Source organism: Dermacentor andersoni, chromosome 5 (assembly GCF_023375885.2).
Source record: "Dermacentor andersoni chromosome 5, qqDerAnde1_hic_scaffold, whole genome shotgun sequence".
Lineage (NCBI taxonomy): Eukaryota > Metazoa > Arthropoda > Arachnida > Ixodida > Ixodidae > Dermacentor > Dermacentor andersoni.
Window position 1 is genome coordinate 95,130,856 of NC_092818.1, and position 72,089 is coordinate 95,202,944.

The 72,089-nt window shown below is 47.1% G+C and overlaps 2 protein-coding genes across 2 annotated transcripts; both read left to right on the forward strand.

Moving 5' to 3' along the window:
- The first annotated feature begins 4,892 nt into the window (after window positions 1-4,892).
- Window positions 4,893-10,218, forward strand: LOC126532018 (endothelin-converting enzyme 1-like). The gene is made up of 2 exons (XM_050179719.3): window positions 4,893-4,985; window positions 8,048-10,218. Exons 1-2 carry the CDS (start codon window positions 4,893-4,895, stop codon window positions 10,142-10,144), a joined length of 2,190 nt encoding a protein of 729 aa, XP_050035676.3. The 3' UTR covers window positions 10,145-10,218.
- An 18,794-nt stretch (window positions 10,219-29,012) lies between these two features.
- Window positions 29,013-31,169, forward strand: LOC126532019 (endothelin-converting enzyme-like 1). Its single transcript, XM_050179720.1, has one exon. The coding sequence runs from the start codon at window positions 29,013-29,015 to the stop codon at window positions 31,167-31,169; it is 2,157 nt and encodes a 718-aa protein (XP_050035677.1).
- The last annotated feature ends 40,920 nt before the right edge of the window (window positions 31,170-72,089 follow it).

Genomic DNA, 72,089 nt, shown 5'->3' on the forward strand with positions numbered 1-72,089 from the left:
CCAAAAGGTGAAGAGGGCCAGCCGGCGTCTGGTGGCGGCTCTTACACTGTCGCGTCAGGACTCCGCATTGTTGTTGCTGCTACCGGCAGGACCTTTTCTCTTGTGGCCGGCGACGACTTGCTTGAGCAAACGTGGAACACGCCTTTGCAGAGAGAGAGGGAGAGAGAAAAAGAGCACCCGGCACACTTCACCCGAACCTCCTCTCCATGGTTATTATAGGGAGCAGATCCCAGGTAGCGTGTTCGCCCTAACGAAGAAAGCTTCTGTTGTCTCATCCGAAGAATGGCTGCTCACAACGGGCTGCCGACCTTTGGTGTCTCTTCTATTTCGCTCCACTAATTTAGCCCAGCGCAGTGCGGCTCTCGCTTGCCATTGCACTGATGTTTGTGTGGGTCGCCATTCTCTGTACAATGACTGAAGACCTTTAGTATATCACGGACAAAGCGGGCTTCCAGGATTAACCTACTGACATCTTGCCACCACTTAAAAGTCAGAGATTTACCCGACAGTGGCCGCATTTCTTATTTTCTGATCTCAGCGACAGTACGCAGCTGCGTTTGATGGAAACAACTGCCGCGACTTTGCAAGGAGAGGGGGATTCGTCGAAGGAAGGGGGTGCTGGATGGATGGAGGCTATGAGCTTCCCTTTAAAGCGGGGGTGGTGGGTTGCGTCAACAAGCTCTTGCTCTTATTTTACATAATTTCCTAGCTATCTTTAAGAAAAGAAGACAAATGCACAAACAAATCCCAGAATCAAACTTTGCGAACCACTATTGAGAACTTTGTTTTTTGTACGCCTCTGTAGTTTGTGGTCTCCCTACTTTTCTGCCACTAAACCTCCAATCGCCTGTTACTGTTCTCTGTTGCGGACATGTTTACTTTGCCCCTGCTTTCCCTGAAGCCAAGGTCTTCAAGAGGTCCAGATGGGCCTACACAGACACGTGGGTAGATATGTTCACATTCTAATACGCCGTGTTCCATCGTTTCCCTAGCTTTACTTCAGCAAGCACAACCTTATTGTTCCTTGGTGTACCTTGCTTTATAACTAAATGTTCTATGGCATCCTGATCTCGCTTCGAAAAGTAAGGAGCTTCCCTTTGAGTTATCATAAGTTATTTCATTCTTGATATCGTTTTTCGTTTTTGCCTCTTAGGTAATTACTCATGGCAGGTCTATATTTTACTGTCGCCCCCCATGACAGTGTCTCACCCTCTTTCACTTTGCGTTTGACGTTCGTTGTTACTATGTTGCTTACTTACCAGCTGCATATTTGCTGTTAAGATTCCTAGTTCTTTTCTTCCACTGTGAGACAATGCATGTTTTTCCCGTACAAGAACTTCAACACTCTAGCAACCCATTTGATTTCTTTCATATTCCTCAGTAGTTCTTCAAAATCACTTTTACTCTGAGCTTCCCTCACTTCTAAAGTTGTCCAGCCCATATCACAATCCATAGCTTCGTTTGTAATCTTACCGTGAGCTTTGGTTGCCATTGAATTCGGACTGTACCCGACTTCAAGCAGTCTCATTTCCAAATGCAAGTCCTGGAACCACTACACCTTTCCACATACCCCGGGGCACATCGTATCTATTGTATCCCCATATGCTGGGTCACACTGCGACTGACATGCCGCGTGCACTTTTTTACTCACAGCTGAGTAGCGATACAGTACATCCGCGCGTGGTTGCGATGGTCGCGCCACCTGTCAGACTCTCGGAGAGGTAGTCGTGCGAGATCGGAACGCGCTCGTTTTTCTTAAACGTTTGCGGAAAGGCCCCATCTGCTCACGATCTTGTGAGCTGCATCTCCAGTTAGAGCAACCTCTCATAAAAGGCCCGCCATGGAGGCCCAGCCGGCGCGGAGGCGATAGCTAGGCCACTACAAAGCGAGTTAAAAAAAAGAATTCAATATTTTCTGTTGGGTACGTGAGGCCGCTTCGTCGGGTTCGAGACGCAAGCTAGCCTCCTGCCATTCGTGTCACTTTGTTTTTTTGTTGTTTTTTTGCCTCATGATGAAGTCATTATACACTATATCTGCATTCTTATCCTCTATTCCTTTTTTCAACTTTACCAAGTGGATGAATTCGTCAAGCCCGTTTACATGAAGTGATGCTCCAGTACTGTCCTCTGAATACTACTAGATGGCTTAACGCGATACAAGCCATGTGTGAGTGCGTGACTGCATGCCGGCGATATTTTTACTGTTAATGCACACAAAATCCTTTCGCAGAGGTCGTATTAACTCTCTGCACAATATCGTTTCAGTGACGGGGCTCGTCACCGACACTCTTTAGAGGAAGCACTCTATTGTTGGATCCATTGTTTGTGTACGCGCCAAATAGTTTGGGCTTTTATCGGTGTGTTTAATCTGTCCGTCCTTGAGCGGCGGGCGCAAGCAGTACACAAGACATAACGCTCCAGGTGCTGAACGTGCCAAGAGCGATAAATTTATGAATTGGAGGAAAACTACCATGTCATTTTTCCTCTACTTAAAAAAAAAGAAAAAGGAAATGCTACAATAAATTTTCACAGCACATCGACGTCTCCGTCGCTTGACGCTGTCAGCAGTTCACTTGACGTGAGGGGCTCAGGTTAATCTCCGACCTTTGTGACCGTGGCTCCGTCTGTCCGTGACATTATAAGCTTCATCTGAAGTTTAGAGTAACCTCTCAAAAAATGCCGGCCGTTGGGGCCCAGGCTGGGGCACGGCGCTTGCGGAAGCGATAGCCATGACAAATGATGCAAGTAAAAGAACTTAAAACATTTCAGTTGGGTAACTGGGGCCTCTTCGTTGGGTGCAAGACACAAGTTAGCCTCCTGGCGGGAAAGCCGTTGACGGCAAAATAGCGGAACCTACTCTTGTTACAAGTAACGTCCCCCATACTAAGTAATGCCTGGTTTTGTATTCGGTACAAAGCCAGGTAAACCCAGTACAAGGTAAGCACAAATCTACGTACTCAGTACTCCTGAGTACTGCTACAGAGGTGTACTGTACAAGCGCTAGATGCTCCTGGACGCATCTTAGCAAAATGATCAGGGCTTTTTTTTGGTGTTCAATTTTTCTTTCTTTTTTTTTTTTTTTTGCATTTTATGCACGTTGTTCGCATGACCAACCTTATCCATGTGCAGCTGCTGTATCGGTATATTGGCAACCCGTTTCTCGTTGCCGAAAGCCCTCCGCACTACTTTTCACGCAGTCGTAGAGCTCGCAAAGAACATTATATTTGATTACTTAATTAAGTGTCGCCTTTTGTTACTGCCTCAGTCACTGCGCCGACATTTGCACGCGTCTTCAGTGACTGGAATAGCGTGGCAAACCGCGATCGAATGGCAAACCGTGACTGGACGCTGTTTGCGTCTTTCCTATAGCTCGCACCACACAGCCAGCGTGTGCAGATTGTTAAGAAGTTTACCAATGGTTTCGCATAATGATTCTGTGTTGCCCCTTCTGAAAGTACGCCCTCGTAAAAAAAAAAAAAAAAAAGAAAAGAAGAGAAAACGTTTCGGTGGACGAAGTGCGCGCCGGTATCTGTGTTAGCGCTCATCTTCATAATTTGTCCTCGTCCTAGCCGAGTGCTTTGATTATATTACATATTTTCCTTAGACTGCAGCACAAAAAGGTCCTTACTTGGAACTTCCGATTCGTTTGGGCGTATTTGTTGCCGAGCAAGCGGTCCTCAAACCTCGTCCACGAGGCTACGCAGGCCATCCTCTCGTTGTCTAGCTTCAACTCCCAGGACCCGCTCGATCTGGTCATGAGAGCGCGCTGGGCAGCCGTGGTTCATGGGGTCCTGGACTGGGGAATCCACCCGCGCTCAGGGCCCGTTGAAGGGCCTCGCGGTTTCCCTATATTTTACTAAATGTTCCCTTTCTTTCCCTCTCTAACTGAAAAAAAAATGTATATGAAAAAGAAGTGGGGTGGCTGCTGAATTCGAGGCATGGCATTGTCCTTGGCTAGCGCGTACGTTCAATGCGCTGAGTTTAGGTATTGTCATCATCACCCGTTTGTCGCTTGTCATCCATCTATTCTTCACCTCACCGTGGTCATCGTCATCTGCGCCACACGGCATGTCGCGCTTTGAATAGACAGTCACCTCGATAAATAAGTCCCGAGTTATTTTCCCCCACCTCTATAGGACATCAGCTATATGGTCCTATATCTACGGCCGGTGTCAGAGCGCCCGAATGCGTGACTGACCGGTGGCGCCACCTACTCAACGTTCACTAAATATACGTAATAAAGTGGGCAAGCTTTGATGTGGTTCCGAACGGGTTAGTCGTGTTTCTTAATAGCTCTATTCTATATAATTTGTTACGCCTACCATGCCAAGTTTCAACAATCTGTTCCTTTTCAGCTGCCTCCGCGATGCAATGGTTCTCTCGACATCCGCATCACGCCTTATTTGCGCCTTGTCTTGTAGCGCTACATTTCGCCTATAACAATCCTACGTAAGCGCTAGATAAAGAAGAAACATCCCGACAGTTACCGTGACACGAGTTCTGTCGGAACTTACTCTTACGCTTTCTCCTGCCGCCTGATTCTTGGTCTATTCCCTTTAGTGGGTACGCGCGACAAATGCGCATTATCATCATCTTTTTATTCTTATTCTTCGTAGGAGGAGGAGGAAAAACTTTATTTGCTCTAATTGCTTAGAAATTATCGGTGGCAGATGTGGTCGGCAGTCGTCACGGTCTTCTTCCCCATCTGCGCAGGGTCGACGCCCCTATTATTCTTCCTGACACCCACTTATTCTTCGTCTTTCCCTCCAAATGGGTACGGCCCATTGTTAAGCTCCATTCTCATCGTCATCATCAGCCTCAGAGCTTCAACGTCGTCATCGAGACCAGCAGCGTTCTCCGAAGGCGAAGCTGACGCGCCGAAGATTTGCTGCGATGAGCAAAAGCTTCTCTGAACTGATAGGCGCACCCCGTTCCGGTGCCGCCCGTTCACTGTCCGTCGTCACAGACCAGACCAGTCAAACTAATGTAAGTTCCGGGCAACTGCTCCGTGATCCCTGCCTCTTTCCTATTAACTGCCCAATACGCGAAAAGCGCGTGGTCAGCGGTAACCAGCAACCACACGGAACACATTTCGGACGCGTTTTTTGGTGCGTCGTTACCGCGTCTAATCCACACGTTCCGATATCCAGGTGAGGATCGGTACTGAATGTCATTCCTTGTAATCGCAGATGCCAGGTGACCTAAATTATTCCGGAGCCTTCCAGTACATTCTAAACTCGCTAACACTTACAATGGTTCAAATTTTCGCATATCATAGGCAGCAGTCACTCTTGATCTTAAATAACGACAATTTGAACCCAATTTCGAATCTTTTGATCATTTTCCGGCAGTACTGAAGTCGGCATCAGTTGAGGTAAAACTTAGAGGAGTGAATCTTTGGTAACCACAGCTCTAAAGTTATAACTTAAACTGTTAATCAGCTAAATTCAGATAAATATTTATTGACTCTTAGCACTCACTTTCTGATGTACACAGTACCGGTGTCACTGATAGTGTCTTTGGTCAGCAATATGATCGCTTTGTGGAGGACTTCTAAGTTCTAGTAGCTCAAAACCATGGATGCTAGAATACACCACGTACATATATATGCGCGTCTTCTCTTATCAGGTCGACGTGCTAGCACCTGCGCATGACACGCTAGCACAAGGGCCACTGAATTTTCTAACAGTGCAACGCATCTAGCAAGGGACGATTCGTGTACCGGTATAACATAACCGATTACCTTGAATCGCTGTCTGCAACAAAGTTTCCCGACGACACGATTATGGTAGTACTTTATGAGTTTAACGCCCTTATCGGTAGCCGAAGAGACGGGGATGATATGTAGTGTTTATTGGCGCAAGGGCCAGATACAAAGAAACGAATAATAGCTACGGCTCCTAAAAAAAATAGAACCATTGAAACGTGGTCTTGAGCTGGTCCGATTAAAATTCGAAACATTGGCCTCCAAGCCTCACCTTTGCGCATGCGTGAAAGGGCGTTCCGCCGTTCACAATATCGGAAGGAAGCAAACTGGAGACAATCAAACTCAGCAAAGAAATGAATTATGCTCAATGTTGCCCCATCAATATGCTCCAGCAAAATTGCGAACTATGGAGGTTCATTTTCCTTAGCAATTTTGAAAGCATTCACGTCTGGGGAGCAGAGCATTGTTGCACTTCGTCGGGGGTGAATATGACAATTCCAGTAGAAGGCCCCCTACCTTAAGATACGAGCTCCGTTAGACTTGCTTGGGCTGATTAGGCGCCCGCTTGCGTTAATTTTATAGGTTAAGTTCTGGGATTTTACTTGCTGAAACTAGGATCTCATTATGAGGAACGTCGTAGTAGGGGGGCTTCGGAATAATGTTTCACCAGCTGGGGTTCTTTAACGTGCCCCCAATGCACGGAGCACGGGCATTTTCGCATTTCGGCTCCACCGAAATGCCACCTGTGCGGCCGGGATTTGATCCCGTGCCTTCTGCAGCTTAGCAGCGCAATGCCAAAGCCACTACGCTACCACGAAGGGTTAGCTTGCGTTGATGTGTCGTGCTTAAGATAAGCAGATCTACAGCTCGTATAAAATCATAAGCTGTACAGCCATAATATTTACTCTATCAAGCCTATTTTAATTTTGCCGTCATGTTTTCTGCCATTCGGCAAAGCCCACTCAAAGTAATTCGAACATTTCTAAATCCCAAATAAATTTTTTTTCGGTGAGGAACCAGCAGCCATTCATTTAGCGCCTTAAGACAAGATGATGATGACTTTATGTAAATAAATAGCGCAAGAACATGGCGGACATTCTTCAAGAAAATACTAGCCGATAGTATAAATATCCAAACAATTTCTGACCCGTCTTCCTCATACAAAGTAGCAACTGTGTGCATATTCTTTTCATCTGATATCCTGATGCGCTTCAAAGAACGAAAATCGTTTGCTCAAAAGAAGCTTGCGCTTGTGCAGTAAATTAGAAAATTCAGATGTAGAAGCAGCCACAGACAGCAATAACTAAGAGGGAAAAAATTGAATTTGTCGTCAAGGAGGTTATCCTTTGCCCTCAAACAATAGAGCTGATTAATGTTCAACTCACCAACGTAGCGCAGGTACTTATTGTCAAAGGGTGCTTGCTTTCGTACACTTCACTTGCCGACGATGGTAGGAACGAGAAAAAAAAGAAATTTGTGCTTCCATGTACATACAGCGTGGCTAAATGCATTGGAGTTTAGTGTCATTTTATTGGTTTTGCACTGGTTGCCAGAGCTTTGAAACCAATGAAGTGATCAAGCGAATGGAAAATTTGTTTCTTGCTGGTTGTATGTCCCATTCGTCTGTGTTGTTTCCATTGATTTTCTTTGTGTGATTCAGTAATGTCATATAAACGACATCAGAACAACCACCTAAATGCTGCATTTTCCAGGGTGCGGAAAGCAGAAACGCTCCTGAACCGTGCTGTGCACGTTAAAAAATGCCATATGGTCAATATTATTCTAAAGGCCCCTACAACAGCACCTGCCATATCCTGTATGTTGATTTCATACGTTACCTCCCTGCCTTCTACATTTCTTTTTCCTCCTCCTCCTCCTTCATACGTTACCTCCCCCCCTCTACTTCCTCTAAAAAAAGATATAAAATGATCCAGGTTGTTGGCCTCTTGATTAAGAACTCCAATTAACGTGTTGTTGACGAAATTCTCACACAGTTGGTTATGAAGTTCCTCTTGTTCTTTCCGGCAGATAAGTTGCAAGCCGCCGGTACAAATAATATTTAATTGTATTCAGAGTAAAACGATTATGTGTGCAGTTAAATATCATCATGTTTTTTTTTTCATTCGTCTCGCATAATGAGTAGGGATTTCACGCCTCTTACACGTCATGTCTGCAACAAAAGTACTGAAAAGTCACGTCGGACTGCTGAACTGTGTGCGAGAAGATTCAGTAGATACGAACGGAAGATTTCGTTGCTCATATTCATATATCTGAGAAAAATTTACTCAGCAGAGTCACATTCAGTGCATTCACATATCTGTCGTTTTATTCCAACTTCCAGCAATCAGCCGATTCGAGCCACTACAGCAGCAGCGATGACGAGTCTCTCGTCCTAACGCTTCCCTTCGTGAGCTGGACCTGCTGCCTGACGGTGCTCTTCGTCGCCATCATGGTCGCCATCTTCATGCTGGGGATAGCGCTGACGCTCACCAGTCCTGCCACCGCCGCGCCACAGCGCGTGCGCAGGGCTGGCGCCGACAACCAAACGTGCGCCAAGAGGCGCTGCACCTGGCTGATGCGTACGCTGAACGGCTTCTCTCCGGACAGCGCCCCTTGCGACGACTTCTACCGGCACGTCTGCAGAACACGCGACGGCCGCTGGCTCAGTCGCACCAGCCACATGGACTTCGACGTGAACAGCGCCGTCTCAAGGCTGTTTCGAAAACCGCTGTCACCAAAGAAGCCAGGGACGGCGGCGCAAAAAGCCGCCAGTCTCTACTCGGCGTGCACCAACGTGCTGCGCCGCGACAGATCGGAAATGGGCGACCTGCGCTCTTTCATGCGCAAGATGGGGCTGGACCTCCTCGCCACGAGCGACAAGTCGAAGAAGGACGCCGTCGACGTCATGTGCGCTCTCTTCTTCCGATACGGCATCAACACGCTGCTGTCCTTCGTGTTGCACGACCTGATCGCCGTCAACGGAAAGAAACTCGTAAGCGTCAGCTTCAGCCGCGGCTTCGACGCGTGGATCGTGAAGCGCGAGAAACTGATCGCGGCGAGCAGGATCAGCCACTTTTACGTGCACTACGTGAACGCCTACCACAACTCCAGTCGCAACGACACTTGGGACGTGCTGTCGAGGGTGTCGGATGCGGACAACGTGGCCTGCTCTCTCCTGGCGTCCTTCCTCCGCAAGAGAGAAGCAGCCCCCGCGCGCATACGAATACGGCACCTTTCTCGCTTCACGCAATCGACGGTGTCCAGCCAAGAGTGGGTCGACGCCTTCGCCGTGCACAGCGGATCCGAGTACGCCGTGGACGACGTCGTGTACGCGAATCCTGCCGCGCTCAAGTTCTTCGACGCCCTGGTTTCCCGACTGGACCACGACGGCGTCAAGTGCGAGATTGCCTGGTGCCTGCTCAGGGAGTACGGATCGTACGCCGACAGAAGGCTCATCAGCAGCGTCGCCAGGCACAACCAGACGTGCCTGGAAAGAGTGGCGGCCGTCATGGGTCCCGCTCTTTACGGCACCTACATCTTCAGACAGGTCTCGGCGAAGACCATTCGAACGGCCACCGACATGGCGCTCAACATTCGCAGGCAGGCCGAACTGGACATCGCGAGGGCGACGTGGCTGGACGCGAAGTCGAAGCACCAGGCGCTGAAGAAGATTCAGAACATCACGTTCCACATCGGCTTCCAGAAAGGAATGCGGACTACGGAAGAGCTCGACAGCTACTACCTGAAGTACCCGTTCTCGGCAAAGCATTTTCTGCTGAGCTGGCTGCGCGCGTCGAAGCTTACACGGGCGAAGCGGCTCGGAAACCGGAACATGCTGCTGCCGCACCGCGCATTCCCGACGGCCGCGTACGTGGGACAGGCGAACGCGGTTTTCATATCGGCCGACCTCCTCCGTCCGCCGGTCTTCCTGCCAGCGGGACCGGAGTCCTTCAACTACGGCGGCCTGGGACAGATCATCGCCCACGAAATCTTTCACGCCTTCCTGATCTCGACGAAAGGATTTGACAAGAAGCGGGCACATCGCCGCGAACAGGGCACAATGCAGGACAAGATGCGGTGTCTGAAGCGCTCTCACGACGAGGCGCTCCAAGGCGCGACGCTTCCGCAGCGCCGTCATTCGGACGCGGAGAACGTCGCCGACCTCGCCGGCGCTACTGTGGCGTTTAGAACGTATGCCAACTTGAGCGGCCGCAACGGGACGGCGTCGCACCATGCCTCCTCCGAAGAACAGCGCCAAATGTTCTTTGTCGGCTTGTGCCTCAAACACTGCGAGCACGAGGAAAGCGACGCCTCACTATTCACGCCGTCGCCCCTTCGATGCATCGTGCAGCTGAGGAACATGCGCGAATTTTCCACCGCGTATCGCTGTCACGGCGACGACCCCATGAACGCCGCCACGAAGTGTTCTGTTATTTAAGGCGGATTTCAATACGAGCAGACTTTTATAGAGTGTATTAGAACCTTATATTCCTCTCCACTTCAACACTGCCCATTTGCTTTATTATTATTTGACGCTCAGTGCATTTCGATCATCGTGCATAACTGTAAAGGAAACGTGAAATATTGTGCGTGCTTTGATGTCCTTGCGCTTACCGCTATGATGACTAACACTGCGCTATAGAAAGTGAGTACGATCGCCAGCAAGCATAGGCCTGTGACACACCACCTAATGTCACTAGTAACTGTTACGATGGCGGTGCGTAGCCTAGGTCAAATTAGCAGCTTCACAAATTTTATTTCTGTAATGTTTGTAATGTTTGTTCTCTGAAAACTTCAAGCACATGCAGAATCTGCTCGTTGCATCACTTTCTAAAGACTGCACCAACTTCCTCCCGACGTTTATGGCACAAATTTGCGCACGTGGCTGGTGAGTCACGAAACGTGAAATATATGCACGCTACCCGACATAGTTGGCTTTTACGGAAAGTGTCATATTATCTCCATATATATATATATATATATATATATATAATGAACAAAAGAGTACGACATGCGTTCGATTTGCACAGTATAGAACGAAAGTTTCGGCTGGTGGACCAGCCTTTGTAAATGTAGAAAGTACATGCCTTTGGGTTTCCTTATCAACACGCTATACATGAGGTAGTGTTGTGCACAATATTAACAGGGTAAAATAGCCATAACACCGGCGAAGTTGATCATACGGTAAGTGGAAGGACATTGAACATTACAGATGGTTTCAGTACTATCGACGGTACAGCCACTTCGCACGTGACAGAAAAGAGACACTTCACGACTATACTATGTACAGACATGTTCCGCCCGGAACGAATGACTTAAGATAAACGGGCGGCAGCGCAGTGCATATGAATACTATATATATGACATTATCAGCAGCTATCCACTGCGCCTCAATATTTTTGTCAATATTCTAAATGTTAAATGGAGTACTTGATAATATTCTAAACGTTAAATGGAGTACTTGATATAACTGCATATTTTTCAAACTCTTATACCAGAAAAGAAATATGCAGACCTTCTTTGTGCACTGGTAATTTATTATACTATATAAAACTGATGAAACCTTTTAACAATGATGATGGAAAAAACAGCGATTTCCTTCAATTTATACTCTTCCAAAGCTGGGCGCTTGACGGTCAAAAAAGCAGCTCCCGTAATAGTCTACCGTAAACGGGGGTTTACTAGCCTATAGATGCAAGAAATGAATTGTTTTAAGGCATAGGTCCAGAGCCGTGAGCGCAGTCGATGCAATATAATAACCTGCCTGCAGTACAGATACAAGAGAAAGCTTCGACTTGGTATACGCCTCCCAACTGTTCACTGTTACGTTGTGCTCCTACAGTAAGAAAACGACGAAGGGACGTCTCGCATGACAGGTTTCGCGGGTGGTTCCTGATCCTCGCTTCGTCGAGTAGTCTCGTCATGGCGCTCAGGACTCCAGCTTGTTATACTAGAAAAACAAAGACAATTGCAAACGTTTCCGAGGTCTCTCTTCCTGCGTGAAAAATTGGAGCACTCGCACTACCTGCACAGCGCTTGCGCTATCTGGCATCTATAGGTAGTTTACCTTGCCGCGCAACTCTGCGATAACTAATAGACGAAGCGGACGTCACTGCCCTAATTACAGAGCTCCTAATGCTTCTACGCGTCACCGAAAAAAAAAGTGCCTCCAATTTTGCAAGGGGCTGGAAAATAACCGTTGCGTTAACGGGTTGAGCACACGAAGATTTTCGTCCGTAAGCGCTATATCGCGAAGCGCCAGTTCCTCAAACGAAGACGACTCGAGGCTTCTCTGACGGAGACTGTTCACGCACATCTGCTAATGGTTACAATGGCTCATACCGCGAGATTCGGTCAAAGTTTTAATTATGCTGACTTAAGGCCGTAGTATTAAAATTCAACGGGCACTTAGCTATCCCTACGAGGATTAATGCGAAAGCAGTGCGACCACTGCACGATACATATGCTCTTTTAGTCGCCTTAATTTAACTTCGCCTTAATTAACACGATAGGTCCTGGGTTCAACTCCCCACAAAGGCCGTGGGTTCGAGTGCCTTAATGAAATCTGCCTCAATGAACTGTGTCTTCATCCCCTTAATTAACTTCGAAGGTAGTGGGTCCGAGTTCAGTAATTAACTGTATATTAATTAACTGTTTTTTTTAAATTAATTTCGCCTTAGTTAACACCAAGGGTTGTAAGTCCGACTCCCACCAATGGTCCTGATTTCGAGTACCGTAATGAACGCTATCTTAATTAAAGCTGTCTTAATTAACTACGCCTTAATTCCATCTACCTTAGTTTACTCTGCCTTAATTAGCTATGCCTTAACATTACGTTAATTAACTTCGCCGTAATTGACGTAATCAACTGCCTCGATTGGCTCAGTTGGACCATTTGGACTTTTTGGACCATCTCTGGCCACGCCAAGGCCGACAAGGCCGCATTTTCCGCCTCATGAGCCATATAGTGCTTTCCCATTAAAAGCAAAAAAAAAAAATCATGGAGAGACCCCTCTGAGAGTTGTCTAAGTATGCGTAAGCATTGTGCCACTTGTTCATCTCCCCGCAGCCCGGTGTCATTATCAATGTTATGAAACCTGATCAGGCCAGTACAAACGAGAGCGCTGCGTCGGCACGGACTGGTGGGGACGGCGCCGCAAGAAGCATTGATCACGCAAGCAAAGTGCTACAGGTGGCGGCGCCAGGAAGCGCTGATGACGTTTCGGTCATTTGCTCTTTAGCGCTTTATCCATCCTCGTCGAACCATTATGAACCGTGACTAAACGCACTCAGGCGGCGGCTTTCAAGGTGCGCGGGCTGCACCTTGAATGCAATCTGCGATGACGACAAAGAGTATCGACTGCTGATAGCTTCGCGCGCTGTGTTCTCGCTGCTTACTCATCTTTGAAGAGAGACACGCTGTCTCATATATTGAAAGCGATATTCGATCTTCTGAGAGCTCCGTGAGCGTTGTGTTCTCGCCGCTTCGTTGGCATTGAAGCGAGAGGCTGCACGATGGGGAATTCGTAGGCTGCTGTGGTCGCTATGTCGAAAGCGGTCGTCTTACAGGACGGACGGACGGAGGGACAGACGGACGGTTTTTTCATTGTGTAGGCATAGAAATGCTTACGCATTCAAAAAGTGGGTGCGAGCCCACGTCGCGCACGAATATCAGTAAGGCTCGATAATGAGAGTCCTGTTGAATCCACGTGCTGAATTCATCCTGCCGGTCACTGCGGAAGCCAGGTCATCTATGCAAGGGCTTCGGGATATGTCATGTACCTGGGCAAGTCCAGAGAAGGTGGCACACATCGGCGTCTTGCGTCACGGTCGTGTAACTGGTGGCACCTGCCCTTGATGTGAGCTTTTCTACTTGCAAGTGACGGTACAGGGATGAGGTTTACCTTAGTGTGCATATTTAGTAATGCGCGAGTTATCGCGTCACTGCTTCGTATTATGGGTGACGTAGCATTTCTTTCGAGCTACTAAACGGTAGCACATGCAGAAAGGGGGTCTAATGGAGGCAGTTGTTCCTTCGTAAAGTGCTGACTGGCAGTCTTCGCTCTTTCTTGCCACTGTCAGCCAGCGCCTACAGACATATGCAGCTTTTCCTTAAAGACATAATCTCTTTTAAAGGGTCCATAAATACGATAACAAAGTTTAGCCTAGCGAATAATTTGTTTTCCAGGCTCGATGTACCTTTGTTAGGCGGAGAAAGCTTGGCCAAGAAACTGACTGACAAATAAAAAAAAAACCTATCGACTGTAGGGAGAAAATGTTTTTATTTGGGCCATCAATTTTTTTCTTTGTATTTGCAAAGCTTACCAAAACTGAGAAATTTTCGAAATAACAAACAAAGTAAACTATGTTTAAATTTAGCTACAATGAGCACACCAGCAGAAAGACGATGTCACAATTCTGTGAACTGCATCAAGAGATCGAACACTTGCAATGTCTACATATGGGACGCCGATTTGAATTATAAGATTCTTTACTGCGAAGCTGTACACGGCTAAGGCATTTCCGTCGTCCGCCAACAACCTGCGATCTAGCTCGCTGGCGCCCCTCGGTGCAACCGCGCGAATGCGCTCGTGCCTATGCTCGCGCCTTCGTCGTCTTCTTCCACAGCTGGTCCCGCTGCCGCTTATCATTACAGCGTACAATTTCATGTCTCTTTTGTCGTCGTAATGGGGAGGCCGCGTTAATTTTCCTTTATTTATTTACGGTAGTATAAACCATTGCTTAAGGGGATATGAGCCATTCATTGTCTTACGTGACGGACGCAATTAATAACAGAGGTGATACGAAAATGCGTGTGCATACCTATCGTCACGATGACCACCGATCAGGACAATAAATACGTCCGTACCTTTGTTCAGTATTCTATTTCACCTCTGTATCGGGTGCTAAACAGCTTCGCTGGTCATCCACCTTCACAGAGTGGAGTAGCTGATAAGTTATTTATTATTATTATTATTATTATTATTATTATTATTATTATTATTATTATTATTATTATTATTATTATTATTATTATTATTATTATTATTTCGCACTCCAGCTACAAGAGCGTTAGCTCAATATGACGTCACAAGCTTCTAAGCATGTTTTTTGTTTTTGTGAAGCTTATGATGATAAAAAGTGTCAACGCACAGTCGTTTGAGTGTTTGGTTCTTTTAAATTGCAATGTGATATTCCTTGTTTGTTCCTTGTTGTGTAATAGACAGGAAGAGAGCGGTGCGAATCACGGAGAAAACGGGAATAAACGATATTCTAGATGACATTAAGAGGAATACATAGAGGTGGGTAGGACATGTAATGCGTAGGGCAGATAACCGGTGGACCATTAGAGTTACAGAAGGGTGCCAAGGGAATGGAAGCGCAGTCGAGGATGAAAGAAAGTCTGGTGCGGTAATGAGATTAGGAAATTTGCAGGCGTAAGTTGGAATCAGCTAGAACAAGACAGGGGTGACTGGAGACAGCTGGGAGAGGCCGCCGTCCTGCCCAGTGGACATAAAATTATTATTATTATTATTATTATTATTATTATTATTATTATTATTATTATTATTATTATTATTATTATTATTATTATTATTATTATTATTATTATTGATGATGATGATGATGATGATGATGATGATGATGATGGTGATGATGATGATGATGATATCTAATGCCACCAAGAAATGGTTCCTGGAATTCATTATTGGGTATGGTCAGGAGGAGTTAGCACGGTAAGTGCAAGGATACATGTTTCGTCTTTGAGTCTATTCTGAATAACCATGGCTTCGCTCAAGGTAAGAGTGATATATCCGGTATTCCACAAGCGTAATCCCCTGTGAATGATCCAGGCAGATTACTCACAGGGCACCCAGTCATGAGAAGAAGATTTCCAGAATAATAAACAGAATTTTGATTGCATACAGCAGGCATCCCAAAGTCATATCACACAGCTTACCGCTATCCGTGAGACGAAAGCGCATAACCATTGCGTTATACCGGTACTAGCATAAACGGAGGAAACTTGGAGGCTAGCAAATAAGCTTGCGATGAAGTTAAGGACTACGCATTGAGCGACGGAACGACAAATACTAAGCGTAACGTTAAGAGACTGCAAGACAGCGGTGGGGATTAGAGAGCAAACAGGGATTGCCGATATTCTAGTTCCCATTAAGAGGAAGAAGAAAGAGTTGGGTAGCAAATGTAACGCGCCGGGCAAACCTAGTGTGGTCAATCTCCCCTGTGGGTAGAGGCCATGTTTTCAGGCAACAAGAACAACCACAACAAATAACCAGTGGACTATTAGAGTTACAGAATGGGAGCCGATAGCAGAGAAGTGCATTCAATGACGGCAGAGAATCAGGTAGTACGATGACATTAATAAATTTACAGGCTTAAGGTGGAGTCAACTGGCACAAGACGGATGGTTGGAGATGGCTGAGAGAGGCCTTCATATTTCAGTGGACATAAATAGGCTAATGGTGTTAGAACATAGTCTGCCAATTACACTTGAGATTCTTATTCAGTGTTCAGGTAATAATATTGCTGAAGTAACATAAATATTGACGGCCCCCAAGGACACCTGCGAGTTTTAGCCGCGAGATTGAGTGAAGTCCCTGCCTGGTGGTCACGTGATAGCGAGTCGCGTCGTCTGCTAGTCACTACGTGTTCACACGTCTGCGTATGCCGAGCATTAAAGCCCCCTTTGTTCTTCGGTTGTAGCGCCGTTGTGAATGGTGGCATGCCTTTTTTTTTTCTTTTTTGCCATGTAAAAAAAAAATTTGACCTTGCGCCGTAGCCCTTGCTCTGTAGTTAGATCAATGACTGCACGTGCCGAGCACGTGATCTGTGGTCGTCGTGGCTTCCGTTCGTTACCATCGCTTCAATTTTATGGCCGCATTGCGTTCCAAGCCCTCCACACAAAAACATTTGTCCTCGTTTTGTACAAATGAAGCGGTCGCTGCGAGACCTGAATGCCAGGTGCTTTTGCAATTCCTTGCTGCGATGTGTTGATCATTTCTCAATCTACGTGATGCCACTAAACCCATACCAGGCGGCTTGACCGTCACTAAGCAGTAGGAAAAAAAAAACTGTTATGCACTTCTATGGTATCGCAGGATACACCTGATTGCGCGCGATAATTTCACGACTATCGCCTACACAGGTGGTTTCAGCTAAGTCGTGCCAAATTAAAAAAAAAAAAAAACTCTACGTGTCAGTTGCGAGAATGCAACCGGCTTAGTATTGTTCGCTGTCCTCTTCGGCACGTCAAAATATTTTTTACTATTAGCTTAGCTAATTAATATAAGATAATTAACTAATCAACCTTTAAGGCATTTATTCAACCGTAAAACCTTCAATGTGATATCGTAAAGCCCGTAGAGAAATATCCAAATGACTTTTTTTTCCTTGATGATGGCTGCTGTAATTTTAATTATTCCGGGCTGCAAAGAAAGCATGCGAGATTTGTAAAAAGTACCACGTGACTACGTGCTTACGTGGAGCGACGTTTGTACCCTCAAACACGCCAGGAATAAAATGTGGATGCTGCACGCTGACCTAAGGTATATATACAAACACCTGCGGCTGCGATGAGACGATTGAGCCCCTCCTTTGTGACTGTCCCTGTTACAAAGTGCCAAGAAAATTGCTCGTGACCGCTCTCGAAAAACTGGACAATCGCGCTTTACAGAGGAAAAAGCTCTAGGACATTGGTCCAGACGGGCTTCGGCACTCAAGGCCTTAAGGGCTTTGCTTAAGTTTTTAAGGACATGCGAATTGTGCGACCGCCTTTGAATATTGTAGCGCGTAGTTTCGCGTTACTGTTTGAATTTTCTAGTTTCCATTTTTTTTCCTTTTCTTCTTTCTCCTTTTTGTTCCCTTTACCCCTTTCCCCAGCACAAGGTAGCCAGCCGGTAATTACACTGACTGACCTCCCTGTCTTTCCTCTCGTTTGTCTCCTCCTCCTTACGTAAGGGATGGATCGAATACAATGGACCTAACTTCCACTTTTTACGAGATATCTTGCCGGTAGAAACGAGATGGGACGTGCGATATATAGCACATAGTAATTCTTAAAGCTCCATCACTGAGTCTGCTGTTGACAGGCAGCGTAAATGGCTAGTAGGTTTTAGAGGCGGATGGCGATATATTCGGAGATGACGGGTTTAGCCGTCGCCTACATTTTCTTTTACTTGCGGTCCGTTCATGCGTTCAGTCAGCGTCCTTCGTTGGTAGCATGTTCGACGGCACCAATGCCGCTGAGCGCGAGCCCGTAGTCACGTGGTACTCCTTTCAGATCTCTCGCGCTTGCTTCGCAGCTATAGAAAAATTTTAAACCGCAGCCGCTATAAAGGGGAAAAAGTTATTTGAATATTCCTCAATTAGATTTACAATTCCACATTGAAGATATTGTGTCTAAATGAATAGATTAAAATAAGGCTAATTATTTATGGTTAATTAGCTTATAATGAAACATACCTTGAGTTGCTCTAGAGGACAGCGAACAATACTAAGTTGGTTGCATTCCCGTAATTGACGCGTACATTTTTAAAAGTTTGGCACCACCTGACTTAAACACCCTGTATAGTGCCTGCACGGCCATCCTCAGCTCTTCCTAAGGTGTACTTTTATTATGTGAAGGGTCTAAGTATGCAAAAATAATTTTGCCAGGCAAGTAAACTTTAGAATTTGTTACTTCGATTCTCTGCTACAAAACGGAAGAGGAAATGAAGTGTAACAAGAGGATCATGTGCGACAGTGCAGTCTCCAAACTTGGGACATAACACGTAGGTGCAATTATTATAAGGGGTGACCATTTCTTAAGTTTTACGGATTTTTTAAGTATCGCGTGTGACAGATAGAATAATTATTTTAGTTGAGCTGGATCATTCTAAGAGGCGGGTAATTCTAGCAGGAGAAATCGAAACACATATTCAACTAATTAACAAAGTATGACTACTCAATTTCCTGAGTAATTAATTTATCGCAAATATTGTAATTTACGAATTGTAGCCGATCAGGTCGCAAGACGTATCCACTCGAAATGAACTTCCAGGCTGGCGCCAGTTTCTACATATATTATAATGTGTGGGATGAAATACACGGGCTTGTGCTTCAATGTATAAAAGAGCGTTTTGTGAAAATAGTAAGTGGAACGACCGTACATTTTTATAGCGAACTTGATATTGCATATCTCCAAACTGGTGTTACTCTGGGAATTCATTCCAAGAGGATACGCCTTGGAAAATAACCAGATACTATACGTAACTTGCAATATGTGTGTAAATTGATTAAGAAGTTAAATATTGTTTTAGTTATAATTAGATGTATATGTGTTTCGATTTCTCGAGCAAGTAATGTACGTCTCTCTGAATAATCTAGCTCAAGGACTAGAACTGTGTTAATTGCAACAGGCGACTTTACACAAATTCCATACCGCTTAAAGATGATCACCCCGTATTGCGCTTTTTGGTATCGCGTCGTTAGCTTGACGGAAAGTGGCTGCCATTATTTACGTAGCAAGACCATGCAAGGACATTTTTATGCTTAAATGCAACGTTTTAACTAGATGTTTACGCGATTAGAATAAATAGTGTGAACCCACATGGCGACCCTGCAAACGCCCTGTCGCTCATGCATACTGGCGTACTTTGTTTAACTGAACTTAGTAAATATTTCGTACTTCACAGAGAATAGAAAAAAAAAGGAACAGCGTTATGCTTATGTACAAACTGTGAAGTAGAGAGCGTATTAATTAGCAACTTCATTCTACAGAAGTCCCACTATATCTATAAACAGTGCCAAAGTAGAAGAAAGTTCAGTTGCCCAACAGCAGTGCCAACAGAGTAGGCAGAATGCAAGTTGAACACTAAAGTACCAGAGCAGGAACTGTTGGTACTTCGGTCACGCATAGTAGGAAAATTTTCGGCGCTTCGTGCAGAAATGTGGCGTTGGGTGGCAATACAGTGTCAGTTCACTGCAGTCTGCGCGTTGCATTACCGAAGAAACGGAACAGATAGCTCACTGCGAAGCGCCGCCGACCGTCTAGCCACGTCACACTAACGCGGCGATGGTGCCGCCACCTGTAGCTCGATCTCGTGATCAATAGAACGAATTGGTTGACTCAGCACAAGCTTTCCTTGGGTTTGACAGAGGAGATAGGACGCAATCACGGCTATTGTTTCTGTGTCTAATAAGTATTGATAAGGCTGCGAGCATGAATCAGACGTCATGACGTTTTGAATTCGTAACAACCGTTCACTTGTTTGCTGACCGCCTTCACAGTCGTGCGCTATTGGTCAGAGTTTGTTCTCTATACAAAGTGCTCTTGAGCACTAACAATGTCATGAACATGAGTTCCGAAACGAAATCAGACCCTTATCTAATAACGTTTATTTCGGTAGCTTTATCGGTAACCGATACACGGACAGATGACCCTTACATATAATCCGTATTTAATGAGCGTCAACATATTGAACTCGTTTTCACTGTGGTGTGAAAAAGAAAGAAGAGAAGTTATGATTCATGAACTGCGGTACTTCTTGGGCCCACTGCGACCTCTTAGTGTGTGCACTTGTAGTAGGCACGCGCCCCCACTATGATATCACCATCTCTAACATCAAGTTGCATTCGCAACAATTAAGATAAACGGCAACAGACTACAGCTGCAGCCATCCATGCAATAAAGTTGGTGAGTGAGAACTGGTTGATGTAAACTTATGTGAATTAAGAAATCAAGTTATGTTCTACTTATTTCACGAGAAATTAGTGGAGTACTATGATCATGATCATACATTCTTTTGCCTAGGGCTTCTAACCTCGTGTAGCAACATTTGTTTCATTTCTTTCTGCGACCTCCCTCTGCCTTTGTTACCTTTTCTGTCTTTGCCATATAGCCACACCCCAAGGGGCGCATCGAGGTACATATTTCAACAGAGACATCTCACCTGCGCCCATCATACACACCTCTACACTTCGCGTCACTGTTCCCCAATGCCTCGTATAGCTCGACACGCTTGACTTATTCGTCTTTCGGTTCTTTCTTTACCTAGACGCTCCTTTGAGCCACGAACTATACCGCGTTTGTGTCACGGCGAGGGAATAGCAACAACTCGTAATAGGTGCTGCTCATATACAGTAACACTGCAAGTGCTCACTGTGCTGCTTCATGTAACCACGAGTGAAGAATGCCCGAAGCACTCCGACAGCCGCTCGGGGCCTGGCTGACAGCGACGAACATCTGCTTGTATTTTCACCGTTCACTCGTAATGCAGAGAACAGATCCCAGTACAAATGCCCTTGATGCAATCCCTGTGGTGCTTTTACTACACCACTTCCATCAAGCAGAAATGGAGCGTGACCAGCGAGCGACGTAAATGTGAAACGTTCAACGAGCCGTTCTTCGCTTTGACGGCGTTCTCGTTCCTTAGCTGCGAAACACTAGCACTTCAGTTAAGAGAGCCACCGGTGCTCTAATAATATTAGGACGAACGTTGGGGCACCTTCAAATGTCTGCTCAACAACCGCATTTTGGTATTTCCGGACAGGGCATACAGCGACCTTTTACAGGGCCAACTCAAGAGAGAAGGTTTGTGTTGGCCTTCTAACTAATGCGTTGTGCCCTTAAGCTATTTAATGTTCACGATTGTATAACGAAAGTACATCCAGGAAGTTCCCTAAGCTGTCATCTAACAACCTTAGTAAGACTAGAAAGCAGAAAAAGCTCTCTGTTAAGTAAACCAACATACCAATAGCAACTGGTCAAATCTAGCTTCACTTGCGCTGCCGCGTTCTCCGGTGAGTCCAATGGACCAAATTGCCGCGATTGATTTCTTGCTCTTGGCCCTGACTTCCAGAACTTTTATTTCTCGCCGCCGTCCAGCTGCTCAACCCAAGCGGGCAGCAAGAGCATACCTTGGCGGTTGTACCTACGCAGTGACAGTTTCCTCGCGGGCAGGGTGGCATTTATAGAAATATTTCATTTTCGTGCGATGTAAGAAAGACAAAACATGCATTTCTCATGATACTTGGTCCGGGTAATCGTTACGTGCGCGGCCGGTGATCACGAATACGCTGAGGTTGAGGAGGTTTGCGTGGCCCACTTGAATAGAAAATGCATTGCCGAGGTGTTTCGTTGCGTGTCCCGCAGGGCTTTCGTCCAACTTTCGCGAGTAACGGTGTGGGTGGTGTGGTAGAAAGGGATATATGAAGGGGCTTGGAGGCAGAAGACGCACCGTTTTATCCGCAGTCATCGCTCATGCCCTGGAGACCGCGCCCTTTTGAAGGAAAGCTGTCTTCCTCTCTTTCACTTTGTAGGTGCTGTCCTACCGAGTGGACAACTTGCACTACTTGGTATGTGGCGCTCAGAAAGCGACACTGGAAAAAGAAATGAGAAGGAGTAGGCAGCAACAGAATCAGCCGAGTGGGCAGAAAGAAGCAAGCGAGACGGGCCGAGCAACAGAAAATTGAAGAAAAGTGCGGAGACAGAGGTGAAGTTACCAAAATGGAAGCAAAGCGCGCGCATTGAGTGAGAAGCGTTGAGAAGGCTTCGCCTAATGGAGCCCTAGGATACTTGCGATTGTTCATTTTTTTTTTTTGCGTTACCTGGTGGTCATTGGTCTTATATAAACTTAGAAAAATACTAGTAGGCCCCAGAGAGCCTTAAATAATTGACTATAATAGCTTTTTTACAATCTGTTTTCGTTTCGTTTCTCAAAAGATGAATGTGTCGTGACGTCGGGACGCAGGATGGGGTCACGTGCAAGCGGCACATTGGCGAAGTTTTGACATTCGCTCCGGCTCGCTCGGTCGCCTCCTGTGCTACTATACTCGTTGTGAAGGCCGTGTCAAAAGGGTTGAAAAATTGAGCTGATGATCGGGCATGATTAGCATGATGTCATGATGAAGATGGCACAATGTGCATGGTGCCAATGATTGAGCATGATGTGAAATTCAAGATTGTCTACTGCGCTTTGTGTGCTATTTCGACACCGTAATATGTTCCCAATTCGTGCCATGCTTCAGCTTTATCATTCCATTTTTCGATCACATATAAGCTACTGGGCCTTAGTATGGGCTACTACAACGAATCGGGACATTAACAAGCTCTTGATTTTAAAAGAGAAAACGTTTCGTTGTGTAACTAATGATCATTATTTACATCCCACAGAACCTTACTTCAAGAAAACAGAACAATTAACGTTAAAGGAATTTAGGCATCCCGTCTTCTATACTAGTTATATGTTGCAGGTAGAAAAACCGTGAAATTCGTAAGTAACGCATCCGATCGCGTAAGCAGGCCCAAGCAGGTGTGTAACACGTGGTGCGAAAGATAAATGGATGTGAAAGCATCATAGAACAAATTATTTTTGGCTAACTCTGAGCTACAACGTTCCTGTGCAGTTAAATCCACTTGAGAGTTGTATGAACGAGAATGCGGTACTATAGCGCATGCAAATGTGCGACATATTGTCTCTGATAAATTTCTTTGCCTGTTTAAAACACGTGCAGTTACTTGTTCAGAATGTAAGTGTGCGTGTGTGCATGTGTACGTGTGGGTGTGTTGGGAGGCGTGAGGGAGGGGGCTCATCACAGATATATTGAGCTCTTAATAAGTCGCATGCGGGCATTTCTTTATCTTTACTGTTCACCTTTCCTTTGTGCAAGCTCTTTCTTTCGCAGAGGTGTCTCGACCGCAGAGAACGCGACGAAGTTGAGGCCGCGCCCTGATATGTGTGATGAGGGAGAAGACGTACATGCTAATGAATACTTACACGAGAGTGGTATATAGCGCGTTGTTGATGTTGTTGCTTCACAACATGGCATGGCACAGGCATAGGAAACATGGGTACATTGTATGGTGCCGGCCTAGCGGTGGTCGCATACGCAGCTGTCTCAGCCCTTTCGTCCGTGTGATGTGCATGCTGTATTTTCGTCATAGCTATGTTATTATTTATCAAGGCGTCAGCACTCGCTTTACTTGCGATTTGGCCAATTAGGAAAGACCATTGTGCAGACTCACATGTTTAAATGGGTGCATAATATGCGCGTGTATTTAGACGTATTCATGCGCAGGGAAACGCATATACAACACGAATCTCTGCCATGCCTATTGGTACTAAATGCAGCGAGCATTTCCCTGCATTTATTGCTCAACGTTATGCTCACTGCCTGGTGGCCGCCCCCTGTCCTCTGTTAAGCTGTACTCTTACAGCGTTCTTGCCAGGGTAACCTTCAACACTGGGCTGCGTACATGCTGTAAATAAACGTGACTCGTTCGCACGTTGTAGGTAACTTGGGAACAGCGCTAAATGACGGGACAAGAAATACATCTAAGCCGACTCATCCATGTGTTGCGCCCATGCTAGCGAGTTATCAACGGGTGGGAAAACCTCGCAATGTCCTGCTCCCACACGATTACTACATTCGGCGTCATGACGTCATGACACAACAGAATCGCAGTAAAGTGGATGCAGGAAAGCTACTATAATTAATTATGAGGGCGCTCACAGGTTCTTCAGCATCCTATCTGTTTTAATAGTTCCCGGACCATCATATAAATCAAATAATGGAGAGTCGAAAATATCATGCCAGTATTTCTTTAACACTGATTCCCACATAAGATTGGGGTCCGCCGAATTTCATTCCCTCTTTTACCCAAATATATTGCCTCGAGATCTGCTCAGATATGTAAGGAAGTTTTCTCTGTCCGACCCTGTTCATCGCCAGATGGTCAGAATTAAACCTCATGCCCCCATTACAGTCTACCTTATGATCAGGTCGTGCTTTTGTCACGTAGAACTCCAAAATTTTTCTTTTTTCTTTCTTAAATTCAAGAATCTGGCAATGAAGTTGCCTTGAATGAAATATAAATTTCGCAACAGCTGCGCAGAAATCCCTAGGACAATGCCAAATATACGAAGCTACCAAAGACAGAATACCAGGAAAGTAAAGGTTTAATGTAATACAGCGATAGGGGTACTCTAAAATAAACGTTCTTAAATATGAGAAACTGTGGCCATAGTAAGAAGGGATCTGTCGTCTCATAATCATCACATAATGGGTGCAGTGAGGAGGGCGCGATAGCCACACTGTGAATTTCAAGACAAATACTCGGTAATACATTGTAGTGAAAATGACTTCAGCTCTTTGAGCACGACAGAAATTTCCAATCCTTTCGATACGCAGACAGGCTTGTTAACAATGGGTTCAAATAGTGTTGCATAATTTCACGCCCCCTGAACTTATGAGTATATTTGTTAAAGCTTACGCAGAATGTAGCGGGAGAACAGGACCACTGCATTCGCAAGGCCAAAGTCAAAGTTAAGCAGGCATGTATTTTTTTTTTAATCTGGCGAGGTATAACTGGCAAGACAGCTTTCTCCTAATAAAGTTCATGCGCGCTGCTGGCTGAATTCATCACAATTCACCTAAAGTTCCGGCAGCACTATTTTTCACGCTTATACTAATAAAGTATGCACTCTATCTTCTTTAAAGCATTTCATGGTGTTAACGACCGTTGCCTTCTATAATCACAGGGAACGAAATCCGACGCAGGAAGACGAATGTGCCGACAGCCGGCAGCCCGGAAACGAGCACCACGTTATGCACACAGGTGGCCGACATAATAGCCCGAGTATCGTGCAACACCTCCGCGGCCCGCTATTCAGCCTCACCATGGCCGCTTGCGGGCACACCCCGCGGCTCGTAAAACTCAACAGGTTATTTATAAAGCGGTATCATCGCGGTTTCACCAAACAACAACCGCACCAGCCTTTCCCTCTCTTTCAAACGGGGCTAATAAGCGGTTACGCGGCCCCAAGCCTCTCGTCTACACTCTCAACTGCTCTCACCCACTCTCCCCAACAGACTCGCGCGACGCCTTTTCTTTCAAACTGCCCGTTGGCACGCAACGCATCTACGGTGGTTCTTCGGGTCGCGGCAGGTATACACAGAGTCGGGCCGCAAATAAAGACAACGACGATTATAAGCGCGTCGCGTGTTCTCGCAGAGAAGAAGGGCGCGCGATCTATAAGACGGTGTCGCGAGGGAACGCAGCAACCAACACTGCCTGGCCGGCCCGATCGTACCCGCCGCGGTGATCGGTGTTCCCTCACGCCTCGGGCGGGATTCGGCGTCGCCACCGGAGGCCCGCAATTACCCGCTCCAGCGGCCAGGTCGGATTCCCCCCCAGCCACGACTACTGCTATACCAACGTCGCTGCAGCCGTTTCTTAACAGCTTCTGGAAAGCTGTCGACTTGGTTCGTTCGGCGCCGCGACCTCGATTGCCGGCGGCTCCGGCCGACACGTCCACGTGATGTCGACGCACTCTGAACGGCACGCCGCCGCCGCCCCCGGTAAGCCGTGAAAGCGGTGCCGGCTAAAAAGAGCTGAGAGGCGAAGGGAGAGAGAGGAGAGGAACGGCGCAAATGGACGATGTGAGTTGCCCCGCTATAGGCGATTCTGCATGCAAGGTGTAGACGATTACTAACGTCGTAAGCTATAGGTAGATCGGCTTGCGCTTGTGGTCACGCACGTCTCGTCCACGACACAAGTCCCGGCAGATGGTTAACGTTACAGATTACTCGCACGCGGAGTGGCGAGTGCTCGATTGGAGCGCAATCGTCAGCTTTCCCGTGCCACTTGCAAAGCCACCTAGGTGGCTTTGGCCACTTGGCGCGAGCTGGAGAGAAGCGGATCGGATTGAGGGCCAGTGCCTCGTCGGGTCGTCTAACATGCTGCATCAACAGCTTCCTCTCCCTCTTGCTTGCGCGCAGACTGCGCAACTTGTGTCCAGTTTTGTGATTTCGAATAGTCATATAGCGCGTACATGTATTACCAAAAGCACTGACCAAACGTTCGGATAATATCATCATCATTACGTCAGCACCGATGCCGGGAGCCGCTAATCTGTATAGAAAAACGTTTCGAGGGGCCTGCATGTTATATACTGAGAGCATTCTTTCGTGCTCTTTCATTTACGCTTACAGTACAGGGCTCGATATGTACCTTCACTGTGCAATTCGTCTTATTGCCTCAGTTTAACAGGCATGAGAGTATGCATGCGTGCACACGCCATCGGGAAACTCTATACAAGCAGTGCCGCTTTGGGCGTGATGATTGCAAGCCTACCACTGTCGTCGCGTGGTACAACAATGTCCTACCATCACATTTGCAAGACCAGTTTGACTCGCAACTTTGTCGCTAGCAGATAATTGCCTCTGCCTGAGTTGTACGTTCTGTCAACATGCAAACGGGTAACGGCACCACAGGACAAAGGACGCAAAGCACCACGCTTGAAAGTTTTTTCTTTCGTTAATTATCTCGCATGATAGGTTTCATTCCATGTAAACCAGGACACCTATTCTTTGAAAGTTGTTGCAGCTACCGCTTCGTTAATTCTTTCACACGCTGATAGATTTCATTCTATGTAAACCAGGAAACCTATCCTTGTGCCGTACCTGGTGAAATTCAGCACGCCGTTTCGATGCTACCCTACGTTGTGCCACTGTGTTGAAATACACCATCAAGTAACGCCATTCCACACATGTACCGACAATTCTAATGTACTTTTGCGTATAGCCATATAACAAACGCGATGCTAGGTGCACCGTGAATTCAACACTTACTACGGCGAATTGTTTATTGGCAAAAGCAAACATACACTTAATAAACGCATTTCGATTGTCCGTGTGCAACATACGCTACAGAAGTAGAAAATGTGTAGGTTTCACTGCATTAAACTCCATGCATTAGTGTTACCGGACTCCAAAAATTTTCGTTTGTAGACGACTAATGACAAGTGTGATGTTATTGGGGCCGGATCACTCCAGAAAAAGTGAGAAGCAGTACGCGAAAGCACAAACACACATCAGACTTGTATTGACGCACACAACACAGATAACGGCACACACACGTGACAGTTCCCCAAAATGCCTCATAGACGACATGCACTATATCTATGGATCGGTGGATTATGGTTGGCCTACAGTTCCGGCGGAAGCGTGTGCCGCCGTGTCTGAGACCTCGTGGAACCGATGTCGGCCAGCGGGGTCGGACAGCAGTGTCGGCCGGCCGGGTCGGACAGCCGTGTAGGACGGCAGGGTCGGACAGCCGTGTAGGACGCAGTCACCGGGTCGCGTCCACAGCTGGCGGGGTAGCCCTGTGGCCGCTCACCCGAACGCTCGACCGCCCCGGTTCAGGACCGCCAGCCCTCCTGGACCAGTGCCCAGCGGAAGAGCGGGGCGAGGTAACCTCCCAGCGGGCGACAGCGTTGACTCGGGTGTGGCGTAACGGCGCGGGCGGCGATAGCTCCTATGGGCCAGACGCCCAGCGAGGAAGCTGTTTTCCGTCCAACGCCGAACCTCGCTTACTGCTCACGCGACGGGGCCACAGGCCACACTCTCGCGCCACGCTTTTTTGAGGCGCCACTGCCGACGCTCCCAAATTGGTGTCGATGATGATGACGGTCCTCTTCGCCACCGCACGGCGCACTGTCTTCATATGTTTATGCTTCCACTCCCGCGTACCGTATATTATAACAACAAGTATACATATAGAGGGATCTAACGGGTAAACGAATTCAGCTTGCACGCGCCGCATTATTTCACGCCAAAACTTCGTTTTCTTTTTCAATGTTGTCTATTTTTTTTCTCTATATAACCAGGCGTTAATGATTTAAGCCTATTCGCCGTGGATGTGCGAATATGTGTTTGAGAAACGCGCTTTCAATATACACAATGAGTGGCACAAAACATATAATGCAACCGAGTTTGTCATTGTACAGTATATATTTAAGAGAACCTCTGTGCTCCACCGTATTGAAACTGCCCCTATAGACACTGTGCAGTTATTGCAGTGCCTTCGGTGCGTTGGTTCGTATACGAGTGAATTGGAGGGACTGCCAGGAAGGTTTACGTAAGTTTTCACTTTAGCAATTGTTCCTTCAACATGTATACCTACCAATACATGTATAAAAGAAGGGAAAAGTCCGCAGTGGGAGTACCAGTACCCCGTGTTGACAAGGCGTTATATATCTTTCCGTGGCTACCCAAAATATATTACCAATGACGAGTCCACGAAAGCTTTTTCTTTATACTGCTTATGCGAATCTTGGACCAAATCCACAAGTTTTACCCATCGTAAGGGCTCATTGCCAGTGACTGGCCGCCTTCACTGGTATGTCCAGCATCAGGATTGGCTGGAATTCGCTCTTATGACGAACTTCAGCGCAATAGCTTTCTGTAAATACTGGCCCCGATTCCTGCGCTAAATCGGTCAAACAAACACATTCCGAAAGGACATGGCTGCAGCCATGCAGTCGCAGATATATGTTGTAACCGATAATGCAGGCACCCTTACGGTCTTCTGTCGTCCTACGCAGACCACCGAGAACTGGCCCAGGCGGCTGCTCCGGCAGCGGGTGATTCGGCTGACGTTCGCCTGCAGTTCGGTGTTCTGCTTGATCGCAAGCGCTGTGGCCGCGGCCGTACTCGCCTACAGCGGCAACCTGCCCGGATTTCGCAAGTTCCCGCTAAGAACCTGCGACTCTGCCGACTGCCTCCACGTGGCCGAAATAATCAGGGCTGCGGTCAACGCGTCGGTCGACCCGTGCCACGACTTCTACGAGTACGTCTGCGGCTCCTACGGTGACGTGGCCACGGTAGACCAGATTATGGCGGTGTCTCTACGCACGGACAGCATCTTCAGGGCAGTGCTGAGCGCCTCACTGGCCAACAGGACTACGCCGCCAGTGTCTTCGGCTGGCCGCAAGGCTAACGCCCTCTACAAATCCTGCCTAGATGTAGTTGCCAAGAAGCAGAAGGACCTGCCTGTACTCATGAGGTTTCTGGGCACCCACGGCTTGGAACTGAGCTCATTGGACGCAAAAGAAAGTGCCCTGGAAGTCATATTCCGGCTGTACTTCCAGTATGGCATCACGGCGGTCTTCGCGTTCAACCTGGCCGAGTTCATAACGAGGAACTCCAAGCGCGAGCTTCTGCTCCGAATCGACAAAAACCTGGAGGCATGGTATAACTATCGCTCGAAGTTGATACAAACGAACTCTATCAGGTACTTTATGACCGCGTTCTTGAGACAATACGGAGACAAATTGAGCACGATCATGGGGACTATTTACGCTACGGAGACCAAGGCTCACATTGCGTTGCGGCAGCTCTCCGCCCGCTTCGGTCGGAACACCTCCAATTTCTACTCGGTGCTAATTAGCTACATTGGCACTCTCACGCCAAATACGGTGACGCGCGAGGAATGGACGCGCTTGATGCTGAAGTACGCCGGCACCCTGTACACGGCCAACGACCGGATCCTCGTGGAAAAGCGAGCGGTGGCCTACCTGCAGTCGTTGTACGCAACCATCGGATCGAAGGGGCTGAAGCTCCTAGTGGCCTGGAGCGTACTTCGCAACTACGCCGGATACGCAGACGAGTCGGTGGCTACTTTCCTCTATGGCAACTACGAGCAAGAGTGCCTGACGCGAGTAGACAGACTCATGCCAGTGGCCCTTCACGCCGAGCCACTGTTTGCGGTGGCACCTGCCGAGTCAGTGCGAGCGGCGTACGAAATTGCGGCCAACGTCAGGGAAGGAGCTAAGACAATGTTCGCCGACTCTGTGTGGCTCGACAGCCGTGCCAGAGCGGTAGCCCTCAGCAAGCTTTCCCGCATGGTCTTCCACATGGGCTACCCGGACGGCCAGGACTCGCCGGCTGCCCTGGACTCATACTACGATGACCTCGCTTACCCGTCGGGACCGTTCTTCACTGCGTGGCTGGACGCTTCGCGGCAGCACTTTCGCAAGCTGCTCGACAAGAGCACGGGCCCGGTGTTCGTCGTGAACGAGGTCAACGCCTTTTATGCCACAGGTGCCAACCAGATCGTCGTGCCCGCGGCTTTTCTGCAGCGTCCACTGTTCGTGAGAGACGCGCCGGCCTCGTTCAACTACGGCAGCCTGGGTCACGTCATCGGCCACGAGATCATGCACGCGTACGACGTGCACGGCATCAACGTCGACGAGGAGGGGTTCGCGGTCTCCTGGATGCTGCCTCCGTCGTTGGAGCGCTACGAGGACAGCGCCCGCTGCGTGCGGAAAGAGCACGACAGCGTCCTAGCCTGGCGCTCCATGGTTTTGGTGGACGACCTGGACTCGGAGAACATCGCCGACTTCGCGGGCGCCCGCGCAGCTTACCGGGCCTTCCGCAGTCTCTCGGGAAGCGTGAGGTTCGTCCGAGTGCCGGGACCATTTTATCCGGAGCAGCTCTTCTTTATCGGCTTTTGCCTCAAGTGGTGCGATAGCCACTTCTACCGCAAGAGCAGGGGCAGGTACGCACCGGGGTACGCGAGATGCGTGGTGCCCCTCCGCAACATGCGCGAGTTCGCCGAGGCGTTCCACTGCGAGCGCAACGCGCGCATGAACCCGGAGAGCAAGTGCTCCTTTTGGTGAACGCTCGTGCAAACTTATAGCCATTCGACACGAGGCATCTAGAGTGATGACAGCCACCTGCGCGCGCACGTCGTTTTGCCTTCTGCCTCCGAACAGTGTCAGTGGCAACCGCCGTCTGCATAGTTACAGACGGCGGTTTGCTGGCTTGGTTTGCTCTGCTGCGAACTCCTTTTCATTTCCATTGCGTATTACCCCCTGTGTGTTTCGGCCGTGCGTAAGGTGTTGCACGCTTCTCGCCGAGCATTTTGAATGCCCCCCTCAATTACGCGCTCGGTGTTAATGCGCGCGTGCTTTGTAGAGAAGTCACGCGGTTGAGTTGCACGTCGTGACTCCCGGAAGTCACGCTTTATTCTTCAAATTTCCTTGTCGCCGCGAGTCGTGCTCGTTGGCGCGCAAACACCCGACTGCGCCGCCTTCAATTCATCCGAACGATCGAATAATCTGACGAAATCTGTCACGCACTTTCTTCCGGCCGGTTCTTTCCAGCTCGCGTCTATTTGCATCGAGCCCCACCGCAGCTGCACTTTCTATAATGGCTGCATCGTTACCTCCCGGGATCGCGAGCACCGTGCTGCTGGTTGTGCTGGAGTGGCTCGATTCGGAACGGAGGTCTCGCGTCGTCACTCCGAATGTTTACTCGTGATCATTTTTCGCGAGCCAGTTTGGCCGCACTGTTGACAACCGGTGCACCGGTGACCTCGCGACTCCCGTAGCTCGGCATCTGCTCATCATCATCACTGTCCTGATTGCTTTATGTCCCGCTAAATAAAAACTGAAAGCAACAAGCCGGCGGAAAGTGTTCGCGCACCGATTAGCTAAGCGAGCGCGCTGGGGCTAACAGCTTGAATCCCGAGTGCGCACCTGTAACATCTCCGTGTGCGAGCCATGGCAGCAGTGTCGGTAATGAACTATACTCGTTTCCGCCCCAGCAGCGATCGCATTGACACGTGTTGCCATGAGCTATATGGCTAATGTGCTTACAAGTAGTCTTACGTCGTAATCTATTAGCGTAGCACGGTGGGAACTTGCCCACCCGCGCCGCGCCAGAAGTTTCAGACATGCGGAAAGTTGACTTCTTAATTAAAGGATGCAGCTCTCATGCGGTCATGATAACTTCACGTAAATACCGATGACCCAATACAGCGTGACGACGCTTCAGGTGATAGACTGTCAGGAAACGAGCGCCGGTCAGGCACTGCTATACGGAAAATGACTGCGATAACTATTGATCGAGATTGCCTGTTGTGTATAATATTCACGAATGTCGCGTAGCTCTGAAGTTTATTAGTTTCACAGTGCCGATTTTGTTCTCGCACATGACCAAACCTTACGCTATGAGGTTTCAGCTTATGCGGTTGCACTAGTCATGACGAATTTGTTTCCGAAAGTTTGCTTAGCTAATCTGTCGCATGACTAGTCCTGGACATTTAGAAACGCCACGCACTCGAATTGCTTACATCTTTCGACACCATTTGGTACGTTATTTCCATGTTTTCTGTATTTCTTTAGGAAGAAAACGAACGGGGCTGCACGAGGATTGGTGCAAATCTCCAGCGGCGTGGTTGAGACGTGTGGTCATAAGACCATTACAAATAGCTATCTGCAAAGCTTCCATTCCTTGCGACATTTCAATGTGGTTTCAGTCGAGTTGTCAGGGTACGCTTCTTGCAGGTCCCTATATACTTGTTGATTCGGTAGACAAGTGTGCCTAGCGTTTGCGCAAGTGATAACTAAAGTCGCCGGGTGTCCATTCAAGCACATTAGTGGATGCGGCCTCAGCTTCAAATATGGCTGCAGAATCCTAAAAAGAAAATAGTGCAAGCATGGGTGTTATAGCAAGTTATGGCCAGCTCTTTAGGTTATCCACCTACACAGGCCAACTGGTGGTAGTACATGCTGCATGTAAAAAGAAAAAGAATGGTATAGATTTTTTTTTTTAAGTCATCAGTTCGCCCTTGAACATGAAAACTGACTGACAAAGTGAGTGAAATAACTTTATTGGAGGTCAGGCGGGGACGCGAACTCTTCGCGCACCCGGTGAGTCCGACGTCGGGACCGGCAGGTCTAGCCCACCGGCTCGGTCGCGGACACGCCGGACAGCCAGGATTTGCTTGTCTATGGAGCGGGGGCAAATACGTGTGATCACAGAAAGGTGTCTTCCCCGGAAACTGCTCGCAGTGCGCATCTTTCGAATGCACACTGAAAATAGATAACAGCTCTTTTTTTTTTTTAGATTACCCCAGTAGAAGGAGACACCTAAGGCTAAACAACATTACATGCACCCCCTGTGCTGTTGACTGGTCTTTTGTGTCAGCTACTTTTGTTCCATTTCTTCTAAGATGAACCCATTACCACCTAGGCCGACAACAAGTGTTATACTGAGTCGAATAGCTGTTGTGAAATTCTGTGACGAGAGTCCGAACCCTTTATTTTTTTTTCTTGAACTGCATTTATAACTGAAAGTAACGTTATGCTAATGCCTGAATACGCATCAAAAGTGACAAAAACATATACAGTACACTTTGGGAACATTCGAGTGACGCACATAAGCGTTCTTGAAAGCGCAACTATGCGTCGTAGCTGCGCACTCAAAAACTGGTACTCACAAAGCCACGCCCACTTCGTTGCTTCCGCGTGTGCGCGTCCATGGCCTTTCCTCGGAAACTTGAAAGGGCATGATCAAAAAGCCACTCAGCGCGCATGGGGAGTGGTCTTTTGTGACGTGTACATATATATACACCGTCACAATTATATGAAAGCGGCCACTTGTGTACTCCCTTCCCACACCTGCATTCCTCCCTCTCGCGCGCATCCTGACCTCTTCGGGCCAGTCCAGAAATGCCCTCCAGTCACCCGCCCACCGGCCCGTCAATACGTCGTTCGCCGAACGGGGATGGTCGCGCGACCGTGCCAATCGATCAAAAATCGCGAGCCTTCACTTTGCTGCCGGTGTGGATAAAAAGCCGTGCGCGCCGCTGGCTTATAAAATGCCAACGGCGTCAGCGCCCGTTAAGTAAAAAAAAGAAAGGGGAGGGGGGGGGGGGGGGGCTCGAGGCTTCGGCTCACAGCGCTAAGCCGACGTTCGGGTCACGAGGGGAGCAAGGCCGTGCCGGAACTCGACGCCAGCGTATGACGCATCCGATGCGCGCGTATACCGGTGCCAACATCGGGGGCGTGTCCGTCAAACACGCAAGGGGGCGCGCGCGCATCCTTTATCTGTACAGCCGGCTGTGACGACTTATTAATAGAGCGCCGTGATCGTGTCGGGCGCACGCTTTTGTACGGCAGCTGCGACAGCGACACGAGCGCCGATTCGTTTAGAAACTAGGGAATAGAAGGCGCTAAAAAGAAAATGTCGTTCGATCAGACGAGAGCACCCGCCGTTAGTTTATCCCTGTCACCACGGAGGCCTAAATGACACGTTGAGGCACTCCGTCAAAAGCACACAAGAATTGCACTTGGAATTAGTAACTTATTCTTCGTTCTCCATTTTCGTTGAGCGAGGGGACAGGTTGGCACCAGAGGTGTACTTTGGGGAAACTTTTCGAACAGCTCGGCATTACTGCACTCTAGCCGAAAATGACGGCAAGACAGGCAAAATGCACCGGTCTTCCGAGCAAAGTGGTAAGTAGCATAGAAGTAAGCAAGCATTGTAAGTTTTCTTTAAATCTACGGATAACGAAACGGCTTAAAACAATGACGGCACCTTAAGGAGAGAAAGTTGGATGCCTTGTCGAAATTGTTGTGCGATTGAATCCATGGCAAGAGCGCAAGACAGATTGAAATTGAGGGCTGTTTCTTGTTCCAGTTTATAGTACGAAAGTCATATACACTCGATGCTAATTCTGGCATAATTGTGAATTCCCGGCTACTCACTGCGCTTCCTCTGAGCAATCACCACTTGCGTCTGCGTTGCGCTGAACACTCAAGTCTGCTTAGCACCTTGCATGCTAAATGAGCGCATATTTGTGTAAGTGCGCGCGTACGTTCGTGAGCTCCTCTCCCTGCTGCCGACTTTTTGCGCGCGCCGCGACTGATTCGAGAACACCGGCACCTTGTAAGGACCCCACTATACTGCCATCCATACTTAACCGCTTCTAATTTTTCAGTGGTACTCCCCGCATACTGTGCTCTACTTGTCCAGTATACGGGTGTGTCAATGTATAAGGTATATTGGCCTTTTCAGTGTCGAATTCTTATCGAGTGTAGATAAATGAGTGAAATATACATAATTTTTATGCCAAGATGCTGAACACTCCATTCAAAACAAGTCAAGGTGGTATAATTACTTCGTGCATTTTGAGGTGAGTCATCATAATTACGAAGTAATTAAATATATAATTATTTTACAATCAGTCATGTTATGTTTCTTCACAAAAAGAATTGAATCGCTCGCTCGAAGCATGCACAATAATTGGTGGCAAGCACTACTAGAAAGGGGGGGGGGGGGAATGTCACAATTGCTATGGAAACGCTCCGCGTCAAACGTGCCCTCAAACGCGCTAGTGCCTTCAACAAAGCAGTAGTCTGTAGAAATACATTTACCTCAGAAGTAAAATGAAGGTGCAGTCAAGCGTATCTACAACGCACGCCTCTGCATTAAAATGACATGTATAAAGAGGGAATAATTTTATCCCGGTTATATAGTGAGCTGTGCGGTGCGCAGTCGTTACAACGAAGTCACCTTTCTAACGAAAAATTTGGGATTCCCCAAGTACTTCGATGTAAAGGTGTATGGCTGTAGACTGACGGTGCGGAATGTTCAACTTCTACTAAGTTTAATGTTAGTGGTCGACTTCTTGCCGCCAATGAACAGAGATGGCAAACATAAGTCGCGTACACCCAAGTTTATATGCCATGGCTAGCGAGGTTCGAGGGAATTCTTACGTCAATGGGCGGCGCAGGCTTCCAGCACAGTGGTTCATTCAGCACGGGCACGATTGACTAATTTTCGCACTTTTGGCTTCAGACAGCCTTCTGCAGTAGTGGAACAGCCATTTCACTTTTTTCGGCGCAGGTTCTGGCGCAGGCAAAATGCCGATTTGGTGCCGCAGCAAGCACTTTTGGCGCAAGGTCCAACGCACGTGTGCTTACCATATGCCACGCAAATATTAACTGATATAGTCCATATGTTGCGGAGATGGGTTTGCGCAAGGCTAATCCTGGAAGCGCGGTCAGGAAAGGACGCGACGCGCACAGGGTGTATACGGCCGGGTTCGTTGATACGGCGCAGAGGAGGCAAGAATGATCGTCAACAAACGCGCTCTTATTAGTCCGGGATGCAAGACAGTGCGAAAGTCACAGCTTGTGGGCAAACGCGGACCGCAAGATCGATCGAGTAAGCGTGCCTGCACTAATGTGAAATCATGCAATATACTCATGTCATGCCGTGTACATTAGGGAACTTTCGAGCAGGGCCGCAAAAGAAATAGCGCCAGCGCCACTGCGCATGCGCAAGACGTAAATACGGTTTTGCATTTGCGTCGGCGACGCAACACCGGCGCGGCGACACTGTTTCACCGAGATAGCGCAGGGACATAAACTCGTCGCAAGCGTTTTGCGTCAACGAACATGGCGGTGCCCACCAAATAGGCGGCTCTCGCCGTGTACTACATTCGCTAATACCCTTCCTAACTGCGCACCACGTGCGATTCTGATCGTAAACATCGAAAACTTTACCTTTAATCATATAATGTGACACCCTCCTTCGGCACACCCCGTGGTGCCACGCGGGTTCGCTTAACAACGAAATAAAGCGCCAGCAAGATGGCTGAGCGGCACTGTATACATTGTACGTCCGTCAGAGAAAAATGTGCGAATGACAAACCGGACGACTCCGACGGGCCCATAGAGTTTCTCGCTAGAAAGTGACAAACTCTATGGACGGGCCTCTGCTCCTGTGATGATGATGATGACGACGACGACGACGACGACGATGATGATGATGATGATGATGATGATGATGATAGTGTGCTGTTGGTCTTTACTTCAGTTTTGCTAGCTGCGACGTATCGACGCAAGGAGGGTTTCGCTTTTACGCATGCTTTGGCCCAGGCTCGGAACACTTTGTCGCTACAATGCCGTTTTGGCGCAGGATGGCGCAAAGGCTCGTTCTATGTGCAGTTTGGCACAAGTGGCGCAGCTGTTCCATCATTGCTTTCTGCCTGCTCGCCTTAATCTAATACGAGCCCTGCGCGGTGTCTCAGCGGCTACAGCCAAGCGATGCCGAACATGATATCGCGGATTCGATTTGCGGCCGCATTCCGATGGGAGTAGAATGCTAAAAACAAACAAACCAAGAAACAAGAAAAAAGAACGCTCGTGTTCCGAGCACTGGGTGCCCGCTGGAAAACACCAGGTGGTCGAAATGAATCAATATCCCTGCATCATTGCATCCTTCGTAACCCACTATGAATTTTCAGGACTCTATTTCCCCAAATTTATTTTTTATGTTACAGTGCAGCTGCTTAGGGCTAGGCTTACATCCATTTTTTCTCCTGCGTCAACAAGAGCTATCATCATCAGCGCAATGGCTCATAGCCCCATAAGCAAGCAAGAAATTCAGTCTCATAAAATTAAATTTGGCGATGTAGAGTCGTGAAACTTCACAGTGAGTTATGAAGGACGCAATGATGCAGGGCTATGGATTCATTTCGACCACCTGGTGTTTTCTAACGTAAACCCAGTGCTCGGCACACGAGCATTCCTTTTTGACGCCTTTTTCTTGCCCCGCTCTTCTCTCCGTCTTTACTTCCCCTTTCCATTCTCCTAGTGCAGGGTCGCAAACCGGAAGCTTTAACACTGGTTAACCTCCCTGCCTTTCTGCATCTCTCTCTCTCTCCCAATGGCTTATCACTCTCATAAAGCAGAGAATATATATGTAGTCGCCCAGGCAAATGTATATAAATAAACCTGCTCGCACTTTTGTACAAAATTCTGTGTCACCTCTATGCCGTGTGCTAAACAGCTTCGTTGGTAATCCAAGCAAGCGTTGGCAAGCTCTGGCCTGCGTTCTCTGCTCCTGCTAACTCTGCTCTGCTCCTGGAACTCTGCTAACTTGCTTAACGACTACTTCTGCTCCGTTTTCACTGAGGACAACGGCACACTACCACAAGCAGGCTTCTCTAGAAATAAGCCACTAGAGCCACTCGCACTAACCGAAACAGGCATACTTAACCTACTGCTTAACTTAGACCCAAAGAAATCACCAGGACCTGATAATATTCCAAATGCATTCCTTCGCAGATACGCTGAGTGGATGGCCAAGTACTTATTAATAAATTTTAACAAATCAATCTCCTCAGGTACCCTCCCTAAGGATTGGAAAACAGCTAAAGTGAAACCAATTCATAAATCGGGAAGTAAAACAGAACCCGCTAACTACAGACCAATTTATTTATTTATTTATTTATTTATTTATTTATTTGAACCTCAAGGGTCCCTGGCGGGACATTACATGAGGGGTGGGCGCAAGAACGGCGGTTAACAATGAATGTTACATGAGGATCATGACGATGACATGGCTTCCTCGATGGCAGTCTTGAAATGGACTGGATCAGGGATTAGTGCTAAGTCATAGGGAAGGTCATTCCAGTCGCGAGCTGTGTGGACAAAAAATGATTTCTGAAATGTAGTTGTTCGGGAACGATGCGGGATGACGCTGTTTGGATGGCCTGTGCGGGGTGTTCGACGTACTGGTAGGATGAGGTTGCTGTCACGGGGCGAACAATGGAAAATCCTGTGATAAAGGCAGAGACGTGAAATTCGGCGACGGGAAGCGAGAGAAGGAAGTTTTAGTTGCAACTTCAAGGCGGATATGCTGGAGTATCGAGAGTAGTTTGAAAGAATAAAGCGAGTGGCACGATTCTGAACAGATTCAAGCGCTGAGATAAGGTTAGACTGATGGGGGTCAAATATTGCGCAAGCGTATTCAAGTTTAGGTCGTACAAATGTTTTATAAGCTAGTAATTTTAAGGAAGAAGGTGTCATGCGCAGGTTACGTCGGAGATACCCAACTGCTCGATTAGATGAATTTATTATGTGGTTAATGTGGCAGGACCATGTTAAGTCACTAGCAAGGTTAATGCCAAGATACTTAAAAGAGTTAGTGGAAATAATGGCAGTATCGTTAATTTTATAAGTAGGCGGAGTATAATTTCGGCGGCGGTGAAAAGAAATTTGTACGGTCTTTGTAGTATTTAGGGACATTAGCCATTTAGTGCACCACTGCTGTATGTTATCCAGGTCATTTTGGAGGATGTAACCATCCTCGGCGTTAGTTATGGGGCGGTAGAGCACGCAATCATCTGCGAAAAGGCGGATACTAGATGTTACTGTGGAAGGCAAGTCGTTAATGTATATTAGAAAGAGCAAGGGGCCAAGAACTGTGCCTTGGGGTACTCCTGAAAGAACGTGTGAGTAGGATGATGAGAAGCCATTAGCGGAAACAAATTGCATGCGGTTAGTTAAAAAGCTTCGAATCCAGTTCAAGACACTAGGATGAATGTTTAACAGGGACATCTTAAGTAAAAGGCGGGAATGGGGTACTTTATCGAAAGCTTTCTCGAAATCTAGAAATAGCGCATCAATTGGGATATTGCGGTCAAGATAGGAATGAATGTCATGCAGGAACAAAACTAATTGGGTTTCGCATGAGTGGTCTTTCCGGAATCCGTGTTGGTTTGGATGAAAAAAGTTGGCCGATGTTAGGAATGTGGCAACATTAGAGTAAATGACGTGTTCCATGATCTTAGAGCATACACTGGTTAACGAAATGGGTCGGTAATTACCTGGGGATGATCTGTCACCTTTCTTGAAAACTGGAATGACCTTCCCAATTCGCCAGTCATGTGGAACTGAGCCTGTATCAAGCGATTGTTGAAAAATGAGGGAAAGAATAAGACTGCAAACATGTTTAGTATTCTTTAAGACTTTCGAATTAATTCCATCGATACCGCAGGAAGATGAAAATTTTAGTGAGTCAATAATATTAACAATACCGTGTGCGTTGAAGGTGATGCCGTCCATTGGTGGATGCGGCAAAGGCGCAGGATCAGTGAAATCACGAGTTGTTTCCTTAGTAAAGACTGAAGAGAACGCATGGTTCAAGACATGGGGTACGTCGGATACGCCTACTGGTGAGCCAGCGCTGTCAATGAGAGAAATAGTAGTATCGACATCAGGGATGATTGTTTTCCAGAAGCGCTTAGGGTTGCTTTGTAGCATTTCAGGGAGGGTAGTGGAAAAAAAACGGAGCTTAGTTTGGGTAGCGAGATTGGAATATTGCTTGGCAGTGGTGTGGTATTTGCTCCAGGCACATGTGGTGTTAGATAACTTGGCAGAACGGAAAAGGCGCTTTTTCTTGTTATTTAAACGTTTCAGTTTAACATTAAACCACGGAGAACGTTTTCGCTCTGTTATGCTGATGGTAGGGATGTAAAGTCGAATCAAACGCAGCATTTCTGACTTGAAGAGAGACCAGTTTGACTCGGCAGAACGTAAGTGGTAGGTAGAAGCAAAGTGGTTATGGAAAACAAGAAGGTCACGATTCATGCTAATGTAGTCTCCTTTGTCGTACAGCGTTAGTACTTTTTTGGATTTAGAACTTTTGGTAACGCTGGTAGAAAAGGTAGTGTGAAGTACAACGTGGTCACTAAGGCCCGTAATGTACGAAGGAGCACAGAATTCGTCAGGGTGAGTGGTTAAAATAAGGTCAAGAATGTTTGATGTATGGTCAGTCGTGCGAGTGGGCTCAGAAACAATTTGAGACAGGCCGATAGTTAAGCATGTGTTTAGGAATTCACTAGATGCCTGACTTTTTGTTAGGGTGCGGGACATATCATTCCAATCTATGGACGGAAAGTTGAAATCGCCGAAAAGCAAAACGGGGGTGCGTGGGTAAGATGAGATTAGGGAATCGAGCGTGTCGTGAAAGAGCGTTATGAAGGAACTGTCCGTATCAGGCGGTCGATAGCACACACCGATGAGAACGCGAGGGGATGAAGCATGACAGCACACCCAAATCATTTCCAACGGGGTTACTACGTTGACAGCTGAGCAATTTAGAAGGCGCTTGGCAGCGATAAGAACACCACCGCCACGGCAGCCGTCAGGTCTGTCTTTTCGGAATATATCGAAGTCAGGAAGTTCGGGCAGGATTTCGGAATCTAAGATTGATGAACTTAACCATGTTTCAGTCAGCAGAACGACGTTACTGGATGATGAGCTGATAAGACTACATAAGGAATCACGCTTCGGTATTATACTGCGAATGTTAGTGTAAAGAAGGGACAGATGATCGTTTTTGGGCCGTGCGTTACTGCTTGGGGGAAGTGGTGGCTGCTATGATTTACGTTCGAGCACTTTCTCAGCGGTGTGATCAAAGATGTACGTTTTACCATTAGAGATTAGCCTGTTGTGACGGAGCGTGTAGGGAATGTGGTTAGTTTTCGCAAATTCAATGAGGCGTTTACGGGCGAGTCGGGTGTTAGGGGAGAAGTCTTCGCTGATTGCGTAACCAGTCGATTTAAGCTTATAAGCTGATGATAAAACGCGTTCTTTGTCCTTGAACAGCAGAAATTTGACTATGATTGGGCGGTGCTTTTCTCTTTTGAATGTGCCCAGGCGATGCGCTCGCTCGATGTTATTGCTTTCGATGGTTATATTCAGGTTCTCCTGGCAGTGATCAATTATAAGTTTTTCAGAATCACTCCAGCTTTCGTTTTCCGCATCTTTGAGCCCATAGAACACCAAATTGCTTCGGCGAGACTTGTTTTCAAGGTCATCCATTCGGGTAGTCAAAGTAGATACTTGAGCTGAGCAGTTGGCGGTAATGCTTTGTATACAGTCAATTTGAGATCTTACATTAGAGATAGACTTGAAATCTGTCTCAATCTTCGTAAGCCTAGTGTTTAGGTGCGCAAATGCTTTCTCATGCTCCTCAAGGGTGGACTTGATAGAGCCTAGCTGCTCAAGGATTGTTGACTGCCCGGATTGTAAAACTGTAAGCGCGGTAAGTATATCATTGGAATTGTGAGCGGCAGAGGAGGGGGGAGGACCGGGATTAGCTTCCACATCCCCGGCCAGCAATAGCAGTTTCAACAACATGTGGGAACACTCGTAAGACATAGCTATAGATTGCCGTGGGCCCGGCAGCACAAACAGACAACGGTTACTGGAGCGCTTGGCGTAAAGGCTGTGATAATTCATTACCTGCGTAACGAAGAAGCGAAGGCAGTTAGGGCGATCCATTTCTGTAGCGCCGCCGAGCCCACTAAGCGCTACGATGGTTTGGTCGGGCCTTATGTAGCCGAATTCAGGGGAGGGCACGGCGATTGTCGTAGATAGCGATGACGGTGTCCAGGGGTTATGAAGATAATGCAGCGGAAGCAAGGTATCCGTAGTTGCAGGCGGAGGCTCGCACTTCGCTGTCCAAGCTTGATCTTGCAGCGGTTGTTCCATGTCGGTATGGGCATGCGCAGAGAGAAGCACAGGCAACGGGACGACTGTCGATGATGTGCAGGCGGACAGCACTCCGAGAACAGCGAGCAGATGGGGCCAGGAAAGTGGGGTGAACTGCGTAACGAAGAAGCGAAGGCAGTTAGGGCGATCCATTTCTGTAGCGCCGCCGAGCCCACTAATCTCACTAACATGCACTGTTTGTAAACTACTAGAGCACGTTATCTTAAAGCACATAACCAAACACCTTGAACAGGAAGAAATACTAACGGATTGTCAGCATGGCTTTCGCAAAGGAGTTTCCACAGTTACACAACTAATTGAGCTTTTCCACGATGTATCGTTAAGTATTGACCAACAGAAACAAATCGATCTAATCTTTCTAGATTTTTCAAAAGCTTTCGATCGCGTAACACATAAGAAATTAATTTATAAACTCGAACTCACCTTGGGAAAGGGCCCTATTCTGAACTGGATCAATGACTACCTTACTAACCGCACTCAATTTGTAGAAGTTAACCAGCAATATTCCATGAAATCTAGCGTAAGATCCGGAGTTCCACAAGGAAGTGTTCTGGCTCCAGTTTTTTTTTCTCATATACATTAATGATCTGCCTTCTAATATTCCAGTCAGTGTTACACTTTTTGCTTACGATTGTGTTCTGTATCAGGTAATCAATTCTCATAATGACCATGTGGCCTTGAACGACGCTTTGTCACTTGTGTACAAATGGTGTAACGAATGGCAAATGACTTTAAATATTAAAAAATCAGCTATTTTATCAATTACTAGAAAAAAGCTCACATCAGAATTTAACTACACTATAAATAACGCCACACTTAACAAAGTGAAGGAGTACAAGTACCTTGGCTTAACATTAACACACGATTTCAGATGGGAGCGCCATGTTAACAACGTTACCTCGACCACACAAAAAAAATTGTTTTTTCCTGAACAGACGTCTTAGACTAGCACCCCCAAACACAAAACTACTAGCATATAATACATTTGTCAGATCTGTATTAGAGTATGCTAACGTTGTTTGGTTTCCTTTCACCAAAGAACTCATTAACAAACTAGAAGCAATTCAAAGGAAGGCACTAAGATATATTTACAACAAACATAGGTTAACAGACTCCCCCACAGAATTGCTGAAACAGGCCGGTATACTGACCTTACAAAAACGAGCCAAGCTTGCACGATTAAAATTTATGTATCAACTTATTCATAATGAATTGAAAATAGACAGTTCCAAATACTTATCTATAGCACAAACACGACTCACCCGACATAAACATTCACTATCATTAAACGAACACCCATTTCATACGGAAAGCCATAAGCATTCGTTTTTCCCTTTAATGACACGTGAATGGAATAAGCTGGACCCTAGTATTACAGACATCCGATCGTTAACTACTTTTTTGACATTAGCCCAAAATGAATTGCGTGCTTCACAATTATGATGTACCTGTGTCACCATCTATTTTTGTGCCATTTTATTTCATTGGATTGTGTACATAATCACAATTTCTTTAACGACACCTTAAATGTATCTTATGGATTACTACCTCTTGTTTATACCTCACTTTTATAACTTGTATTACTTGCCATTACTGAGTACTATTGTTTATTTATGCAAACTGTTTACTTTTCCTGTTGTAATTATTGCTTACCGCCATTGATATTTGACAGACTACCTCATTACCCCTTGTTACTCTTGAATTTAATGCTATGTATTATTGTATAATTTATGCCTACCATTTTGTTCACCTTTGTAAATTTTCTACCTTTGATTACCTGTTGTCGTTGTTTTTTTCTCGTAACATTATTACAGTGTATAACGTTACTTTTCTGCCTACTACATTGTCTGCCTCTGCTAACTGCATGTCTAATATGTCTAATCTTATTATTGCGCTAATTATTATTGTTACACTGCAAGATAACTATGTATGCCCTTCCTGTTATGATCCCTGATGGGATCGACAGTATGAATGAATAAACAAATAAGTAAAAATAATTGCGCCCCGCTAAGGGGAAATCAAAACGCGCGAAGCGTCTCAGCGCGATCGCTTGCCCACGCGGAGTTCATAACTCGAAGGACCACTCAGCGGTGTTCAATTGCACATAAATACTTCCGAATTCACAACTCATAACAAGTGTTTTACAGCGAAGCGATTAGTTGGTCGGGATTTTTCGTGGGCTCGTGCTCACCCGAAAACAGTACCGCCACCTAGCGGCCGCGACCACTCAGATAGACCTCAACGGCAGCTGTAAAAGGACTTTGTATTTGAGTTCCCGCGTAAGAGAATTATGTTTTCTCATCCCCGTAACAATATATTCGAATTACAGTCCGAAGCTATCATGTTTTCAGGCTTGTGTGCAAGCCGTATCTTACGAATTTCCTTGCGCAAGCTACTTTGAAAATTTCAGTTAGTTCAATAAGGCACTTTCGCTTGGCGGAGGGCCTAGAATAATGATGATGTATGCTGCCCTTTCGAACTCATGCGTGCGTGGGTGACGTACGTCGCTTGTGGTGATTGGTCGTACTTGTCTGACGTTGGCAACAGCTTCTCTGTACATCATCTTTAACAGGATGGAATGGAGGTGTATTTTTTCCTCGTAGACTTATTTTCCGTTTTCTTGTGTCGAAAGGGGTTCTTTGCAGGTAACAAGCTTTACAATGAGTAAATGAATCAATTTGCGTGCTATTGCGTCACACGAATAGTGAGTCTCTTACGCTGATACTTTTTCGTTGTCCCCAATAACACTCGTTCTGGGCTTACGTAACCGCAGTCTCCCCTCACCCTGTGCCTTCCTGAAGGCCTGTAAGGTATTGCTAAATAAAATAAAAATATTCCCTTCCCACATCTACCTGCTGTACTTTCCGAGAGCAAAACGCGGCCATTGCAGCGACCTCTCAATCAAACAGGGACGCACGCCGCTGTTCAACAAAGGGGGCGAGAGCGGAACCGGAAGACGTCGACTGTCGTCTCCACGTCGTCGCAGAGGAGAACCACTGGCAGGAGCAACGAGCGGGCTCTGTGTCACGGCTCACCGCAAGCAACAGCGTTCCCTTCTTTGCCTATGGAACGCGTCTCCGCGGAGGTCGCATCGTCGATGCTTCTGCAGCACGTCGGCGCGCTTCGTGATCATTCCTTTAACGCCCACACGACGCGTGCCTCCGTGTGTATACAACTGGTCACCGACGGAACAGAGAACCTCAAGGAGAGGATGGCGCGATCAGTCATTCACGCCTTGCCGCTTTCAAGACGCACGTTTGCCCGCCGAGAAGCGAAGAACAGAAAACCACAGAGAGAGAGAGAGAGAGAGAGAGAGAGATGGCAGTGGCCACAGCTCAGCGCCCAATGAAGCGTGCCGAGGATTTTCAGTCAAGTCGTCGACTACACTTCCGCTTCCAAATACTGCTCGCAGCCGCCGTGCTCCGGCGACGCTTGTCCGAAAGCAGCGAGACCCAGCGGGCGGCGCGTTTCCTGGATTTGGGGCCGAAATGCGTTGTTGCTGCAACGAACCGCCTCAGTTTGCTCAAACCACAGAAGAAAAGCTGCAAAGAAAATAGACACGCAAATTGCCATGCCAAGTCAGGCTAACTGCGTTGTTATATAGTATAGGTTGTAAACCTGATTGCTGGTTGCATCGAAGTAAAACTAGAAAATAGAAGCCTCCGATGCACTTCCTTACAGGGAAAGTTTAGAATCGCGTCCTTTCTGTGCCTCTCTCTCTCTCTCTCTCTCTCTCTCTCTCTCTTTCTCTCTCGAACACAGCTATAGTATACGTATCAATGTCGACGTATAAGTGTACCAGAAGCAGCGCTCAATGGTTAGTTGTCATTCCGAACGAAAAGCGGCTTCCGTTTCGGTGGCGCTCCATCAAATCCGTGCCATGCTTCCGCTGAACGTATACTTACTCGATACGGAGAAGCTTGTTCTCACAGGAGAGGCTTATACCCTCCGTGACTCTGAGTTTATACTCCAAGTACCAGGGCGAGCAACGGAGGATTCGGTGACTGTCCTACTTACATTGGGTCAACAGTGTCGGAATGCGGCGCTTCTATAGATACGAATGCTTGGGCGGTTTCTAAAGTGAGAATTAATTCGACTTTTTCTCAATCGCCTTTAACCCCGCACATTGCTTCACGGACGAACAGCGTGGAAAGCAGACGTGGACGAAGAATAATACCCCCACGCACGGGAGCTGACTCACACCTACACGTTTATTGGTGGGAAAAAGAATACACATACGTGTACGTCAAGATTAAAGGTGATAAAGAAAATAATTATGGACATAAACACACTACTTGAGTGACGATGCCCCATTGTACAACGAAGAAACAGCTAAGACCTTGTCTACAGCAAGGACGTCCACCAATTAGCCCATGTTTTCCTGCATCTGCATGCATTTCTTCTTTGTTTCGATGCCCGTCCATTGTTATGAAGTGCTTGTTCTGCAACTGCTTGAAAGGTCTGTGCGCAAAACATTGCAGGCTATTTTTCTATGCCCCAACATTGAGACGCAATTTCGTAGTACATAGTTGTTTGTGAATCAGTCTTTCTTAACTGGAAGCTTCCTCTGCTCATCCTCCCGGGTTCTCTTGGCCGTGGATACTGGATGCTGCTGGGTGGTGTTGTCTTTGCGAATAGCTTACGTTTAAAAACAATTACTGGCCCGATGGTGGGATTGAATCTCGGTCCCCCAGCACAGCAACCCAATGCTTTAACCATTAGGCCACAATCGCACTTTTTACAGCGAATCTGTTAGTCTCTATTTGGTCAGGATTTTTCGTGTCCGCGTGAGCGGTGCTCACCCCAAAACAAACGGCACCTTAAAGGCTTTGTGTTTGAGTTTCCGCGCAGCAGAGTTATGTCTTCTTGTATATTCGAATGCGATGTTATCATGTCTGCAGGTTGTGTGTGAGCCGTACTTAATTTCCTGACGCATTTCACTTTGAGAGATTCAATTAGTTCAATAACGCATTCGCGTCAGGCGGAGGCCCTACAAGGATGAGGACGTATGCTGTGCTAACGGTACCGCTACCAAGTGGCCACGACCGCTCAGACAGACCTCAAACGGCAGCTGGAAAAGGGCTTTGTCTTTCGGCTTCCGCGTAACAGATTTACTTTTTCTCACGTATTTGAATAACAAACCAAAGTTATCGTGTCTGCGGCTTGAGTGTAAGTCGTACTTACGCATTTCTTGACGCAATTTACTTTTAAATGTTCATTTAGTTCAATAATGCACTTGCGCTTGACGGAAGGCCTAGAAGAATGAGTAAGTATGCTGCACTCCTACGTGCAGGAGTCATGTGCTTCGCTTTTGGTGGTGCTTGCGTGACGTCGTCTAACGACCGCAATAGTTTCGCTATGCATCTACTCTCACTAGGTAGACTGGAGGCGGATTTTCAGTTAAACAAGAAAAACAAAGCGCTACAGAAATAGGCCACAATCGCGCACACTGACGTCGATCGTACCAACGCAAAGGTAACACGTAGCACGTGCTGTCGCGCCAGATTTATTTACGTCAAAGAACCAGGAATGAAATGGGCAAATTTTTAGCCCTTGATTAGCCACTTCACGAAAACTTCACTTCATACAGGTTCCACGATGTGCATTGTATCTGTGTAATTTTTTTTTTCACCACTTGGCACGGCGGCATAGCCTTCAGCAGTTCAAGGTCGGTTAGCACGTTCATATTATCCCTCGAGAGACGGTGTGATAAAGTGTTTTCAAAGAAGGTGATTCATTTTTCTAAACTCAATACTCAGACTGATTTGACTTCACGAAATCTCTTGCTGAATAATGACATCTATCCTGCACTGCTATGCAGTGTAGTCGCAAGGCCGCCTCGACGGGTTCCCGAAAAGATACAAAATGACAAAAGCGCATGGTAACTTCAGCAAGGCTACTGGAACATACGCATCTCCCTCGCCAGTATATTTATAGACTAATAAATTTTAACCAACTGTTTTACTTATAAGCTGAAGAGTTCACATCAAAACTTAATTCTCTTGGTTACGGTATTTTCAAACAATATGAAGTAATAATAAATGTGTAGTTTCAAGGTAAGCTGTCACGATCGAGTCACGAACATGTAAGAGTGGGGAAACTATGTTTGGAAGACACGTTTGTCATCATCGCCATACTTATGCGTTAACTGGCCCAATCGGAACTGCAATTTTTTTAATATTCTGTAGAATCTTTATAAGTTTTGCAAAAGTTGTCATGGCTAAGAAAACTCGTGTTAAATAATGCTACATCTTTCTTTTTAATCTACTACCCAACCCACACCTCTAACTGCACTTGTAGGTTTACACAGAGTGTACAAAACAAGACGAAGTGGGCCACATATTACACAAGTACGCTCCTCTCGAGCTTTCCGTGGCCCAAATATCAATTCCCTTCTTTCGTCCTTTCTTTTCTCGACTGCGTTTAAGACGTCTGCTTGAAAAGCACGATACATAATGTAATTCGAAGAGTAACGTTCAATGAAAGCATGCACAAGAACATAAATGTAAACATGTGCGTGCTTCTTTTTTTTTTTTCACTGTCCAGAACAACTTGTTCGATATCTGCAGCGTGCATTGCTTGTTTATTTCAAGTGAGTGGCACAGAAATTGCACAAGGTTTCAAACTCGGCCCTCATTGCCCCTTTCTGCCCGCTTTACCACTTTTCACCGTCTCCACCCACAGAACGTTATTGTATCGGTCACACCCACTCACACTCCGCTCTTTACACGTCACAGTTCCTGAACGTGTTAACGACGCGTGGAACGCATAAGCTGCAGTCCGCAGGAAGAATGAGCAAGCTGTTAATCGATCCCTGATTTCACGCATGCACGAAGCGTTTCCTCCTTCCAACGTTTACTGAGACCGTGAGTAGAATTCTTAGTGCGAGTATTGCCCGTAACCTATCACGCGGCCCGGTTCTTCTTAGTATATTTTATTTTTTATGGCGCCTCAGTCATAAGACGGAGGATTGCCTGCGCTGAACATTAAATTCTCATACGCATTACAAAGCTCGCTCGAACGCGAATTAACTTCGCTCATGAAAAATGACGCTTCGGCGTCAGTTCAGCTGGATCTAATTTCTAGCTAATTACACCGGGTGTATTAATCATTAACGCCTCACAGAGCTTGATCGCGTCGCCGCTAACGTTAAACGCGCTGCGGGGCCAAATGAGGTCATTCAGAACTTCGGCAAAGGCAGTGCCTTTAAGGTATTACTTTACCAAAATGGTGGCGGCAGTAATAACATGAACAATGCAATAAAAAGGACACAGGTAAGCGCTATTGTTTCTGGCGCTCATTTACTTCATGTTGTGCCGCATTTCTGGTCAAAAACATGTACCGACCATAAAGTTTCCTACAGTAATTACAACAGGGAACTCTGGCGCTGCGATCGTTCAGCCACCATGGGAATGATGGTTCGTACATGGATTTGTCTGATCTTTGAGCCTGTGGATTCAGATGTCCGTGTGGCTTCGTTTATTACGCTTTATCTGCCTTCATTGGTCAACATTTCAACGCAATCTTAACTTTCTTTTAATTCAGAAGACAATAAGACTCTGCGAACACGCATAATCACTGCTGATTTCTGTGTCTCCGCTTGTCCATGCGTCCGTGATGCAATGGTTTCGATATCGGGATTCTGCTCTAGAGGTCCCGCGGTCGCACAGTTTTCATGTCAATTTAATTCAGTGGTCGAACGGACACTTCACCTGACGGCGCAGGTCCTGTAGGTAAAGAGCCGACTCGGCGCAACAGCGAGCACGTTATGGCGCAGAGTCCAACGCACGCGTGCTTACCGCATACCATGCAAATTTTGACAGATGTAGTCGATATGTTGTGGAGACGGGTTTGCGCGAAGCTTATACAGCAAGCGCGGTCAAGAAAGGACGCGACGCTCCTCCACACTGAGACGCACAAAGGGCGCTGGCCGGGTTCATCGATACGGCGCAGACTGATCGTCAACAAACGCGTATTTTTTTAACTAAAGATGCAACACACTGCGATAATCACGGCTCGTGACCAAAGGCTCAACGCAAAACCAATCGAGTACGCGCGTCTGCATGGCATCATGCAATATTCTCATGTCATGCCATGTACATTTGCGAGCTTTCCAATGGCGCATGCAAAGGTCTTGGGGCCACAAAAAAAAAAGAAAGAAAAAGGAGTCAGCGCTACTGCATATGCGCGAGACGCTATTTCACCGAAACGGCGCAGCGACCTAAACTCGACGCAATAGTTTTGCATCATCGAACATGGCAGAACCCATCGAAGTAGCGCCTCTTGCCGTGTATCGCATTCAACCTCTTTCGCTAATATCATTCTTAACTATGCACCACGTGCGATTTTCATCGCAGCGGCCAGTATGCAAAGCCCCGCTATCACCCTTAAGCACTGAAAAAGCTCACCTTTATTCCTAGAATGTGCCATCCTCCTTGGGCAAATTCCGCAGTATCACGAGAGTTCGATGAACACCGAAATAAAGCGCCAGCAAGACGGTACAGCGGTGCTACATCTTACGGCCGTCAGAGAAAAATGCGCCAAGGACGAACCGGATGACTCCGACAGGCCCATAGAGTTCCTCACTGTATGAAAAGCTCAATGGACGGGCCTATGCAAGGAACTATGATGGTGATGATAGCGTGTTGTTGGTTTTGGTTTCTATTTTGCTAGCTGCGAAGCATCTGTGGAAGGAGCGCGTCGCGCTTACGCTTGCTTTGGCGCAGGCTTGGCGCAATTTTCCGCTAAAATGCCGTTTTGGCGCAGGATGGTACAAATGCGAGCTTTCGGTGCAGTTTGGCGCAATTGGCGCACCTGTTCCACCGCTGAATATGTGACCGCCTCAGCTTCGCAAAAAATGCAAGGAAACTGCTTGCTAAATAATTATGTGCAGTCAAAAACGAAAACTTGCTTTCTTTTTCTTTGCTGCTGCTGCCTTTCAGCAAAGTTCTAGCTCGAACTTATTCAGGAACTTTATTGATAGAACAAACAATGTACGGAGACGTGGCTCTTTTATGATCTTCCCAACAACACTAACTATGTGGTAGATCACTTAAAATATCTCAAGACCAATGTCATTCAATTATGACAACGCTATTTAATCAGGCATGATTTCCGTGAAACACGTCCCATACATAGAAAGAGCAGACTCAGTCTGTCATTTTGAAACCCCGCACGGTTCGATTGAGAAATCCCACGCTATCCCCGGTAACCTCGAACCACAGAAACCTTGCTTTGGAGTAACAGTAACAATTTTATGGAACGGAAAGAGCAACGCGGTCTTATTATCATGTCCTCAATCGAAAAATTAATACGCTTGCATCATAACCTATGTGTTCTGGCTTTGCAAGCCAAGCAGTTTAGCACGGCTAGCAGTGGAATAATTAGGTTTGTATTCATCATGCGGTAGATACCTTCGTTTTCTTTCCATGCGCTTTGCTTTGTCCATTATAATTCTCGACCGAGCCGGCTACGCTGGTTATCACGACAAACGAGGTAAAATAGCTTTCCAATGAGCGTGAGGAGTGGGCTCCGCGGCCAATGATAATTTTCCTGTTTCATTCTTTGTTTTCTTTTCGTTCAAAACTGAGATTTCTCTCTCTTTTCTTTTTCTTTATTGATTCTTTTTTTCATTGGAATGCTGCGCTGTCTTCACACTTTGCAATATGTACTGTACCACGTTGTTGTTTCCTAATTTTCAAATTCTGCATGTTCCCCTCTTCGCGACATCAGAGAAGACAAAAAGTAATGCAAATCCGAGGGATTCTTCCCGTATCTGTAAGCATTAACATTCAAGATTATTTGATACGGTTCGGTGAATATCCAAGTGGACGTTTTCCTTTTCTTTATAAAGAAATTGATATGTAATATGCGCGATATATGAAGTCCCTCATGTGGCGTACGTACTACTGTTTTAATACCCTCAGTTTCGTCCAAAAGACTCAATGGCTTTTGTAGAGCACCGCGGAACGCGCGAAGATTCGTTCGCTGTCTACAGTAACTCCATCTATTCGAACTCGTGTATATCGAACCTGTGCTGGTCTTTCACTATATACACTGAATCTCCTCAGACAAAGGCAAAGCAGACGTGGCTTCTATTGGATACAGTGATAGCAGGCACTCGAGGTAACCGCATCAAAAGGTGATCGAATGCGAAAGCTGTCGTCCCACATGAGATCACATAACCTCGTTAGGACAACATCTCGCATAAAAGAAAATTAAAGAACTTGTTCACATTTATTTCTGGCCATGGACAGTATATTAGTACGACGAAAGCAGTAAGATAATAAATTGAGTACAAATGAATTGGTACGCTAATTACTTCATTAGTAATTGATTCGCTGAACTAATCTACAACTGAAAACTTCCTCCACCATATCAAAAACGCTAGCATAAGTTCCACATTGGGTTTCCAGCACTTAAGTCAGTGTTCTTAGGCGTAAAATTCAGCGCATCAAAAATTGTACTTCGAAGACCTCGCAGAAAAATGTTCGTCAGCCATCAGAATTTAAAATTAAATTCGATAATGGGGTTATACATGCCACAACGGCCATATGATTGTAAGGCACGCCGTTTGGTGGGAGGCTTAGTGGGGGACTCCGGATTGATTTTGACCATTGGGGGTTCTTTAACGTCCACCTAAATCTAAGCACACGAGAGTTCGAGAAAGAGAGAGGGAGAAATTAGATGAAAAAAGAAGCTAGGTAGCTTATCAGTAATATAAAAGCAGCCTGCTTGGTACCCTGTATATGTCAACCGGGGGTAAAGTAGGTGGAAATATGCGCACAGGATAACGGAGAATGGCATGCACGATGGAAAGTGCGAGCGTGTCAATTAGAGTCGTCTAATTTAGCCACTTGAACGCAGTAAATTTCTCATCATACTGTCGAGGTGTGGCAGTCAACGTTCAAACGCACCAATCTTTCTCTGGCGTCACTACCCCCTACCAAGAGTTTACAGCTGTTCAAAACTATGCCGCAGTGTTTCTAATCTCTGGTTTAGAATACTCACATAACTTATATAAATGGTGAGACAGTGTGCAATTATGCATAATATCTAGCTCGGCGTAGGAAACATCGCGCACTTCTGTATCGGATGGAGGGTGAATGAAGAGCATCTTGAGAATTCCATTTGCGCAGTATCATAATACGCTCAATAAAGATAACGCATAGAGAAGTTAGCAAAAGCCATTTCTGCTTATACACAGCGCGAGGTCACCGGTCCGATTCCAGCAGCGGCAGCCGCATCAGACGCAGGAAGGACGCGGAAATCCTAGGGTCAACTATGGGTGAATAGCGAGTTACCTCAGGTGGTCAAAATTAACCAGGAACCTTACGCCATTATAGCTGACTGTGTAGACCTTCTAGGACGTAAAACCTAACCAATCAGGATAGCGCTGAGTTACTGAGGTTACTAAAGAAAATATTTGTGATGCGAGTGAATTCGTCCACAGGTAAACAGCTTCGCGGAGGAGACAGTAAGCTGCCGCAAAGAAAGTCGTCGAGTGACGGTGGAGTAATACACGATGCTTTTAAGATTGTTACTACAGACCTTACTGTGCAGCAACTTACTGCCAATGTAGCGCGAATTTTTATCACCGCAAGAAAAATGCTGAGTAAACGGTCTCTGCTCAGTCGCTTGATGCATGCTATTACAGGGTATGGCTGATGTACCGCTTTGCCACCTGCTTTCCAAGAGAGTACTACTGTTTCTGAAGTTCCACTAAACGAACGGGAAGGGGGAAGGGGAGAGGGGACTACAAGGAATGATTTCCATCGGTTCTTTAATGACATAACAGCTGCCAGCGGTACACCACAGCCATAGGCAGAAAGTTCTCATATTTCTAAGGGGGGGGGGGGGGGGCTTACGCTGCCCGCGAACCGTATCTAATTCTTGGTAATCATTGAGTAGAAGTGCTGAACGAACGTCTTTGTGCTGTGGTTCATCGAAGTTGTGCGACTTGTAGTTATCAGGAGCTTCGCTGAAGAAGTCGTCCTCCGGAATGGCGGACGAAGAACCTCCGCGCCATCCTGACAAGGCGAGTCCTACGGCGGTAGCTCAGCCCTTGGGAAACCGCGACATCACGGATTATAGGCTTCCAGACTCATCTGACAGCTCAGCAGCAGCAGGGATGGACTCGGACAGTGATTACACGCTAGTACAATCGCGTCACTTGAAACGCAAGCTTCACAGGACGTCAACAGGCAGTGATTCCATTCATAAAATCAGATGTGGCGAACGGGTCCCCTCCGTTGGCTACGCGCTGACTACAGTAGGAGCGAATATGAATTAGTTGAACAGGCAATTGCTGACCGAATATTTAATCGAATAGCTTCAGGACATGTGAGAGAGATGCGCATTAATGCTAGGAAGAACATTCTGACGGTGGGCGCGAGTTCTCAAGCAGTATTATAGGCTTTGAAAGCTATTCAAGTGGTTGGCAACATTCCAATTGGCTCATTCCTATCGTACGGGAAGGACACCTGCACTGGTGTTGTATCAGACGTGAACACTGACGTCAAGAATGAAGACCTGCGGTCTCTACTATCATCGACAGTGCGAATCCTCGACATCCACCGATTCAGCCGCTCTCGATGCATCAAGTTGGTCTGCGAGTCAGACTCTTGGCCAGCATCGATCAAAGTAGAGAGAGAGAGAGCAAATGATAAAGGAAAGGTAGGGAGGTTAACCAGGACTGAGCCCGGTTGGCTACCCTACACTGAGGAAAGGGAAAAGGGGATGGAAAGATTAAAAGAAGAAGAGAAAGTCTACTGGGTATATCGTTCGGTCACTCAGTGCGGATCACAGACGCTGACTCAATCCAGTAGCCTTCAAATATCGCAGCAGAGCTTTGGTATGTGAGGCACTCAGTACGACCATAAGTTCCACGACCGTCACAGTGCCACAATTGTTTCAAACTGGGCCACGTGAGTGCTGTGTGTAGGGATTCTTGCATCGTGTCGAAGATGTGGTGGTATCCATTAGGTAGAATCCTGTGCGGCTGAAAACATTAAATGTGCAAATTGCTTCAGGGCCCATGAAGCGACATCTAAGGACTGCCCCAAAGTGGCAGAGGAGAGACAAATGCTGAGAAAAATGGTGAGAAGGAGGCTGCCGATTCCTTCCGCAATAAAAGGCGCCGGGTGCGGCAACGGCGTTGCCGCTCCTAAAGCAAGTCCCGGTTGAAAGGTGCACTTTTTTTGCGTCCTTGGCTGCAAAACATGCCACAGAGAGAGCAAGGCCTGCACACACAAGGTACGCCTTCCCCAGTACCTCCGCGCCCGCCAAGGAATGAAGCGTCCTCCAACGTACGTCCAACCTCTTCGGCTAGTGAGTGACCTACGCTACCTGAAAGTACATCAGGTGAAGATATTTCTTCGACGTTCCCCAAGAGCCCCGAGAGTAATGAAAGGGCTTGGAAATGAAAAGGTGATAGGCATGCTTAAACAGTAATCATTTGCGAATATTGCAATCCAGATAGGTAACGCCAAATGCAGTGTCTGTCACGAAGGCATTCGATTCTATGGAGCCGCTATTAGCGGCTCTAGAATAAAGGTGGCAATTATGGCTCTTACGGTAAAACACTGGACATTGCAACACAAGATGCATCATTCTGTTATAATGCAATGGAATACTCGAGGTCTAAGTGGCCGCATGTCGGACTTTAGGCAACGGCATTTCAAGTACCACTTCCCAGTGATCGCGATATGCGAGCCGAATCTCACATCGCCATTTCGCCTTTCCGGATACGTCCAGCTATGATCAGGTGAAGATGGACATAAGAGCAAGTGTTAATGTGTATACGCAATGACATGACGCTTGTTAGGCCTACACTCACTCAACATGACAGCAATGAGTACGTTTGCGACATTGAAACTTAAGCTACAGGTGTTTTCGATCATCGGCGCCTACACAGCTCCTAGACAACGACTTGACCTCGCCTAACTATCGACTTTGTTCTCCAGGTTCTCCAGGCCCTCATGTTGTTATTGGAGACTTTAATGCTCACCATCCTTACTGGGGAAGTGCCGCAATGAACTGTCGTGGTAGGAACTTGATGGATTTGATAGACACTGAAGGTCTGATTGTCATCAACGATGGGTCTCCCACCTACATCCGCGACACATCCTACAGCAGTTGCTTAGACCTCACTATTGTGTCTCAGAGCCCCTTGCCCTCTGTAAGTTGGTTCTCGGACGTAGAAGCACATGGGAGCGATCATATACCATCATATGTGCAGAGAAAGTGGTTTGTGCAATCAACTGCGTCTGCTGTACGCTGTACTGATTGGTCCACATTTTCTACATGTGTGGAAGAGTATTGCGGATACATCGCCTTACCATCTGATATAGAGGACATTATTGTGTCGTCAGTGTAGAAGACAAAGTTTATCAGTGCACCTACATCAAGAACGACAATTGATATTGAGCATGAACCGCTCCGCGCGATCCGTCGTCGAGCGGAAAGTAAGTGTAGGCGAACTAAACCTTCGTTAGACCTTGTTTTATGGCGACGAGCTCAACGAAAAATACGGCGTCACCTTCAAAAAATGGGAAAGCAACGATGGAGGACATTCTGTTCATCGCTGGATTCTCGAAAGCTACTTTCTAGGACCTGGCAGATAGCACGAAGTCTTCGTGCCCATTCTCAGCAAAAACACCCTTTCCGTGTTCTAGCACTTATCTGTGACGGAAGTGCAGGTCGCCGAGGAATACTGTAAGAGAGTTACAAGTACAGATATGTCGACATGTGTCACATTGGATCGACCCTCACCACCTCCTCAAGATGCTCATTTTGACTTTTTTTTCACGATGCCGGAATCGAACTCTGCACTTGCTGCGGCAAAACGATCATCTGCACCTGGACCTAGCGGTATTTCATATACTGCTCTGCGCCACCTTGGCGTGGAAGGACGGAAAGTCCTGCTTCCATACTATGACGCAACGTGGTGGTCCAGTACAGTTCCGAAGCAGTGGAAAACTAGCCGTTTGGTGGCCCTCCTAAAGCCAGGAAAAGGACTTTACGAACTGTCATCTTACTGACCAGTGGCTTTAGCTAGCTGTGTCGTTAAGGTGATGGAACGGATGGTGCTAACTAGATTAGAGCGGTTCATGAAAAAAAAAAGAACTTTATCCTGAAATGATGATTTAGACGTGGACGTTCTGCTATAGATGGGGCTCATTGATCTTGTGTCCACGATCGAACACGAAAAAAAGGAGGCGCCGACTTGTCGGAGCAGTTTTCCTAGATATCAAAGGTGCCTGCGACAATGTACTGCGCGAAACCATTCTTGATGCCTTCATTAATTCGGGCATAAAAGGCCGTCTCTACATGCGAGTGTAAGCTACCTAGATGGCCGCACAGTCTTCATGTCCACGAATGATGGCGAAACGAGAAGGCACGTTGTTTTCCGCGGACTGTCTCAATGAGGAGTGCTCAGCCCGAATCTTTTCAATGTTGCCCTTATTGGCCTTGCGGAAATAATTCCTGATACAGTACGCATCAGAACCTGCGCCGACGACATATGCATATGGGCGTCCGGAGTCACGCGACTGCAACTTCGTGCAAGATTGCAGCGAGCTGTTTCCTTAGCGTCTCGGTACCTGCAGCGCCAAGGACTGCAACTGGCCACAGATAAGTGCGCTGCGATAGCGTTCATACGAAAGCTTATGTGTCGATATTGGATTATTATCAACGGCAATATCACTCTATATGGGACCCACTATAGATATCTGAGCGTTGTGATTGACCGCGGTGTTTTATTGTCGAAGCATGTGGCAATGTTACAGAAGCAATTAACTGGACTTGCTCAAGTTTTTCGCTTTCTAGCCGGTATGAAGTGGGGTCCTTCTGAGCAGTCGCTACTCCGGCTGTACCAGGCTCTCTACGTCGGCTACATTCGGTATAGCGTGCCAGTTTTATCAAGTATGAGCCGGTCATGTTTCCGTACGCTGGAAAGTGCTCAGACACAGATGCTGAGAACATGTCTAGGGGCTCCACGTTGCACCTAAATTTATGGTACAATTGAGGAATCTTGCGTCACCCTTACACATGTCTTTCTGGGATGCGAACCACTACGATTATTCCTGCGGCTGCTGTGCCGTCACTGACGCCACGCCTTATCGACACTTCCCGACATACAGCTGGACTCCACTTTTTCGACAGCCATTAAATGCCTAGAATCTTCCATACCATCATACTTTGCCCCTGCTGACTTTTCATGTATGCCTCCACGGATAACGTCCGAAATACGGATAAGTCTCCAAATTCCAGGAATTTCTAGAAAATCGCGAATACCTACCGTGGGCCTCAGACATCTAACACTTGAATATATGTAAAAAAAATATGGCTCATCGGTGAACGTATATAGACAGATCGGTCTCGTCGTATGCTTCTGGTGCGGCTTTCGTCGTGCCTGTGCATCAAGTCATTCGGCGGTTTCGTTAGCGAAACAAGACGACACCAACATCCACGGCACTAGTGGCAATCAGAGAGGCAGTGCGCTATATTTTTCAACAGCCTTCTCAAGTATGAACAATCTTTAGTGACGTGAACTCAGCTCTGCAGGTACTTAGAGTCGTAATTAAAGAAAGCTCTTACAGAGTATTGACTCTACAGACTGCCGAGCTATACACTCTAGCGTAAGAGAACGCCACCTCATTACATTTCAGTGGGTGCACAGTCACTGGGCTGTACACGGCAACGAAGTGGCCGATGCTGAAGCGAAGAAGGCGCTCGAAGAATCAGAGCAACTGCTTGCGATTGCTTTTTCAAGAGCGGACGCCAACTGCCTTCTCTCAAGTGTCATCCGAACAGAGACAAAAAAACACTGGGACAATCCGGATAATCGCCACAGACGACTCCAAAGATTGGACCCCATAATGAAATTTAGGCTACCACCCAAAATTCAACGCAAGCTGTGCCAGCCTCCTGCACAGACTTAGGCTGAGGGTGGCGTTTACGCTTGGGTACGCGCACCAATGCGACGCACAGAGTCACCAGACTGTGAACTGTGCAATGTGAAAGAAGGCTGCGTGACTGCCCTCAATATGTGGAAGAGCGTCAAATGTTGAATAATGTCCTTACGCGTCTTGGCAGCCCACCTCTGTCGGAGGACGTTATTTTACGCCCTTGGTCAGACGTTAAATCAAGTTTTAAGGCTACCCAGGCCTTACTTGATTATTGAAGCACGGGCCTGGACTGTAGGCTTTAAGTTGTCCAAACAGCTTCCTATATGCTTTACTTCTTTCATCATCCTCACCCATCATGCGCCTTTTCTCGTCCCTCTTACTTTCCCTCTTCCCCTTCCCCCAACAAGGAGTAGCTGGAGAGAGAAATTTACCTCATGCCGACCACTCTGCATTTAGTACCATTAAACCTTTGTCTCTTTTCTCTTTGTAATCATTGGTGTGTGCAATGATTAAGGGCGAGCAGGGATGACTGCTAACTTCATGCGCGCTGTCTTCCTTCCCGGGCTGTCTTTCCGCGCCCCTAGTTTTGCAGATCGCACAGTCTGAGTTCAGAGAGAGTGGTACTTGCCGATCGCTTACAGAGGCAGTCCTGTAGTGAATATAAAAAAGGCCGGCACATCCCACGCCCTGCGGGAATCGATGTTATGCGAAGCAGTGTGCGGGGAACCTACCAAGTTACCGAAACCACCATGAGAGCACCAAGATGTAGGCGGCTGTTTCATGACCTACATGACACACATGTCGTGATATCCATGTTCTGAGAGAACTTTTATGTTCGTCACGCACTCTTAAGCTACGCCAATTTTGGTACCTACCACGTTGACGAAACGACCACGACAGCATCAAGACGTAAAGGGCAGGCCTCACAGACAGACAGACAGACAGACAGACAGACAGACAGACAGACAGACAGACAGACAGACAGACAGACAGACAGACAGACAGACAGACAGACAGACAGACAGACAGACACAGACAGACAGACAGACAGACACAGACAGACAGACAGACGGACGGACGGACGGACGGACGGACGGACGGACGGACGGACGGACGGACGGACGGACGGACGGACGGACGGACGGACGGACGGACGGACATACATACATACAGACGACAGACAGACAGACAGACAGACAGACAGACAGACAGACAGACAGACAGACAGACAGACGGACGGACGGACGGACGGACGGACGGACGGACATACATACATACATACATACATACATACAGACGACAGACAGACAGACAGACAGACAGACAGACAGACAGACAGACAGACAGACAGACAGACAGACAGACAGACAGACAGACAGACAGACAGACAGTAGCTATCTGCCTCATGCTTCGCATTTATTAGGCAGATGGGGATTAATTTGCGGACTCGCGGTGAATAACGCGACTCTACGAACTGTTCGCCCCCGTTGTCGGCATTCTTCATAGTGCTGCCAGCGTTGTGACCGCGAGTGCTCGTTGTCATCCAGTTAGATATTTACAGGTTTACATGGTCCGTGCATTACACTACGCTTGTTATTTTAATTGGTAAGTGAATATTTACTACGATTTATATCGCCGATATGACCAACGTATAGACTCGTGTAAGGTCCGCGCTTTCTTGTCACGATTTTGACAACGCCCGCGATCGCCTCTTCTCGCCATCTAGTAGCGAGGCGCGAAAGTACGCTGCGCGCGAAAATTCCCTGTTGCGTGTTATCGGAATCAGTGCATCGAACGCGATTGCTTTTCGGTTGGATTCCTTTTTAATATTCGCTGTCAAGCTGGCGTGCCGCCCTTACACGGTTCTATACAGTAAGAATTTTCCTTCGTGTAATTTTCTTATACTTCGCTATCACTAACACTGCTTCGCCTTTCCGGCGAAACTGCGGACCCCTCTCTCACTCTCTCTTTTTTGTTCTGAGTCCGATTATAACCTCTGCTGCGCATGACTGGTATTTATTCTGATTTCTAGTGAATCCGGCTTGGCCTCATTTTGGTTACTGTGTGGCCTATATATATATATATATATATATATAAGAAAGCACGCAAAGCAATTTGTAGTGAGGTGAGCACACAGCAGTGTATCCATTGTCTAGGCATATGCTATCCATCACATTAGAAATAATTGTTAGTTGGCTACTTCCTTCTCTTTAAAAAAATATAATAAACTTTCTCTTGTGTAAATATTTAAACATATTGTGTTTGTGCGTAGTGCTCACAGCGAAAATTAAAAACGAATGCTGAAGTGAGAAAATACGGATGGGGTCCGCCGCTGGTCCTTTTATTGACAGTATTTGCAGAAATAAAGCGAAAGTATGGATTAAAAGCTGTGCACGTTGTACCTACAATCAAACTTTGCGGGCGAGGGGGGGACGGGAGAATTCGGCCTCTCCTGGGAAATTTCGGAGGGGGTTTGTCCCCCTCCCCCAGCCCCGCAGTAGTCGGCGCCTATGCCCACAGCTATTATCTGGCGACGAAATTAAATGACACCACTTGACGAGTCCCAGAACAAGACTCGCTCGACAGACAAGTGCCGGTTTTCTGTGCCGCTTCTCTCGGAGTGCGCTAAATGGGGAGGGGTGCCGCAGAAACAAAAGACGGAAAGACGAGTGCAGATGACGCGAGACAAGGCCGAGCGTTCTACTGCGGGCAAACGGCGGCGGCGGTCCGTTGCACAATGATCGCTGCAACATGTTGTGCTGCCGGCCATCGCGTGTGCGTGCATCGCGCGTTACGTTGCGCGCGGCACCATTCCGACAAGAGCACGGGCACGCGCATCATCCATCGTCCAGCTCGTTGGGGCAAGTTGCGTGCAGCGTACTGGCACGCGCGTTCGCGATCACTTTTCCTCCAAATCAGGGGCAAGTGTGCACGTATCCGAAAAGCCGCGGCTCCCTTATGGCTGTGCCATTCCAGCTCGGTCGTTGTACGCAGCTTCTGGGTCGTCCACGTGTCTCATTGCGTGCGCCTAAACGGTGACGCGCATTCATCGGAAAGCATTAGCGTAATTAGCAGCGAACGGCTTGATCGCGCCGTGCGCGTAGCCACGCTCGGGGCGTACTGCACGCTACGTTTCTGTCTGTTTAGCACTGAACGCTACAGTATACGGAACTGAAGAGACGTCTCTGCAACTGCGACATGTTTTGTCGACAAATGCACCGTTTCCTCTGACTTCGGTGGCATTGTTCTCACCAGTAACAGTTGCCAGCCGGACATATATGCACGTTTAACATCGTTGCATTTTCTTTCGTTCCTCTTTTTTTTTTTTTGAACAAGTTATAGACACCGCGGTGTCAGTAGATAGGACGTCAGCTGCGTTCGTTTCTCATTAAGCTTGGATTGAGGGTGACGCACTGTCCTGTCCGGGCACAGATCAAGACGCACTTGTCATGTGAGCTGTGCGCTTAGCGAGACAGTCCCCGGCGCATTTCCTGTTCGTTCGCGTTCGAACCGACGACTGCGCAGGGAGAAACGCTGCGGTTGCGAGTCGCATGCAGCGGTCTTTTTATCTGTCGTGACGTGACGGGGGGGCGCTGGCATTCCCTGAACCAGTTCTCGAAAATCTCAGGAATTTGGCGAACGCAGGACGCCGTAACGATGCCAGAGAGAAAGTACGCGCATACTGCATAGTACGGTTTGCGCCAAAAAAGAAACTGCCCATGCATTATTGACCGCTGCTTATCGCTGTTGGATCACACACCACCGTCAACCGAACACAACGAATTCCGCCGTGTCTGTATATGTACACCTCTGGGGACTCGTCAGATATTTCTATCATTTTGGATCAAACGTATACTATAGGGAGAGTATACGCCTCCTTAGAACGAAGGTAATCCCAACGTACGGGCCCTTCTAAACAGTCCATATTGCTATTTCTCTCGAAGCCCTCTTCTAACGCCTGAGCCTCCCACAGCTACAACGTCGGGTCTCACGGCGTACCTGGGTGGCCGGGTAATGCTCGCACGTCTCGAATGTCCGAGTTGGGACCGCGCTGCACACAACGCGCGGCACACGCAGGCGCACAATCGAGTTCGCCCCGCCCTACGCCTCGCGCGCGCACCTCGGCACAGCATGTGGGCCAACGACGCGGCCGTCGTCGTCGCCACCGCCGTAGAAGAGAGTACGTAGAACCCAAACGTGGAACGGCGGAGCAGCGATCATCCGCGGGCGTCCATATTATAAACGCGCCTGCACCAGCGCTGTAAGCGCGCCGGACCCCGAAGCGGGCTGTATATCCACGCCGCGTCGCTCGCCTCGCGCACACGCACGTATACACGCGCGCATAAAAAAACAAGTACGTGCACATACAAACGCACGAGCACGCACGCACGCACATATACACACGCGCGCACTCGGGCACAATCTCGATAACGTGCACGGTCCGACACACCGGCGGGCACGCCAGAAGGCGTGCCGAAAGGAAAGCACTCCCGCGAGCAGGCTGCCGCCAGCTGTGCCTCACACTCAGTCTCCTTTCTTCTGCTGCTGCCCGCTCAGTGGTGGCCATAGGGGTGGTTGTTTGGGGACGCGGCGCAGCGCAGCGTGCGGAGGGAATCACACTGCATCTCACGGCGCGGTTGTTTCTGCTCCTTCATCGCTCTCTCTCTGCGATGCGTCTCTTTCTCCTCCTTCCTCTCAATATGCATATGCATCTGTTCTCCATCTTCACCACGAGACTAAAGAACAATTCAGCTTAGATCACGTCCGCATTTTTTTTTTTTTTGTCTACGCACTCTCGCACCTCTCCCGAAGTAAACAAGCGAGCGAGAGACCGTCTCGGCGTCGTGAAGGAGTTCCGCGCCTAAAGCAGACGAACGGGCGGCAGCCACCGCCGCTATCGGCACGCGCGTGTGTGCGGGCGATGCGCAACCACGCTCGCACGCGCTCACGACCACGTAACGGAACAATACCCATAAAAGGAAAACGCTTAGCCCCGTTTCTCTGCTCTCCTGTTTCGTGAGTTCTTCGTCCTCTTCGGCCGCAACGTCGGAGTCGCCAGGAACACGCGCCGCGGACCCAAACTCACCGCAGGCCCCGCACTTTTTTTTTTTTTGTTACTTTTATTGCGGCAGCGCGTACGCGCAACTTGTTGTATGGGTGCGCGAAACGCCCCCGAACAGCGCACGGCCCGGTCGACCTGATCGGTGCGTGTCGTGAACGTGTTCGATGCTGTAACTCGTCTTCAGGCCAAAAAGTGTTTCGTCTTCTGTGTCGGGATCTAGTTTCGCCTGGATGTACCGGTACATCTTTATCTCTCCTTTTATTACACCTTTGTATCTACTTTCATACTCCTCTCTCATCGATCTGCATCTGTCGTTTTAGATATCGCTTTACGCAGTATTATGTTATTGTTTCGCACTCACCACTGCCACTTCTCCATTTAGAGTTGCCTTTCTTTTCGGTGTTACGCTCGAGGAGCCTCAGGCGCTCATTTTTGCGGCCTGAATGTCTAACTAGACGGAATGTCCAATTTTGGGCGTTCCGTCTCAATAGACTAATCCGCATGGTTTAACATTCGGTTTCGTCAGGTATCGCGTCTCGTTCGGGCATTCCGTCTCGGTTGGACATTCCGCAACGTTGACCAGCTCGTTCCGTCGGACACACAACCCGTTGAACATTCCGTCTCGTTGCACATCGAGGCTCACTGGCAACGACAGCGCCATTTCGCCACACCTCGGGGCAGCAGCTTGGGGCTTTAACACTCGCAGAAAACCTACCGGCGCGTTAGCCCACATGAGCGAGGCATCCAGTCCAGGTCGCTCTGCCCCTCTGATGCAAGGTCAAGTGACGTGGCTGGTGCTCAAGTGGAGTCCTGAATTGTGAGCTGCCGTATTGCCGTATGTGAGCCGTATGCCGTATGCCGTACTGCCGTATGCCGTATCTCTGTGTATGTGACACACTGCGTGTGACTAGGCCGCGTCTTGACGGACGAACTGTGCGACAGTGCTCACACAGGTCGTCCCTTTCTTTCCTCTCATCATTTATACGCATCTTCCCCTTGCCCAGTACGGTGTATCCAGCCTTAGGTAACCCTGGTTAACCTCCCACCTAACTAACACACTAACTAACACACCAAGGGCAACACAGGGTTAATTACTTGTACTTACTGTTTGAGTTATAATGATGTGGTTAACAAAAATTGGGCTCCTCGGTTCCCTTTGTTCTCGATCATATATATATATATATATATATATATATATATATATATATATGGCGATGGTGGTGGGCTGCTGCTAAGCACGAGATCGCGGGATCGAATCCCGGCCACGGCGGCCGCATTTCGACGGAGCCGAAATGTGAAAACACCCGTGTACTTAGATTTCGGTGCACGTTATTGAACCCCAGGTGGTCCGAATTTCCGGAGTCCCCAACTACGGCGTGCCTCATATTCAGAAAGTGGTTTTGGCAAGTAAAACCCCCAAACCCAATAACTGAATGTGTATATATATATATATATATATATATATATATATATATATATATATATATATATATATATATATATATATGCGTGTGTGTGTCTGTGTGTGTGTGCGTGTGTGTGTTGTTTTTCCGGTAAATAGTAGGCAAGCAAAAGTTTTATTTGTCAACAAGTTAACAAGTTAAAGCCTGCTAAAAGCCGCCAAAATCACTCTCGTCGGCGCTCCCAGGGTAAAAAAAAGGAGTAAGACGTGTCAGATTCAATCAATCAATCAATTATTTCAGTATCAAAGACACTTGATGGGTACAGACAAAAAGCCATCTATCAGGCTTGACGAGGTCTGCACCCCCGAGTACTGTCAGGCAAGGGACATAACAAATACAGCACGCCAACATAAATAAACCGAACGGTGTACAGAATTCAGGTGTATTTTTGTACGGTCTTAAATCAGCTGCTTTTGTCATAAAATACTAGTAAAAGAAGCATAACAACAAATCATTGTGTAAAAAGAAATAATAAAATAAAAAAGAAATACGCTTGAACACACGACAGGTTCACATGAGTACATGAATACTCCATGAGATTACACATTCTTTAGCGAAGGCAAAAAGCACCGAAAAATAGAACGTTACAGCAAAGCAAATAAGAGAATTAGGTGTGGCATTGTGGTATATTTGGAACTCTGGATTATTAAGCAGCGCAGGTATCTGACATTTTAACATCTGAGTGCCGTACTTTGTACGTGTTCTAGGCACTTTCCAAAGCTCACGCATTCTCAATGTACGGGCATGCTCAAGCTGGCATAGTCTGGAGAATTCAGTGAGAAATGAATTATTTTTCACTTCCAATTTATAGCGTTTATTTAACATTATAGTGTAAAGCTCACTTACTGGTAATAGATTTGGACGTTTAAAAATTGGTTCCGCGTGTGTGTCGTATGCAGCATTAACGATGTTGCGAAGGGCTTTATTTTGAAGTTTATGTAGTTTCTGAGTGTTTGTGTTGTCGTGCCCGAGACTAAATAGCAGCACGATAATTTCGACAAAAACAGGGATTTGTAAATTAACAATTTTATATTCTGAGGCAAGGTGTGGCGATATTTGCACAAGACCCCTACAGTTATCGAAAGTTTATTTAATGTTTCATTTACTACATATACATATATATATATGTATATATATATATATATATATATATATATATATATATATATATATATATATATATATATATATATATATATATATATATATATATATATATAAGGGGACTTTTGAGTAAAGGTAAATTTATTCCAATAATAGGAAAGTGAAACATACATTATTTTTCTACAGAACCTCCCTGCGCTTCAACACGCCTTTGCCAACGTTTCACAAGTTTTTTGATACCGCAAGAAAAAAAACGTTTTTTGGTTGCACCTATAACCAATTATGCATCGCATCAATGACTTCTGCATCGGTTGCAAATCTTCTTTCCTTGAGCGCTTCCTTCAATAGTCCAAACATATGAAAATCGCTTGAAGCCAGGTCTGGCAGGTGTTCCAGCAATTCAGATCCCAACTCCTTTATTGTTTCGGCCGTCCGTTTGGCAGAATGTGGCCGAGCATCATCTTGCTGCAGGATGACACTTTTTCGCAGTTTTCCACGACGTTTAGATTTGATTGCAAGATTCAATTTAGTTCGCAACACATCACAATAGTTCTCACTGTTCCCAGTTTCACCTATCGGAGTGAAATGAACGGCTACCACACCTTCCATGTACCAGAATTGTGTTAGCATAATCTTACCAACTGATGGTTGACGTTTAAGTTTGTTGACTTCTGGTGATAATAAGTATTTCCAAACCACGCTCGCAGCCTTACTTTCCGGTTCGTGATGATGTACGCAAGTTTTGTATACAGCAACAATTTGCTGTAAAAATCAATCTCCTTCGCGACGACAAAGGGCCAAATGTCGAATATGTCCAACCTTTGTGCCTTGATAATACAATAAAGGGTAAGGCGTGCAGATACGGACACAAGAGAAGTGGACAACACGAACGCCGACTATCTACTGAAGGGAACACTGAAGGCGAAAAAAGAAAAACACAACACTCTTCTGCGAATGCTCTATAATGGTGTTGTCCACTTTTCTTGTGTCCGCATCTGCACGCCTTATCCTTTTTTGCATTATGAATCCTTACCAACTAGATTAGCTTCCTGTCGTCCTTTGTGCCTTATGGTACGCTGACAATTCTTTCGGGACCCACCGTGCACACACTTTCCGAAAATTTAGCCTGTAGTGTAAGATGGAATACTCTGAATCATGACTGATATACAAAGTATTGGCGATTTCGTCCACTGTGATTCGTCTGTTTTCCATCGCTTTACCCTCCACGACTTTCAAATTGTCTTCAGTCGTTGACGTCGATGGCCTGCCCGATCTTTCCTCGTCACATAAAGTTCTTCCTTGTTTGAAACGCCTTATCCATTCCTAGGTCTCGCTTCGCGATAAACAACTGTCAACGCTTGCATTCGACGAATACTTTCCACAGGCTTAACACCTTCCGCAAACTAAAATTTCATCAGTGCCCTCATTTCCTCCTTATTGCAGATTGACAATGGAGCTGCCATGTTTACCGGTCTGCAACACTCTAACGAATAATGCGGGTATAAGAGTGACACGTTCCATAGAAGCATTGCAAATGACACTAATTCAGCACTGTATACTAGCAGTGTTACCAAACACTAGTGCGATAAATATATATAATCATTTGCGAATCGGGCCCCTCGGTTTTCTTTCATCTCGTTCACAGACAGACAGACAGACAGACAGACAGACAGACAGACAGACAGACAGACAGACAGACAGACAGACAGACAGACAGACAGACAGACAGACAGACAGACAGACAGACAGACAGACAGACAGACAGACAGACAGACAGACAGACAGACAGACAGACAGACAGACAGACAGACAGACAGACAGACAGACAGACAGACAGACAGACAGACAGACAGACAGACAGACAGACAGACAGACAGACAGACAGACAGACAGACAGACAGACAGACAGACAGACAGACAGACAGACAGACAGACAGACAGACAGACAGACAGACAGACAGACAGACAGACAGACAGACAGACAGACAGACAGACAGACAGACAGACAGACAGACAGACAGACAGACAGACAGACAGACAGACAGACAGACAGACAGACAGACAGACAGACAGACAGACAGACAGACAGACAGACAGACAGACAGACAGACAGACAGACAGACAGACAGACAGACAGACAGACAGACAGACAGACAGACAGACAGACAGACAGACAGACAGACAGACAGACAGACAGACAGACAGACAGACAGACAGACAGACAGACAGACAGACAGACAGACAGACAGACAGACAGACAGACAGACAGACAGACAGACAGACAGACAGACAGACAGACAGACAGACAGACAGACAGACAGACAGACAGACAGACAGACAGACAGACAGACAGACAGACAGACAGACAGACAGACAGACAGACAGACAGACAGACAGACAGACAGACAGACAGACAGACAGACAGACAGACAGACAGACAGACAGACAGACAGACAGACAGACAGACAGACAGACAGACAGACAGACAGACAGACAGACAGACAGACAGACAGACAGACAGACAGACAGACAGACAGACAGACAGACAGACAGACAGACAGACAGACAGACAGACAGACAGACAGACAGACAGACAGACAGACAGACAGACAGACAGACAGACAGACAGACAGACAGACAGACAGACAGACAGACAGACAGACAGACAGACAGACAGACAGACAGACAGACAGACAGACAGACAGACAGACAGACAGACAGACAGACAGACAGACAGACAGACAGACAGACAGACAGACAGACAGACAGACAGACAGACAGACAGACAGACAGACAGACAGACAGACAGACAGACAGACAGACAGACAGACAGACAGACAGACAGACAGACAGACAGACAGACAGACAGACAGACAGACAGACAGACAGACAGACAGACAGACAGACAGACAGACAGACAGACAGACAGACAGACAGACAGACAGACAGACAGACAGACAGACAGACAGACAGACAGACAGACAGACAGACAGACAGACAGACAGACAGACAGACAGACAGACAGACAGACAGACAGACAGACAGACAGACAGACAGACAGACAGACAGACAGACAGACAGACAGACAGACAGACAGACAGACAGACAGAACTCTTGATGTAGGCCGGACCCAGGCCGGAACGTCAGTAAAATCCTGTTATTTTTCCTACGTGCTTCTATTCTTTCAACTATTTCTGTGCCGGATCCTGTTATTCTATGCACCACTGATTATATATATATATATATATATATATATACTTCTACATTTTTGAAGCAATAATATTGAAAGTAGCCAATTGAGAGAACTGTCTGTAGCGTGGAGACAGTGTACTCGGTCATCTTGCTTGTGGTTAGAGCTGCACGAAGGAAGGAGCTGCAAGCTCTAAAGGCGGAAACGCGAGCTTGGGTGTAAATCGGGTCAAGGAGAAGTCTTTCTAGTGCGAAAGAGAAAAAAAAATAAGAAAGGAGACTGTGCAGAGCCGAGGCGTGTGTGGCGATTCGGAAAGTCGGAGACGACAAAGAGAAAAAGATAGCAAGAAGAAATCGCGAAACCATATTAGGACAAGCTCCACCGCAAGCATGTGTTCGCGCAAGAGGCTAAGGTCACGACTCGTCGGCCGACAGAATCGCTCGCGTCATTCTCGGTTGGTCGGCTTTCGGACCCAGTCGAACCATTACATAGCAAGCACTGACATAACTTTCCTCCAGCGCCGGTCTAAAGATGGCCTGTCGTGCTTGAAAAAAAAAGAAAGAAGTGTTTGCTTCCCCAAAATAAGGAAATGGGATAGAAGCAAGATGAAACAAGTTCGACGATGCGTGGCTGAACTGCGCGACCTGCATTAAGAAACAAAGGGATGCCGCAGACGTGCCTGAAAAATGAGTGTACTGCTGTCACGCGCAACGGGAGAGAGAATAACGTTATGACGGGCAACTCCGTTTGCAACATCGGTGGCTCCCCGGCCTTTGAACGTGGCTGTCTTTACGGTTCGTTCGGCGCTAAACTGAGGCGTTAAGTTTCGCATGCTGGATGTAAAACACGCGGCCGCGATTAGGCGTGCCGCTTTACTACCGTGCATTTTTAATGCGTGCACATAAACTCGCAAAGGAAGACTCAACCTCGCAAGGTTATCGCTGAGTTATGGCCATTCGCACCTTTTCCACGTCGTGGCAGCGGACAGCTCGACGTTGGGGATTGCTGGCGAAGATGGCGAAATGTGGGCAAGCTTAGGGCGGCGTGTCTTTTTCTTTCTTTTTTTGGCATCGGTTTCAAAGCTCTACATTTTGGCCATGGTTGTAACTACATATTTCAGTTTCATGTGTGGGAACGCTCGGCTGCATGTGCTTTCGCGTGCATGTGGGTTCGGCAATGCACGCAGCAGCGCGGTCGTAAAACATGCAGTTATACTCAGCAGCGCGAGCTGGGAAATGTAGCAATGCCGAGCTGCTCTGTCCGCTCGGACCAGGGACAGTCCGCATATATTTTCATTAGAAACAAACTTAATGTGTGTCCTGAAACTGAACATATATCTTGGAACAAGCACCCGACGTAATGGCTTAGTGGCTATGCTGTTGCACTGCTAACCACGAGGTCGCGGGATCAAATCCCGGCCGCGACTTTCGCATTTCTGTGGGGGCGAAATTCAAGAACGTCCGTATCCCGTGCATTGGGGGCACGTTAAAGGTCCCCACGTAATCGAAATGTCCGGAGTCGCCCACTACGCCTCATCATCAAATCGTGGTTTTTGGCACGTAAAGCCCCCAAAATATAACTTTTTTTCTCTTGAACAAGGCGACACCGCCTGTACATGAGGTATTTCTACCCTGCTTACCTTCACCAATTAAACATATACGTATGCAAATAACTTAATGTTTTCGGCGGTATAGCGATAAATATGCAGCG

What these genes read in the sequence shown, in the direction of transcription:
- LOC126532018 (XM_050179719.3), top strand. Translation starts at nt 4,893, where the DNA reads ATGAGCAAAAGCTTCTCTGAACTGATAGGCGCACCCCGTTCCGGTGCC. An exon ending in ACCAGACCAGTCAAACTAAT is followed by an intron (nt 4,986 to 8,047) that starts GTAAGTTCCGGG and finishes TCCAACTTCCAG; the next exon opens with CAATCAGCCGATTCGAGCCA.
- LOC126532019 (XM_050179720.1), top strand. Translation starts at nt 29,013, where the DNA reads ATGGCTGCAGCCATGCAGTCGCAGATATATGTTGTAACCGATAATGCA.